The 69,513-nt window shown below is 39.3% G+C and overlaps 2 protein-coding genes across 2 annotated transcripts; both read left to right on the top strand.

The window, feature by feature from the left end:
- Nucleotides 1–22,588: 22,588 nt before the first annotated feature.
- Nucleotides 22,589–50,991, top strand: LOC118794646. Its single transcript, XM_036552898.1, has 7 exons — nt 22,589–22,618; nt 23,121–23,202; nt 25,231–25,335; nt 25,430–25,753; nt 48,169–48,384; nt 49,558–49,881; nt 50,960–50,991. Exons 1-7 carry the CDS (start codon nt 22,589–22,591, stop codon nt 50,989–50,991), a joined length of 1,113 nt encoding a protein of 370 aa, XP_036408791.1.
- A 16,427-nt stretch (nt 50,992–67,418) lies between these two features.
- LOC118795134 (leucine-rich repeat-containing protein 3B-like) lies at nt 67,419–68,213 on the top strand. Its single transcript, XM_036553504.1, has one exon. The coding sequence runs from the start codon at nt 67,419–67,421 to the stop codon at nt 68,211–68,213; it is 795 nt and encodes a 264-aa protein (XP_036409397.1).
- The last annotated feature ends 1,300 nt before the right edge of the window (nt 68,214–69,513 follow it).

The following is a 69,513-nucleotide window of genomic DNA, read 5'->3' as shown; positions in this document are numbered from 1 at the left end:
ATAGTTTTGGCATAATATCTGACATGTTCACAGTTTACAGTTAAACCAGTAGTTCGCATGGACCAATGCATGCGCGATAACACTCATCAATGATTGACACAAGACCCGCTTACTTGCATCACCATTCCTCTTGGTGTCGCCAATCTGCATATTACAGATTTTATGTGTATGCCACCTTGAGACCATGCACAAGTATTATGCAAGTACCTTTTCATGAATGCCAATTTATGTGTAGAAAGGTGCTCAGCACGGTCTTAGTGCGTATGCATACCATTGATGTGGCCCATGGAGTGCCAGCCCTGTCAGTCTGCCACCTTCACCTTTCCTGAAGTTAACTTTGTTCACCATGGGGCTTACCACTGTCAGTATAAGACAAGGGTATCTGATCGCCCCTTCAGCTCCCCTCATAGTGATTCTGTCAGTTTCTCTGTGATAGGTAAGCAACTATGCACTCAGAAGTGTGTGTATGTGTGTGTGTATATATATATGTGTGTGTTCGGGGGGGGGGGGGGGGGGGGGGCAGATATTTAAATATGCATTGATTATTGTAACATAGACTGTTGATATCAATATTCTTCCAGTGGTCCTCCTGCAGCCCAACATCTCCTTCGGTGCTCCTGTAGAAGGAATAATCTGGGGTCATCAGGGATCAGAGGTAATGTGGGGCCATAATTTCACCATCACCTGCTCCACCCCACCGCAGTACCCAGGAGGCGTCTTCCACCTGACAATAATAGGGTCCAATAGGACTGAGACTCAGGTTGCTCTCAATCACTCTGCCTCCTTCCTGTTTCCTGCTGCGGAATTTTCCCACCAGGGGAATTACAGCTGCGTTTATGAGACCACAGTTTCCACCCGCAACTTCAGCTCCCCACAGAGTGAACTGCTGCCCCTAATGGTCAGAGGTAAGGAGCCAACATGGAGGCCAGTACTTTCCACCATTACAAACTTTTATGGATGCTTTGTTGAGAAAGACAATGCTCTTTAAAATCGGATGAATTTCATTTTTGGCTGCAATTTTAATCCTTTTTTGTTGAAACTTTGGGACTGTGGTGGAAAGGTCTCATTCATCTTAAATCGACATGCAACACAACAGATTCGTTTTTTTTTTCATCTTAACTGTATTACTGATAAATTGTTTGGTAATAAATAGACAATTTACAGAAATACCAATGTGCTGTTTTATTTTAAAGGAAAAAGTCACAAAGTGAAGCAGTGATTTAAGAGAAAAAAGTTAAATGGTGCTTTTTTAAACATAAACATCAAATGATGAATTTACAAATGTAAACACAGGGCTCCAGACTAACTTTTCCACTGGAAGCACTTTCTCAGTTGGTCCCACCAGCACATGATTTGGTCGCACCCTTTTTTAGAACAGTGCTCCACTGCCACAAATCCACCAAAGCAGCAGAGATGCTGGAAGGAAAAATGCTACCAGATTACATAGCCAGCTGATGATGCACAAATCACCTTGTTGTGGCCTCCAAACATAGTGCAACTCATTCATCATTGCCAAAGCTGAAATACTAATAGGAGCACTAGTAACAATTGCCGATGAGCTCGCATTTATTCAGTATCTCATTTAGCTCTAGGCTGATAAATCTGGCCACATTTCACAAGAATTGGGGGTAAAGGAAAGAGTCCAGGTTCTTAAACTTTCCATTTCCATTTTTCTGGCAATGTTTAAGTCCAGTATCCAGTATCTAACTCCATCCATCTATCTTAACTCCAGTATCTTATTATATGACTTTTAGATTCCCTCCGACTGGTCAATGTGAGTTGTCGCTGCTCTGGGAGAGTGGAGGTCTATTACAGCGGCCAGTGGGGAACTGTGTGTGATGACAGCTGGGATCTGAATGATGCTGCAGTGGTCTGTAGACAGCTGGGCTGTGGGAGTGCTGTGTCTGCTCCACAAAGTGCCCACTTTGGCCAGGGGAGTGGAAACATCTCAATAGATAATGTTCACTGTTCAGGCAGTGAGTCCTACCTCTCACAATGCTCACACCGTGGGTTTGGGCAGGAAAACTGCAGTCATAGTAAAGATGCTGGTGTTGTCTGCTCAGGTAAGGGAATCACCTTCTCTTGGTATAATATTCTCTCAATAGGTATTGTGATACAGTTGATATTGATTTTTTAGTATTGCTTTTATTGGCCACATGTTTTAGTCCTGATTCCACCTGCCGCATGTGCTCATTTTGTTCCTTACCTACAGTAGTACCAGGCAAATATAAATAATATCCCATAAGAGCATTTTAGTAAATTTCTTTTTTAACATTCTTTACATTCCTACACATGTATGAAGTGATTGCATGACCATCTTTTTTATTCAACAGGTCAGATGTCAAACCCCACCCTCTCCCGAGTCTCCTCCTATTCTGCCTTCTCACCTGGAGATGAAGTTCAGTTTAGATGCACCGCCCCCATTGATGTTTGCCCTCCCCTTGAGTTCCACCTGTATAAAGGCAGTGCTGGAACTCCACTGGCCCAGATGAATCAATCTACACAGAACAGCGTGGTGCTGACGGTGTCTAATGTGGACACCTCACACCAGGGCAGCTATAGCTGCCTGTACAGAATACCAGGGAGCCAGCCCGTCAGCTCTCCTCGTAGCAACTCCATTGACATCACCATAGGTGGGTGCAATCTTGAACATGTAATGACAGTATGTTAAATATGTGAATAAGATCATTCACATTCATGGTTTTTGTAACACATATGTTTATCAAAAGTATTTACTAACTTTGACTGACACAGTAGTATGCTGTATGAATTACAGGTACACAACGTCACTGTCAAAAAAGTACTTTCAAAAGGGCAGAGCCACATTGGAAATGCAAATTCAAGTGGTGTGGTAGATGAATGTTATTATGAAAGAGAGACTTTTTTTTTCATTTAAACATTTATTGATGGATTTTTTCATTAATTTCCCCTGTTATTTCATTAATTGATAGTTATTTATATGCTTCATTATTTAAATATTTCACGATTGACTAGCATATTTATTTACTGACTCTTTACACATTATCCATAAAATTATGTCTAAAATATAATACTTACATTCTGTAGAAAAAATCTCTAGATATCTATTTTGAATACTCAAATAAAGAGCTTCCAATTTTACATAATAGCATTTTCACCTTTTCTTCCATGGGATACTTTTGCTATGGATTATACATGTGTTTGGCTACTGCTTACTATTACTGAAATACTCATTTTAATTCTTACCCCTGTTTACAAATGTACCTATTGATTTTTTCATTTAACGGGTTCCTGTATTGAGGTTAATTTACAGAGTATTTCTTGTCTTTCTGTATTTTTTCAAATCATATGTTTCATATGTTAGGCAAAATTAGTATCTATGATCAAGAAGACTGATCTGTAGTTCATTTTCAAATAGATATTCACTTTTCCATAAAATCTACTATTCATTTCAAATTAAAAATAAGGTCATATAAATAAATAATATGGAGGTACAGTGTTGATAGTGTTTTAAGAGGACAGCCCTATGTGTCCTTTCAGGCCGTCAGTATTAAAGGCAGGAGGGCAGGCATACAGGAGTACACTTTACCCTGGGTTTTTTCACAGTTTATGTGGTTTAAAATAAGTTCTGCTTGCAGAGTGTGTGCGTGTAAACAGATAATAACTGAACATGTTGAAGACATGATGCAGACACAATTTTTGAATCTAGTTCTTTGCGTACTCCATTAGGTCAGTGTTTTTATAGGTGTGTTATGAATTTTTTCATTTTTCGATTAAAATGATTGATCTTAAAAATTATTTGAAATATCAATAATTTTAAAATACCCAGTTTTGTCAGTTTTCTTCACAGATTGCATATACTGCAAAATAATCTCATCCTTAACCCAGAGGAGACTGTGTTTTTGGATTTGGTTTATTTAGATTTTTTCATTCTAAAGCCTGATGCAGTCATTGAAAACATGAAACACATCTGATATATAAAGATAAAACATTTATAGCTAATCATAGATAAAACTTCAGTAAACAGTCCATACCTACATGCCTAAAATTGATTTTCCAGTGAACCAAGCATCTTTCTCAGTGCCAGAGAGGTTACCTGGGGTGGCACTGTTGACATCACCTGCTCCATCACTACAGTGCACTCTGGTGGTACATTTGTCCTGCAGAAGGTCTCAGGGTCCTACAGAGTCACAAAAAGTTCCAGTTCCAATTCTGCCACCTTCACCATTACTGCAGTGAACTTAATTTATGAGGGGGCTTACCGCTGCCAGTATCAGTTAAGAGCAATGGAACGCCTCTTCACCTCTCCTGACAGTGACTCTGCCAGTTTCTCTGTTACAGGTCAGGAAAAAAATGCACACATGACAGTTGGCAGCTGAAGGCTAATCATGACAGAAATACGAGACTAATAAAAACAATATTTGCAGTCACAGTTTTCCTGAATTTAAACTTGCAATTGCACCTATATGTGGCAATATGAGCCATGCCAATTCAAACTCAATCAATATTTAAGTCATTAGAACAACCTCTGTGTTTTACTGTGTGAGGAACATTCTGGAGTAGTTCTCTCAAGAGAGATGGTCTACTGAATAGAACTTGAATAATTATTTATCAATTGTAACTTGTGGAAGTTACCCTGTTGATGATAATGCCTGGTATGTATGCCGAAGATTTTTGCCATCCAACACTGCATGATTCCTCATGAAATGTAATAAGCATTCAGTACCCTGTTTTCAGTCTAAAGCACTAACAATTTTGACTTATAAACTTGGATTTTTTTCAGATAAACCCCAAATTCTCAATAAATGTTTACAGTATAAGACATTATAACAGCGATATCTCTTACCTGACTAAACTGTGAATACTTTTTCTCTAGTAAGCCTACTGAAGCCACGCATCTCTGTCAGTGCCAGAGAGGTTACCTGGGGTCACAGTGTTGACATCACCTGCTCCACCACTACAGAGCACACTGGTGGTACATTTGTCCTGCAGAAACCCTCAGGGTCACTCACAGAGACAAGGAGTGCCAGCCCCAACTCTGCCACCTTCACCTTTCCCGCAGTTGACTTTGCTAACCATGGGGCATACAACTGTCAGTATAAGACAAGGGTATCTGATCGCCCCTTCAGCTCTCCTCATAGTGATTCCGTCAGTTTCTCTGTGATAGGTAAGGAACTACACACACAGATGTGTATATGTGTGTGTGTGTGTATGTGTGTGTGTGTGTGTATATGTGTGTGTCTGTGTAAACAGATATTTACATGTTGATACAGCTCTCTTCATGCCATCATTCTCTTTCAGGGTCAGGGAATACTTTTACTGTGTACAATATAAGTAGGTGCAATGACAGTTGAAACTTGTTCAGATTCACTCAGAATTATTTGACCCATGTGATGTCATCTCTTCTTTTTGTAGCCTAATGTGTTGTGTCTTTTTCTGCTTTGTGTCCAATATTTGTTTTCTCGAATTACACCTGTTTTTTTCTGTCTCTTTAGACTCCAGTAATAACAGCTGAAAAGTTTTCCTCCAAGAATTTTGATTTTCCTCATCACTTCTTTTCTTCTGTAACAATTCTGTCTTTGTGAATTGCGTTTAACATGTTAAAGTGAACGAGTAATATTTCTTACATAACTAAATTTCAGACTCTCTCTGTCTAGTGAATCTACCAAAGCCACGCATCTCCCTCAGTGTCAGAGAGGTTACCTGGGGTCACAGTGTTGACATCACCTGCTCCATCAGTACAGTGCACTCTGGTGGCACATTTGTGCTGCAGAAGGTCTCAGGGTCCTACAGAGACACAAAAGGTTCCAGTTCCACTTCTGCCACCTTCACCATTACTGCAGTGAACTTTATTCATGAGGGGGCTTACCGCTGTCAGTATCAGTTAAGAGCACTGGAACGCCTCTTCACCTCTGCCAACAGTGACTCTGTTAGTTTCTCTGTTACAGGTAAGGAAGAAAATGCACACATGCTGTATGGCAGCTGCCATCTGTATTTATGTTATTAGAACTATGCCTGTTTTGCTCTTTGTAAAGTATTCTGCAATAGGTCTAAGACAGGGGTGGCCAACCCTCTCCTGAAGAGCCACTTGTCCTGCATGTTTTAGATCTCTCCCTGCTCCAACACAGCTGATTCAATTGATCAGTTTGTTATTCAGCAGCTTCAGGAGTTCATAACGAGTTGATCATTTGAATCAGCTGTGTTGTAGCAGGGAGAGATCTAAAACATGCAAGACAAGTGCCTCTCCAGGAGAGGGTTGGCCACCCCTGGTCTAAGACAAGCAATACTTTACTGAATAATACTTGAATGATATATTTTTTCTTTTTTTTGCATTGTTGAAGTTGCAATGGTGATTGCTATGCTTGGTAACCATGCCCATGAATTTGGCTATCCAGCACTTTATTCCTGAGGAAGTGCAATAATCATTCAGCATCTTGTTTTCAGTGGAAGGAAGTACTAATAATTCTGACAAATTGAGGGTTTTTTTTTCATTTAAAGCCAAAATTCTCAGTAAATGTTTATAGTATATGGCATTATAACAGGAATATCTCTTCCAAGACTGAGTTGTGATCTCTCTCTCTCTAGTGAGCCTACCAAAGCCAAGCATCTCTGTCAGTGCCAGAGAGGTTACCTGGGGTGGCAGTGTTGCCATCACCTGCTCCATCAGTACTGTGCACTCTGGTGGTACATTTGTCCTGCAGAAACTCTCAGGCTCACTCACAGAGACAAGGAACGCCAGCCCCAACTCGGCCACCTTCACCTTTCCTGCGGTTGACTTTGTTCACCATGGGGCGTACAACTGTCAGTATAAGACAAGGGTATCTGATCGCCCCTTCAGCTCTCCTCACAGTGATTCTGTCAGTTTCTCTGTCATAGGTAAGTAGCAAAATCCACATGGGACATGCAGTAAGTGAAAACTATTCAGGACTTAAATATAACATGGATTAAATTACTATTTACAGTCCCATATTTTCTCTGAATGTTAATTTCCAGTAACATGTATTCATGCCATTTTGTGTCATACTATTTATCTTCTATTCACTTTTATTTTTGGTTTAACATCGGCCTTACCACCTTCACTATGAAAGATGGGATTTTTAGCACCCCTTCAGATCTCCTTGTAGTGACTTGATTAAATCCTCTGTGCCAGGTGAAAAACCAAGAATTATGTATGTGTGTATATGAACAGACATTTACATGTTGATATATTTCTCTTAATATTTATATAAATTCTCCTGTAGTGGTCCTACAGCAGCCCAACATCTCCCTCAATGCTCCTGCAAGAGAAATAATCTGGGCTCACCAGGGGCCAGAGGTGGTCAGAGGCAGCAGTTTCACCATCACCTGCTCCACCCCACCACAGTACCCAGGAGGCTTCTTCCACCTGACATTCACAGGGTCCAGTAAGACTGACACTCAGGCTGCTCTCAATCACTCTGCCTCCTTCCTGTTTCCTGCTGCGGAATTTTTCCACCAGGGGAATTACAGCTGCGTTTATGAGACCACAGTTTCCACCCGCAACTTCAGCTCCCCACAGAGTGAACTGCTGCCCCTAATGGTCAGAGGTAAGGCAGCAGCATAAAAGGCAAAAGATTTCACCATTACAGAGTTATGCGCAAATGTTTTAGAGAAAACTTGTAAGCGCAGTCTTTCACTTGAGTGTGTGTCAGATGTTTCTCCTTATTGTCTGGACTTATGTAGCTGAGCCATAGCATAGATAATTGAATGTACAGATAACCACCAGACTTTCATATTACTGAATTATTTAATTTTACAAGAGACAAATGACATTTAGCATCAAGTCAGCATTTAACATCAACTAAAGACAAGTGAGAGCTGATGTAACTTGGAAGCTGGCTTGGATAAACATTTATGAAAAAATGTTTTTTTGTTTGGTCGTACTGTATCTTACCAGCTTAATATTAGCATAATTTGCTATCTTCCCTGTTGTTAGTGTGTCTGTTTGAATGCCTGGTATTAGAGGGATCCCTTACATCACCATACATTTTTAAATGCACAAAGAGTCCACACACTAAATAATCCACAGCAAAATCAGCGCTGACTACAATTTGAACTATGTCCAGTTCAGGGGGTAATCCAATTACTGTCTTTATAAAAAGTTCTCAAAGTTTGTTATTAAATCAATAAGCTTAAAATTTTAATTTTGTTCATTCCAAGACCTCTGTGTTTGGGTTTATTTTTCTATATTTTATCATTTGAACTTTTGCAATAATCGTGTCCATTTAGTTTGAGCTGAGCAATGATTTTTCCCCCTAATTTCATACAAATGAAAGTTGAATGTTCACAGTTTTACTGTACAACATGTCTTCATTTTTTATTTTTACTTGTATTTGTTTCTATTACCCTTTTATTTGGGATATATACATTTTTACAGTGTTTATTTCAAGTCAGTGCAATTTGTTGAGTCATTTGTGTCTGTGCCAGTGAGACAGCTTGTGTTGCGTCTCCTCTTCACCCTCAGCTTCCCTGGTCCTCCCAGTCACCTCTGGAGTGTTAACAGTGCTGCTACTCCTACTGGTGCCAGCTGCCTTCTTTCTTGTGTGCAGGAAGAGAAGACATAACCAACAGCAAGTTCAGAAGCAAACCAGAAATGCATGTTAGTACTTACCTCATTGCAAAGGAGCAAATTTATCTGACATAAGTAACATTGTACTTTCCCAGCATGATTAATATACCAAGAATATATTACTGGACATTGCTTTTGCTATTGAACATTGTCTTCTATTAAAGTATTAATATATGAGAGGGTGTAGGTTATTGCTGTTATTGGCACAACATTGGAAAAAACATAGTGCCAATAATTGCAATAATACACATCCTCGGGTGTGTTTTTGCTGTTATAAAAAACAGAACCACATGGTATTTTTAAATTGTCAGGAAATGCTTAAATCTGATGTCTTAATGTCAGCCTGCGAACTGGGCTATTGCAGTTACCTATCCTCGCTTGCCAAGTTAGCTCATGTAACATAGATGAATGGTAGGCTAACGTGCTAGCCAGATCAGATTGATCTTGATATAAATGGTAAATAAATGGACTGCATTTATATAGCGCTTTTCTACTCATTTGAGTACTCAAAGCACTTTACAGTTATATGCCTCACATCTACCTACCAGTGGCAGAGGCTGCTATACAGGCTTACCAACTAAGGATATTCCTCATGAAAGAGCTAATATTTGTCCTTAAAAATAACAAGCAAAGGGACATTTTTGGAATATTTTAAGAGTAATCAATATCAAATGATACATCAGTTTTATGTAGTTGTATTTGAAGTGGGCAATGTCATTATAATACATTGTAATGGCACAATGGTTTTATGCCACTATGTTTGAATTAAATAAAGGACTTCATAATGCCATCTTCAAGTATTATAATATTTGTCAACCCTTAACTTATGAATGGCCGTAGGACGTTGGTGTCACATGTATGTTTTTTGGACCCTGGGTTGTAAGTGGAGGTGGACACCCCAGCTTCAGAAAGTAAAAGTCCTGCCATGTATTTGTTCTAGCCATTCACTAAACAAGGTGATTTCACTAATTAGCTCCTCTATACCTAGCTGAAGAGTTGTGCTAATTAAATTCAGCTGGTGTAGTGCATAGGTGGAACAAATACATGGCAGGACTTTTACTTTCTATAGCCAGGGTGTCCATCTCTGAATAAGTGTCATAACACTTGTGTCATAAGACACTGCAAAATATGTCACAACTTGAGTAAATTTGTGTGTCATAAACTTATCATGTCAACTGTAAACAAATTCTTACACCTATGTCTGACTTGTTGTGACATGTTGTTAAATATAATTGTTGTGGGTGTTTAAGTGGTCTGATTTTCACACACTTTTGTTTTGCAGGTGTCATGACGACTTACTCCAACAGAGGAGAAGCCAATGATGACACGGATGAAGAAGAAGACTATGTGAATGCAGAAGTTTTCAATGCCCAGGATGATGTCTATGTAGAGATAAAAGAAGACGACAACGGGAGTGAAGCTGACTGTGAGAATTTTAATCAACCTCAAGAAAATGAGGATGAAAATATATATCAAAATTAAGGGCACCTGGAGAGAAAGACTGGCTTGTCTCTTAAATGTACACTTTAGAGCAGACGGTCAGAAATAAGTAATTAATAACTTGGTACTGAGATCTCTGTAAAATAGACTGCTTTGCAGCAACACTGACTTTAAGAGTTACAGTGGAATACATGATTGACAAGGCACATAGTGGAAGTTAGTGAAAACACAGTCCAAAGCAGTGCTAGGTAGCAATGCTACCTTTGTTCTTAGCACACAAGATGCACCCTGCAGCTGTTGGTGCAGATTCTTTATTGGATACTTTGACAGGTCACAAAGGAGGGTGCCGTATGTGAAAGGGAAGAGCCACACATCCTTGTCATCTTCTCATGTTATAATAGCATATATTCAGCATAGATTCAGCATAAAATAGGCATGTACTCAGTATACATTATGATGAGACATAGCACTATAATCGCTGGTTAATCGCCTTAACTCCAGCTTTCAATGTCATTAGCGTACTGTATTGAAGTCCTCACCTTTTCTGCTTGATTTAAAATGACTTTCCATGCCACTAACATTTTAATTGGTCTAGATGACTTTTTGAAAACTTTCTACCTTCTGTGCAAGGAGAAAGGCAGTACATTGCACATAAGTATGGTGTAACTTCATTGTGTCTTTAAAAGAATAAATATTGTATGCTTCACCAGATGTCATTGGATTCATTTTGTAGCAATATTACCTGTAATGTGTCATTGAACCAGCTGTCACTAAGTTCACATTTCAGTGAACATGCCTGAACAACAGCATGAGATCTTTAGGAAGAGTTTATCTGCAACTTTCCAGTCTCATTAATGGATCTGCCTTTTCAACACTGTGGTAATGTCACTGGAATGGTGAAGACAGAAAATATTTTAGGTCTGTATAGGCAGTTTGGTCTGTATATTGCAGAAGTCTAACTTAAGATATAAGCAGTGTTCCTAGAACAAAGCTGTATCAAAGCTTTTACTGTTCCCATACTTAGAACCAGGGTGTGAACTGGTCCATTTTCCTTATGACGTGAAGTGAGAAACAAACTCTCCAGCAGTCAAAATTGTTTCAAATGGTCCTTGGACTTCTGCATAGGGGACAATGACAAGGTTCTATGGGTAATATTATAGTACCTTTAGGGATGCGCAATTTCACGCACAGTATGGAAATCATGTCTGAGGTGCCTCCATTGCTTTTTGCTATTGCTTTGGGCATGTTTCATGATGTTACATTCAGTAACAGTAGTGCACCTCAGCTGTCCAGTAGGTGGTACTGCATAGCTTAGAAAGTATTGGTGAATCCCGACATAGTGACACATACTATGTCTCCCTGATTTCAACATTTATGAGCCCTTTCAGTTATGGCTCCACTGATTCCACAAAGGACCATTCATGATGAGTGCCAGGTTCATTTGCAGTACAATTGTTTGTGATATTCAAAACTCATAATATATGCACTAAGTTTAAGGGGACTCTTGAGGGCTGGGCTCAGAGGCCTTGGTACAGAAGAAACAGACTATTACTCATGGCAGAACACAGACTACTGAAGGTCACCAACCAAAATCACATGTCTCAGCTCTTTCAGTTCTTCCTTTATCACATTTATTCATGATATCATTCCCTTAGGTTATTATGATTCCTCATTATGGCTATGTTGGGCATGAATAGTCTGAATCTGTAAATAACCCAATGCAAGAAATAACTGGTCAGGTTTGCCCCTTAAGTAGGAGGCAAGGATTACTACATTTGACCTATGCAATGGACAGAGCTAAGGGCTTTTTTCAGGCACATTGTGAACTGAGTAGAGGCATGACTTTGAAAGGGCACCTATATGGTTAGTGGATTAAGTCCCAGATCTACAGGGAGGTGGGGCCTCAACTGACTACTTGGACTGTCCGTCTCTAACTGAGCCTATTGGAAATATCATCCCATTTTCTGGTGTTTCTTCAGAATGTGGAAGTGCTTCTCATCTACATCGTATTTCCCAGTAAACACAGAGAAATTCTCTGCCCCCCCCACAAATTTAGTGTTTGAAGAAAAAATTATGTTATTCCATAAATGCATTTTTTTGGTCGCATAAGGTGAGCTCATTTTGATGCACAAATTAAGACCCAGTTAGGTGTGCACTTTGGAAAAACCTATTTGAAATACCTATATATCTGAACTGTGGCAAATTTTTCTGACTATTGTTTTTCTGACTCTGTTCAAAGTTTACTTTAAAAATGGTTTCAGTTTCTACTTGTGTGACTTCTACTTGTTGGCATTGCTCCCAGCCATTACCCATGCATTTGTTTCTAAAAAATAGAACAATGCCCTCTTCTCATTAAGTACTTGGTAGCCAACTGCCCATAGAACTACCCATGGAAATGAGACTTCATTCATTTTGAATGCACAAGGGGATTCATTCAGAAACAGAAAACTTGTAATTCTGCATGTATGTAGTGGACTGCATAAATTGACAATGATTGCAGGCCACAAGTAACATCTTAAACACCACTGACTTTGATCTGGAAAATCTCTCAATGATTGCCAGGTCATTCTATGCTAAGTACAAGAGTTTGGTAACCTGTCCCTTCTCTCGAAACAGTAGCAGCCTGACCATCTCCTGTTGTCTAGACTTGCTTCTCGTTGCAGCAAGCCAATACCATATCCATAATTCTTATTCTTTTGGTTACCAGTAAACCTGCTGTCTCAAATTACAGTTATGTTCAGCATTACCAGTTTCATGTGGACAATACACTGACTAGCTGTTATAGCTAGCCAGGAAGCTAACTCAACTGAGGTTACTAGGTAACGTTAGCAAGATAGCAGTCTGACTTTCTTTCATATATAACTGACTAGTTAGCAGGCTCATGCACAATGATATTAAAATATATCTCAGGAAAGCCTGGGAAACTACCCAATCTAGCAAAACTGTGCTTGTTAGCCTGCACTGTTTCAGAATGAAAAAGGATGGGTGAGTCTGTAAAACTAACAACATTATGTATACCATACACCAGAAGTTGTTCACATTTTGTAGCTAGTGTTAGTTAACATAAAAGTCAAATTAGTAAATCAAAAGATGAGAATGAGTATCTTCTTTTTTACTGCTAACTTTGGGTGCATATAACAGGGTTAGCACATAGAATTTGACAGTTGATTCTCACTTATTTTTGACATCTGCCCCTCAACAAATTTAGGACATTAATGTGAGTTGATTACAGCCAAATGACTTGTTCAGTTGTACTGAGTCCTGTCAGAATTGATTACTTATTTGTCAATCTCATTCTCCATTAATTTCATCTGTAATACTAATTTACCATGTGTTCTGTCTTTATGCACTTGGGTCTGTTAATTCTGCTCATAGGTTTTCCTACCTCCACGGAAATCAAGGAATCATTATTTGAAACAATAACTGTTGCACCTTTCCTGATCACCACCATCAAAGAGTGAGTGCATACTCCATTATTACAAATGCAATTCCCTATTGACATTTTATAAGTTGATTGTCTGTGTCTCTTTTTTCTTGAGGTCTTGTTAGTCTTCTTCTTAGTCGTGTTCTCTCTTCTGTTCTGAAAACAAGAAATAGGGAAGTACCCTTAAAAGTATGGGAGTGCAGTTCAGAAATAGACTGTGTTCATTCAGTTCTTTCTGCACAAACATGTTTATATTCTGAATAAGAACATTTGGCAGTCCTCCCAGAACATCCTTCTGTTCTTTGGGGCAGTGTGTGTGGGCTGCACAGCCTGCTTACCACTAAACACTAACCGCTGCTGCTTCTTCATCACCCATGACAAAAAGCATACTCCATTGTTACAAAGCAACAAATTTCACGCTCTGTTGCCATTTCAAGTTCCACTTGATTTATTGTCTATGGGTGAGAGGGTCTGTTATAGTGTTGGCTGTTACATTTGCTCTCATTTTCTTTCTCCCTCTACCTCTCCCTCTCACTATTTCTGTCATTATGGTTGTGACAATCAAATGTAATGTTCTGCTTTGGTGTCAATGATCTTGTTTTTAGCCAATGAAGATTGTTTGCAGAAGGCAGAATTAATTAGTCTAATAGCCTATGCAAAAGAGTTTCTTTCCATATTTTTTTGTTTTTTCATGTCTGATCAGTTGCAGTATGTATCTTTAAACTGATTTTTTCGAACAGCCAATGCTCTAATTAAACGTATTGACATTGTTCACAAAATATTGGTGTGCATCAGCATATGTCTTTCCCACATCATTAATAGTTTATTATTTATTTTAATCAGTTGCCCCCTGTCAAATTTTCAAGGACAGACTGTATTTAGATTTATGCCATTTGTCTGCCAGTTCCCAGGCAGCCTTAACACAAAAGTAGAAACCAAACAACCACAAAAAATTGTAATCTCAGCACTATTGGCATTTTTGCACAACATAAATAGAAGACATATTTGACATTGCTCTAACATTATGCACATTCTCTGGATAAGGCCTGTTTTTTAAGAAAAAACAGCAACTAGTAAAACAGCAACTAAATTCATTTCAGATAGATGGAACAGTCATAGATGGTAGCAACAGATAAATAAAGAGGAGAGATTTAGGGATGCATGGTTTGAATTAATTTGGTTAATGAGCCAGAATGAAGCTTTAGATATACAGACCAGTTCACTGATATAGACTGGACCCAGGGAAAAAGAACTAGAACACCAATCAGGTCCAGCAGCTAAAAAATCACTATGACACTGACTGCAGTGGAGAGTGACTCTGAGCTGATGAATTTAGTCAGTTATGTTTTTAGGGAAAAGGCCAGGAATTTATTGAATTCAATATTGAAAATCAAATAATTAGAGTATAAGTAGAGGACTTACGAGGGTTACTCTGACAAGGATGAAAACAGTCAGAATAATAGGAGGATCTGGTGGCAGAGAGAGCATTCTCCTGTTATGAAAACAACTGCTGCTTATTTTTACTGTATTATATTTCACAGACTGAGGCTGAGCTTCAATCAAAGGCCCAGCCCCTACCGACAGTTTTAAAGAGAATCTCTAATATTAACTAACTAGCAAACACCTTTGCTTGTTTTTGTATTTTTGTCCATTTAAAGCCTGAAACAATTTACTTTTACAATTACTTTTATAATTTACTATTGTGCACTGTACATTTTCTTTCCTTTTTTCTGTAGGATAACCACAGTTTCTTACTCTCAGGCTGCTTCTACCTCTCTCAGTCTAAGCTAGCTGTTCTTAGCTTTCTAAGTGGTTTGCCCTGTACCATGATGAAATTTCCATCTTCCTTTAAAGACATCTGTTTCACATGAGTGTAAGATAGCTCTTCAGTGTGGCCCACGGTATAAAAGCAGATGGAACATTAGACTCCCCTCCCTGGACTGATTGAACCCTAGCCATTTAACATTCAGAAAGAGGTTGCTCCTTTTTCTTTATGCTTTTGTGTCTTGAATCAAAATATTCATTTAATGTGCAACTGTTACACACCTGCTTTTAAACAAAATAGGCAAATTCTCCATGTAGTGCAAGTACCTTAATACAATATATTTATACAATTCTCTACAATTAATGCAATTCTACTTGAAACCTGGTGACTTTAAAACTCACAGAAGCTAATCATTTTCAATTCTTCTTATAATTCATAGTATTATTTTATTCAAATGTAAAATATTCTGTAAAACATATTTCAACAACCCAAAAAAGTATATTTTACATGATTTATATTGCATTTTATGACAGTGTACAGTATATCACATTCCTACACTGCAAACACAAACTTACCATGGACCAGCAGTGTACACATTGGTCTAAATTTGCACCAAACAGGAAACTAAACTGAGCCATGAGAAATAAGGAAGTGCCACTAAAAGCTGTTTATTGGGGTGTGGTTGAGCAAGGTGCCACATGCAATTATCTCAGTCCTTTCTGCACGAGCAATTTTACACTCTGCATAAGAACTGTGACACTTGCTGCTTCTCCCAGTACTTTCATCTGTTCTCAAGGGCAGAGTCTTAGGTCCATACAGCCTGTGTGCCACTGTGGGCCTCCCTTGGAAGATTCCATCAGGACCAGGATGTTGGGAATTCTTCTGGTTGTAGCATTTGGTGAGTATAACTTCCTGTCCTATGTTGTGCAGAACCTTATCTCTGAGATGCTTACATGATATGAAACCAAAACCGCCTGAACCACATTTTCTGACAGAAAGGCAGAACGAAGGCAAAAAAAGTCACACGGAGCCAACTTTTTGATAGCTCCTGTGTGTTTATGAAGATCAGTTTTAAACTAGTGCTACTCAGATTCATTAATATTTGTTCTATGAACTGGAGACGGGCTAACCTCATTGCATTTACATTTACATTTATTCATTTGGCAGACACTTTTATCCAAAGTGACTTATAAGTGAGGCAGAGTACAACACAAGCAAAAAGCCATATAAGGAGCTAACAATATTAGAAGCATCATTGATTGCCTTATCCAAATGATTAAAAGAATCAGTTGATCTGCACACCTGTAGCAAGCTACGATTTGAAAATAAACAAGGGGCACTGGAAACAGCAATATATGTTCTGAATATTTTTCTGCAACATTGATAAGTTCTATAATCTTTCACGGTTAATCTATCAAGAAGATCAATTTATCCATAGACAGGCATACAGACAGATCATATCTTCAAATGAATAAGTAAATTCACTGTTCTCTAAATTGCAAGATGAGTTTGGTGCAGTATGTATGTAAAAAATATGAACAAGTCCTCACAATACCTCCACACACATCTAATCCATTGACCTTTGAAAGTAAGTACTTCAGGGAAACAATCTTTTCATTTCCAGACATTAACCCTGATGGTGAACTCTGGTTAACTGAATCTGCTGGAAATTACATTTTGAACTCAGTACATCAGCTAAAATTTCTTCATTTACAGTAACTGTTTCTATAATTGTCGGGGTCCAACACGTATGACAAATGGTCAGACCTATAACACACTGTAGAAGTGGAAGGTCTCTTTATTGTAGGCAAAACAGCAGACATTAAGTGAGAATGCTATATTTATACTGATAGTGTAAGCACATTTTCAGTGTAGAATAGGAGTGAAATGCATTTATGTTTTATGAGGTATGGTTTTGAATATCCATATGTCTCCAAAAAAATTACTTGAATGTATAAAAACATCAAGTTACACACATATTGCAAAGACACAAATATAATACAAATACTTGATCAAAATGAAGCCAAGTTACGCTATCCAACTTGATTGACATGACCTCTCACAAAGTAGATGAGAACAATTCCGAAGTGAACCTACCAAACATTTCCTACATTTTTTGCAAGTTTTATTGAGTTTCTTCATCTGGAATGACTGCATCCTAAATTTATTCCTAAACAACTCCCTTCCCCTCCGTCCTGTAGTATGTACTTGTGTGACATTACAGGAAGAGTTGCAGGTCATATGGGCACAGCAATAGCTCTGAATAGCAGCATAATGTGGACAACAGAGGAATCCTACCAGTCTGCATTCCACAGAGCTGAATGCTCCATCTGGGGTTCTAGTGCTGTAAACCAAAAGATCAGCAGAAGCATTATTCAGGGCCCAGTTTATTGTTGATGTCAAGCCCCAGGAAAGGATAAGCAGAAGCAAAAAAGATAAGGAAAAAAGTGAAAAAGTTTGGGCCTTTTTTTGTGGGTCGTATGAGATTGTACTCAGTTTCTGTAGGATATGAGGTTAGATGGCACAGAAATGATTGGAATGAGTGAGGGGTTGTTCTAGTTATTTCTATAGGGAACTTCTAAAAGGAGTAGGTTTTGATGCTGAGCTGACATTTTTCACAGTTCATCCCATATGCTAAAAAAAATAAGTGCAATCATTGAAAGCAGTTGTGTGAAAGCACTGCAGTTTGTGAACATGATTGAACTTCTCTTAAATGTGAAATGTGTCAGCATGAATGTTTTCCATTCTTAGTCAACTTGAAAGCACAAATATAACAAACAAATATAATTCTTTGAAATTGTTTTTGTTAATAATCACATTAATAATAACGTTTGTGAAAACTATATGGTTTTAATTTTTCATATGGTTAATATTCCCTTGATTTTCCCCGAGGATAACAGTCTGGACATCCCATATAGACTATGCCATTGTAAGTCTGCAGCTTGCAGATATTGTGCAGAATTTCACTAGCTTTTATTATGCAGCTGGCTTTTTTGGGAATGGATTTATTCATGAGAATGTGAATTCATCTTATTCAACTGCCCATGCAACTCTCCAAACACTACGTGTGAACTTATGAGCTCTATAGATGACATGTTTGGCATACAAAATTGTGTTTAAGTCATCCATAGGTTTTTCACTGCTGTATATTGCTATAAATACCGAAATGTAAATGTTTGATGTGTAGCTAGCTGCAGTACTTGAGCTGTGTGCCTGTAAGCAGTTTTCAGCAATTGTTTCAAGAGGTGGCCTTCCCCCTATCACCAGTTGACATTATTTTATCAAATAAAAACTTTCAACCTTTGAAATAAAAGCTACATAACTCCTCAATGTTATCAAATGTATGCAAAACGTAGGCCTATTTGCTCTCCTGAAAAATGTGTGCATGCTGCCTAGATATAGCCACCTGTCAGAAACTCCTATGGGTTATGACAGCTCATGAGAACTCCTAAATACTTGCCAAGGTAGGTAGGTCTAAAGAATTGTGTACATGGACCCTGCTCTGTAGGCTCTGAAAAAGACTGTTGAAGGACTCTTTACACATAGTTCCTGCAAGCTCCAGTTCCAGTAATGAAAGGAGGAGAGGACATTGAGCCAAGACAATTGTAATAATAGGTCATGTTAACTATCCAATACTACATAGCACATTTTTAAGATTATTACTTTTTTCAGTAAAGAAAAAGAATTGGTTAGGTGCATTTACTCTATATTTCCTTTAAGAGCTTCAGTGATTTATAGGGCATGATGTTAACTTGTCAAAGTTCAACGTTATCATTTTCAACCTGCTTTTATCTGCTTTTAACTAACTGATCAAGTCCCCAGCTCTTTGTTACAGTTTTCTAAAATGAGAGTTCCATAGTCATAAGCAATGTCATCCAGTCTCCTGTTTTGACATTCAAACCCAGATCTGAATACTTCAGCTTGGAGAGTAGAACTGTCAGTATAAATAGTATTAACAAGGAAGTCCTTCTCTGAGATGTCCAATCTCATGTAAAGAAAAGAGGAACATGTTGTGAAGCACTAGCTGATGCTGTCTTTATCTGGAAAAACTTTTTTTTCCAGATAAATTTACAGTAAATGACATGCCAGTAAATGAAAATTCTGTGATTCTTGGGTAACAGATTGACTGTTGATGTGTCTGATGTTCTTGTAAATTAATCTGGTTGATACGTCTGATGTTCTTTTAAGTCAATCTGGTTTACAGACAACAGAGGCTGGTGTCTCAGGAAGGCTGATTTACGTGTCTGCAGGAGGTTCTGAAATGAGAGGAAATGAAACAGAAGTAAAGGAAACCATTTGATCCATGCATTAGCACACCACTACTGTTCTGATTGTAGGAGGGTGATCAGATTTATCAGTCTTTTTAGTCTTGAAATGTGAATGGACCATCAAGGTGGATCCTGTGAAGTATTTAGACACACACTCTGTAACATGTGCTGGTATTTGCCCCGCTTTGTAGTACCTGCCGTACTTGTACATTGTGATCACCATTTTACCATTTTATTCACTGCAATAAACCCCACAAGTATGAATTCTGATACAGTGTCACATCATCAGTCACATCAAATACCAGTTTTGCTGAAATTAAATGCTTATAAGAAAATTACACCTTAAACTTGTTTGAATGAGAACATCTGAGTAAAATTATTAAGGAGTGATTTTGTTTCTTGTATCCCTCCAACAGTTTACCATCAGAGTGGCAGTTTATTGGTTGGTAAGTAGATTCTGTTATTGGACATTAAGTATAATTGAATTATATAGTCCCTCATTACTGAATACACTCCGTCTCAGCCCGTGAAAGACCACGGTCCTTATCAGTTTGTTTTCCTCTGTGACTTTCAGATGGTGCTCAGGTCAGATTGGTTAATGGGAACAATCGCTGCTCTGGGAGAGTGGAGGTCTATTACAGCGGGCAGTGGGGCACTGTGTGTGATGACAGGTGGGATCTGAATGATGCTGCAGTGGTCTGTAGACAGCTGGGCTGTGGGAGTCCTATGTCTGCTCCACTGAGTGCCCTCTTTGGCCAGGGGAGTGGAAACATCTGGCTGGATGACGTTGGTTGTACAGGCATTGAGTCCTCCCTCACAGGCTGCTCACACCGTGGGTTTGGGAAACATAACTGTAATCATGGTGAAGATGCTGGCGTTGTCTGTTCAGGTAAGGGAGTGTCTTTCTCAGCTTGCTCAGCTAACACTCTTTCGAGACGGTAACATCACCAAATTAGCCTTTGTTAGTAGTTCTTAAAGTTAGCGTAATTGTAGGTAAAGAATAATTTTGCTTTAATAGTTAGGAAGGTGCCTACCACATAAAATGTTTTGAAAAACTAGTTGTGTAGTTTGACTGAGTGTCTAAATGCTGGTTAACATGGCAGGAGAAAAGAAAGACACTTTTTACTTTAGAAAAACGCCTTTGTGTTTTATGCCATAAAACCTGTGAAAGAAATGCATCTCAGGTATTAGGCATTACACAGTTCTAAGGTTCTATGAAGAATTAATGAGACATCATATCCTGAAAACAAATGTGACCTGGCAAGCAGCACCAGCGAGTTCAACATTACATGTGGGCTACTAGATGGCAGCAGAACCTTTTCATTGGGCTGACTGTCCCAATTCTTCTCACTGGAAAGTTTGTAAAGTGATCTTTGTGAATGTCACAGATGCTGTTTTGCTCACAATAACATTGCGTTCTCAGCAATGAAAGAACTGACTATAAATTTACTGACTGGAAAGCAATTATTTAAGGTTTTATTCAAGGACATTTGAAATTCATCTTGTTTTTTGTCAGTTCTGTTCCAAGGAAAATTTTAGTGTATTTCTAGTTTTAACTTCCATCCTCTAAGCCATTTCTATTCCCTGTTTTGCAGTCCACTGCATCAGAAATAGTAGGTCACAACAACTCCCATTTCAGCTGTTCAGTAGTAAAGATTTCCAGTCATTTGCAGGGCATATAAGCATACATGGGCTTAGTGATCACCATTCATTTGTTTATCATATATTACTCACCAACAGCTTATCAGATGTTAATTCACATCAATTTGTTGCTAGCTAGCTGTAATTATTCAAACTAGTGAGTTACCTAGCAACATTTTGCATGATATGTAAATTTCATTTACAATATGAAAAACAAAAAGGAAAATCCAAACTAAAAACGTAACGTCTTGTGTGGTTTGTCTAACTAACGTACATTCTTGACTATGTGGTACCTATATGTGGATCTGATGAAGCACGAAAGTGGCAAGTAAAGAATATGAGATCCTTTATTTGCCTCATTGGCTATTGCATTATGGATAACATGCTAGAGTGTCATGTTTATTTGCAAGAATTTTAACATTTTATGGGTGCACATACAGTAGAGAGTATCTTCAGAACATATAAGGAAGCCATTGTATACACCATGACTGAAAAGGTAACAGACATCATAATCCACAATGCCACTGATATGGTGAAGGTTTTAACCATACTCTCAAGGAATATCAGGGGATGGTTAGAAGTTGCATCTATGAGTGATAAACTGGATCAGTTTCCACATAAGTTGTAGTTCTTGCTTCACTCGCACATTCCAACTGGTTGACAGTGATGCCCTGGAGCAGGACGGCCCATTCAAATAAAGGTGTTTAGAACAGTGCTCCACTGCCACAAATCCACCAAAGCAGCAGAGATGCTGGAGGCACAAATGTAACCAGATGAAGCAGTCAGCTGAAGATGCTCAAGTCACCTTTTTGTGGCCTCCAAACATGTGCAACTCATTCATCACTGTCAAAATTGTCAATATTAAAATGAAATATTAATAGGAGCACCAGTCACAATTGCCAATGCACTTCCATTTGTTTAGTTTAACACCTACCACTGGGTCGATTAGGGGTGGTATGTAGAAGGGGTCAGTATGTGCCCCAAGGTCTTATCCGGAAAAATACATGCAAGTAATTCATGTAAGCGTAAATCTGGTCGCATTGCACAAGAATTGGGGTAAAGGAGAGTGTCCAGTTTCTTCAACTAACACTTCCTCTTAAATGTTTAAACTCGTATTCCATGTTGTTGGCAAAGTTTAAGACTCTGATATCTTACAACTGTGGAGAATAACTGATACCTCCAGTGTTTTATTCTGTGACTTTTAGATCCCGTCCGACTGGTCAATGGGAATTGTAGCTGCTCTGGGAGAGTGGAGATCTATTACAATGGCCAGTGGGGAACTGTGTGTGATGACTACTGGGATCTGAAAGATGCTACAGTGGTCTGTAGAAACCTGGGCTGTGGGAGTGCTGTGTCTGCTCCACATCGTGCCCACTTTGACCAGGGGAGTGGGCCCACCTGGCTGGATGATGTTGCTTGTACGGGTACCGAGTCATACCTTACAGAGTGCAAACATAGTGGGTATGGGAAAGAAAACTGTAATCATGGTGAAGATGCTGGTGTTGTCTGTTCAGGTAAGGGAGACAATTTCTCTTGATGTAATATTCTCTCAATATATAGTGATACGGTTGATATACTGTAGTGATGTTGTAGTATCGCTTTTGTTAGTTACATATTTTAGTCCTGATTAGTTTCCACCTGCCACATGTCATGTGCACATTTTGTTCCTTAACTACAGTAGTGTCAGGCAAATATAAATAATAGCCCATAAGAGCATTTTCTATAATTTCTTTCAAAACATTCTTTACATTAATACACACGTCTATAAAGTGAGTAAATGAGCATCTTCATTATCCAACAGGTCATATATCAAAACCCACACTCTCCCGAGTCTCCTCCTATTCCACCTTCTCTCCTGGAGAAGTTGTTCAATTTAAATGCACTGCCCCCACTGGTGTTTGTCCTCTTGAGTTCCACTTGTATAAAGGCAGTGCTGGAACTCCACTGGTCCGGACGAGTCAGTCCACACAGTCCAGTGTGGTCCTGACTGTGTCTAACGTGAACACCTCACACCAGGGCAGCTATAGCTGTCGGTACAGAATACCAGGGAGCCAGCCCGTCAGCTCTCCTCGTAGCAACTCCATTGACATTATCATAGGTGGGTGCAATCTTGACCATGTATTGACAGTATGTTAAATATGGTGCTGGAGATTTTGTTTATTGATTCTGTTATAATGATCATGATCATTGATCAATAGTCAATCCTGTTATAAGGTCATTCACATATATAGATTTTTGAACACGTTTATCACATGTATTTACTAGCTTTGACTGACAAAGAACTATGCTGTATGAATTACAGGTACACAACATAACACTCAAAAAAGCACTTTAAATAGCACAGTGCCACATCGAAAATGAAAATTCAAATGGTCTGATGGATGAATGTTATTTTGAAAGGGAGATATAGTTATGTATGTTATAAATTTTACATATTTTGGCATATTTTTTTTTTACAGACTCTTTATACATTCTCCATAAGGTCTCTAAATATAATACTTATATTGTTCTTTGCAAACAATTTCTCATGTGTTATTTACTAGTATAGCTGAAGTCTTTCACCAAGCCAAGTTACAACTTGTTTTTACAATTATGTTTGCTAATTATTCAGAGAAAATATCTCTAGATATGTGAGTAAAGTTCAACTAATTTTAGTTAATAATATTCCCACCTTTTCTTGCATGGGATAGTTTTACTATGGATTAAACATTAGTAGAAAGAACAGCACATTTTACTTTGTGATCCTATATACAGTGCTAGGTAAAACTCCCTGATAAATACTTTTGAGTATTCCTCATCTGCCTTTATTATTTTAATTGCTACTGCGATATATATATAGTGATGTTACGTTCTCGACCGATCCGAGTCTTTTGAACGGCTCTTTGGTACGAACAAAGGGATCCAAGTCGTACTTGAGAGCCAAGAGAGAGAGAGATTTTCGCCTTCTGATTGTTTAATGGCGGTTACACAATGACATTAGGTCTGGCAATACAAGTATCATTATACGATCTGATTATTTCGCAGATAAACATAATAATCCCCGCCCCCTAAAAGAACGATGAGCCATTCTTTTGAACAGCTTTCGGAAAGGAACAGAGGCATAAGATCCAGCCCCCTTCAAAGAGCCATTATTCCCAACAAGACAGAGACAAGCAGGGTATATAAAGGGCTGGGCTGCCGAGGAGATGGGATGCAGGTGGGCAGACAGGCAGGTGGAGGTGATCAGGAAATCAGGTGGGCGGGGACAGGGCGGAGAGCAGGGCAGGGCCGGAACACAAGGGAACTGTAAACAAAAGCACATGGGCACAGACAAAAACACAAAAACAACAGCTAGGGGGCAGAGTCAAGCTCTTCATGGACTCCATTGGCTCAGTGTTTTTGTAGGTGTGTTGTGAATTTTTTTTTTTCAATTAAAATGATTAATCTTTAAAAAATCTTGGCATCTAAAGATTGCAGATATACTGCCAAATAATTCTGTCCTTAACCCAGAGCAAACTGTGTTTTTGGAAAGGCTGTTGATTCCATTGAGCTAATGATTCATCATCCAGACCCTGTTTTAGGAGGGTTTATATGTTAGTGAAAAGTGAAATTGTTTTGAATTTGAATTTAAAAATAAAATGAAATTAAGGAGATAACTCTGAAAAATGAAATTTGAATGAATTTGAAGTTTGGGAGGAATATTTGATAATTATCTATTATGTGTTACTTGTGGAAGTTACCCTGTTGATGATAATGCCTGGTATGCATACTCACGATTTTTGCCATCCAGTACCACATGATTCCTCATGAAATGTAATAAGCATTCAAGCACCTTGTTTTCAGTCTAAAGCACTGACAATTCTGGCAAATAAATTTGGGATTCTCAGTAAATGTTTACAGTATCTGACATTATAATAGGAATATCGCTTACCTGACTAAACTGTGAATTCTTTTTCTCTAGTAAGCCTACTGAAGCCACATATCTCTGTTAGTGCCAGAGAGGTTACCTGGGGTCACAGTGTTGACATCACTTGCTCCATCACTACAGAGCACACTGGTGGTACATTTGTCCTGCAGAAACTCTCAGGGTCACTCACAGAGACAAGGAATGCCAGCCCCAACTCTGCCACCTTCACCTTTCCTGCAGTTGACTTTGTTCACCATGGGGCTTACCGCTGTCAGTATAAGACAAGGGTATCTGATCGCCCCTTCAGCTCTCCTCATAGTGACTCTGTCAGTTTCTCTGTGATAGGTAAGGAACTACACACACAGATATGTATATGTGTGTGTGTGAACAGATATTTACATGTTGATATATCTCTCTTCATGTCAACATTCTCTTGTAGTGGTCCTACTGCAGCCCAACATCTCCCTCAGTGATCCTGCAGGAGGAATGATCTGGGCTCACCAGGAGCCAGAGGTGGTCAGAGGCAGCAGTTTCACCATCACTTGCTCCACTCCACCACAGTACCCAGGAGGTTTCCTCCACCTGACATTCACAGGGTCCAGTAAGACTGACACTCAGGCTGCTCTCAATCACTCTGCCTCCTTCCTGTTTCCTGCTGCGGAATTTTCCCACCAGGGGAATTACAGCTGCGTTTATGAGACCACAGTTTCCACCCGCAACTTCAGCTCCCCACAGAGTGAACTGCTGCCCGTAATGGTCAGAGGTAAGGAGCCGATATGGAAGCCAAGAAATTTCACTATTTGAAAATTATGGGAATATGTTTTATAGAGATCATGTAGGTGAAGTCTACTGCTTAAGCATCTATCACATGTTTTTGACATATAGTCAACTCCAGATTGTGCTTGAACCTGAGCTGTGGCATGGCTAATAAAAATATAATAATTTTCAAAAATTATTGTCCTTTAATCATTTTTACCTTCACACCAGTAACATTCAAAATAAAAACAAAGATAGCTAGAGACCTAACAATTTGTTTAAATGTAGCATACAGAACAGCATTTCCTGTAGTAAGATGCATTATACAAGGTAAGATTACTAGAAGCAACTAATTAATGTTGCCATGTTTTGTTACATATAGTGGTGTGCAAAAGAATTCAGAGCCACTCTACAGTGTCCCATTCTGTGAAATTAGTTATGTCTTGAATACTCAAGATGGTAACATGAGTTACAATATATGTCAAAAAAAATATAGAGATAAAATGGAAATGTCTTGTTTGTATTCAAACATTTAAAGTCAGTATTCAGTAGAAGCATGTTTGGCATGTAACTCCTTCAAGTCTTTTTGAGTAACTCTGTACCAATTTTATACTGCTTGGGTGTAATTTTTGCCAGTTACTCTTGGCAGATTTGCTCAAATCAAGCCCTCTCAAGTTGGTTGGAGATTCCTTTTGGACAACTCATGCCACAGATTTTGAATTACTTTCTAATTCCATAGTCCCTCCAGTGTATTTTTAGCCCTGTGGTTTGCATCATTGTTCTGCTGAAAGGTGAATTTTCTCCCTAGTTTCAAGCTTTTTTGCAGACCAAAACAGGTTTTCCTACAGTATCTTCCTATATGTTGCTCCGCCCTTCATCCCTTCAATTCTGACAAGTTTCCCAGTCCCTGCCCATGAAAAACCCCATAGAATGATATTGCCACCATCAGACTGTAGCGACGGTGTTGAACTGGAGATGCGCGATATTAACTCTGCGGCAAATACAGTGTATTTAGATGAAAAAGCTCTATTTTAACCTCATTTAATGACAAAACCTTTTCCCACAGGTTTGCTGGATCCTTCGGGTACCTTCATATAAACTCCATAACAGGCTTTCAGATGGCCAGTCTTTAATAATGGCTTCCTTCTTGCCCTTCTGCCATACAGCCTTCTTTGATGAAGTGTTCTGGATATTGTGAACCCTTATACAGACACTCTGGTTTCAGCCCATGAATGCTGTAACGTAGTTGGAGGCCTCATAGTGGCATATTTCACCAGTTTCCTGCTTAGGGAGGGACAACCTGATGAAGACAGGATCTGGGTGGTAAAATGTAACTTCCACTTCTTGATACTTGAGAAAATAGTGTTCACAGGGACATTCAGACTCTTTGATGATTTTTGTACCCTTCAGTATTTTATCCCTGACTTCTTGTGAAAGCTCATTTGTCTTCATGATTGAGCTTCAAATTCACTACCTGACCAAGGAAACCCACAGAGACAAGTATTTTTATTCTGAAATAACAAGAATGCACCCAAATAAAAGCCACGAAACTAATTGTATGTTTCATTAAGTCAGTTTTGTATACGGAAATTAATATATGGCCACTGAAATTAATTCAGGGGCTGAATATTTAGGCAGTCAAATGTTTTTCATTTTTATTTCGTTTTAAGCATATATTTACTAACACAAACAAACTCATCTATTGAGATATAGATATGTCTTCTGACAAACATCTGTGAAATTATGACAAAAAACTGGGGTACACTAGGTTCATGAATAGGTTCCAAGATGTTTGGGTTCATATTTTATATTTTATAATTTCAACTTTTTCCACAATTTTTATATTCATCTTGTTTGACACAATCTGAGATTTATTCCACCTTGTATTTTTTCAACATTTCAAATGTCAGACTCATTGGCATGTGTACTTGGTTGTAATTTAAAGCCAGAGCACTTCTTTTGGGCTATTTGTGTCTGTGCCAGTCAGTGAGACAGCTTGTGTTGCATCTCCTCTTCACCCTCAGCTTCCCAGGTTGCCCCAGTCACCTCCGGAGTGTTAACAGTGCTGCTGCTCCTTGTGCTGGTGCCAGTTGCCATCCTTCTTGTGTGCAGGAAGAGAAAACATAACCAAGAGCAAGTTCAAAAGCAAACCAGAAATGCATGTTAGTACCTGCCTCATTGCAAAGGAGCCAAATATATTTGACATTGGTGCAGCCTGATTAATATATTGTAAAAAATATATTACAGATACTCATTAGGCAGTTTAAGTATTTGTTGATATTTATTGGGGTGGCAATTTCAATTCCTGTATGGGCTGATTTGCAAACTGATTTTAATTTTGAATTAAGAAGCCCAATCATTTACTCTGTTTGGTGTTTGGGGTTTTTTACATGTTACAATAGAGCTGAGGACTGCCCATGGAACCTGTATTAAACTATTTCTGTTTAATACAGAAATAGTTTAATATTTGTTGTGTAATTTGGGAAATGTATCAATGTGTAAAGGTATACAGTTACCTAATTGGGCAAAATAAGCCAGGCTAACAGGGTGGAACAAAAAACACATCGTACAAAATTACCTTCTAGGAAGTCAGTTTGCCACCCCTGTTGTCTGTGATCATTTGTAATAGCCATCTGTAAATCTGTTGCTGAGATTAGGGTTTGAGTGCCATACCTCATATCACATTATTAAAGGGATAGTTAATTTCTTCAGATTCTTCAAAATGCTTTCATATCTTGAAAATACTGGATAGTCAGAGAGATTCAATGGTTTTTCTTTGCAGGTACATCCACATGCAAGGTTGTCAAAATAACCTAAGATCAGAAAATGAATGGATGTCAATTTGCACCCTGGAGCATTTCCAAAATGTCATTCCAGAATCTATAAATAATGACTTGAATTCAAATCTTTAATGACAGTAACACTGCACAAGGCTATCAAGTGGCTGCGTATGGGTTTGGCCTATTTCGATGATACATTTTTTTTTTTTAGAAATTTCTGAAGTCATGAATTATTCATGATTTCAGAAATTCATTCATATATTTCATTAAGTATCATGAAGTTCATATATTATTCATATAATATTCATATATTCATGAAGTATCATGAATGAACTGTCTCTACAACATTTGCTCCAGTTATAAGCACTCATTAATATATTCTCACCCTGTCAGTTGTGTGTAGCAAAGTTCATCTAAATGAGGTGTTTGTGAGTGTTTGGATGCTTGTGTGTATTTCTTAATGTAACCGCCCCATTATAAATACTGGTTGTGAATGTTTAAGCGGTCTGTAATTTACACACCTTTGTGCTGCAGGTACCATGAACACTTACTCCAACAGAGGAGAAGCCGATGAGGACGAGGATGAAGAAGACTATGAAAATGTAGAGGTCTTCAATGCCCAGGATGACTATGAACCGGTGAACGAGGACGACAGTGGGAGTGAATTTGACTATGAAGATGACTATGAGAATGTCAGCCAACCTCAAGAATTTGAGGATGAAATATGAAAATATATATATGAAAATATATATGGAAATTATGGCTGAGGGCACCTGGAGAGAAGGCTTGGCTTGTCTGTTGACTCTAAAGTTTAGAGCAGATGGCCAGAAAAAAATGTCATTCATTACTGGGTATTAAGATAAAAAATAGGCTGCAGCCCAGTTTTTTTTTTTTTTCTAAAAAAATCCTCCTATGAAGGAAATAACAATTTCATTAGTAGTTAAGGCAGTGAAGGATCCAGATACCAGAAAGTATATTTTGTGTTTCCTCTCTGAATGGAAAGTTATTTTTCATCCATACAAAAATGTTAAAGCCACCAAACTGCACAATGGTTCTGATAGGAAATAGAACAAAATTATTGCATTTACATGGATGTACAAAGTATTTGTAAATCAGCCCTATGACACCCATTGATCTAGCTCACCCCTAAATTTCAATATTCTTAACACTGCACAGTTTTCCATCATTTTTTGATGGGAACACCGCATATAAGCTGTTTTTAAGGCCGTGTGAAACACAAATCACCTGCATCAGGCAGAAAGGGCTGGAAATCGCCCTAAAATCAAGGTGTGGTGAGACGGCCCATCAGGCTTTGCAGCAACACTGACTTTAAGAGTTACAGTGGAATAAATGATTCCACTCCATTTGCCTTTTCATTGCTCCCATTTATATTCAAAACATAATCTACGTTTTAGTCTTTGGAGAAATCGTCTTTTCATCTTGTGTCCAGGAATACAAATCACTGTCACATTGTTTTGTTGCCAGAGTTACTTTAACAGTTGGCTTTTGATAATGTAAGAAAAATATATTTATTTGCTTTAAATTGTAAGTGCATTTGTGCTGTATTTAATCACATGAATTGCTTTGATTTCTGAATATTTTTTATAATATATATTTTTTTAATTAAAAAATGTAATTTAAAAAAAAAAGTTGTCATAAGCAAGTTTTTATTTACCTGTTTATCCATTAGTGGTGGCTGACGTGAGTCTACACTATAAAGAGCTTTCAGACAGGCTAAAAGGCACTATATGAGTGTAATCTATTATTAGTGTTGTTATTCTTGTTATGAACTACCATTTTCTACCTTTGTTTCTACCTTTTGCTTTTCAGAAATATTCAGTAAGAAACATTTATTTTCTTAATTTCTTATTTATTAAGTAACCTCCCTCACAAGAAGCTTTGAAAGTGTCATAATTAATTGGTGCCTCAATTTTCTTTTCTACTAAATCTTTGCTTTCACAGTAAACATGGTTTAACTAAACAGGTCATTTTAATCTTAATTTTGGTTGTAATTTTAGTAATTTTAATCTTGGAGTGTTCCTGCATGCTAACAGTGGATTCACCTCAATGAATTTAACAATGGGTTCAGTGGCATTACACCCTCTATTTGTGCCCTTCTCATTCAGTTTGGAAAACAGTGTATGGGGAATGTTTTAATTGACTTATATGCATCAAATTGTGGGTATAACAGGTGACATATCTGCTTTCATACTAAAGCAGTCATACTTGTAACATGTGATTGGACCAGCTGTCATTTAATTCATAGTCTTGCATTGCCACCTGTAATGTGTTATTGAGCTAACTGTCATTCTGTTCATTTAGCAGCAATCTTACCCTCAATGTGTTGTTGACCCAGTTGTCATTCTATTCATATTTCATACCTGAACAACAGGGTGAGATCTTTAGGAAGAGCTTGTTAGCAACACACTCTAGTATTGCTAAGGGATCTGACCTTTCAGCATTGTAATAATATCACTGGAATGGTGGAGACTATAAATATTTTGTAGGTGATCATAAGGTAGGTGTCCATATAGTAGGACACACACATTGATAGGAGTTGTAACCAAAGCTCAGTGCAAGACATGGGAGCACTATCAAGAAACACTTTAATTGTTTGACAAATATCTGTGGAATGCATTTGTCTGTGGTGATCCTCTTCAGAGGTGAGAGTCAGTTGTGCAGGACAGAAAGGGAGGAGATCACAGACTTCTAATTATCCCATATCTAAGATAATTAACACATAATAACGGTTGGTCGAAGGCTTTGCTTGTGGTAGATGAAAATTGTCTATGAGGGGATCCGATGGGGGACAGTAAGGCTAAACTTATTTCAGATTTCACAGCCATACAACAGGAACAGTTTGTGCAACAGCAGAACTAAACCTCTACAGCTGCTTTCTCCTCAGTCTCTAAATCTAACCCTCCATTGTTAATGAGGGGGGTGCTCATTTGTTGCCTTCGATTGAAAGAAAATAAGGGTGACTGAGGCCATAATCCAGTAAGTCTGAAAACTGTCACGCGGAGAGCCAAGGCAAGCTTTGATCTTTTCCAGCGATGGGTATGATCTGGAATCAGTGGAGGAGAGGAAGGGAAGTTCATGAGAACAGTTTAGGGTTATATGAATATGGATATGTCCCCTGGATATACCCACTTCTCCCTGCTTCTCCACAAGTGTTGCATGAGCTTTGACAACTTGGCATCAGACTGAGCGTGGAGATCTGGGCCTCTTTTCAATAAGGCTTCCATCATGGCCCACAAACGGAAATGGTCTCCGTCTTTAATCTCAGTTCTTGTCTCTATGCCATAGCTACCTATCATACCACTCTAAAACAGAAGTGAAAAACAGCTGTGTATGTGGTACATGGATGAGGAATGTGGAACAAGTAATTCCCTTTGCCAGGGAACACCTGGTCTTTTTTAGACAGTGTAGCCCTGCTTCCAGCAGAGGTCTTCCCCTGGTCTCTGAGGGAGCATGGCTGGCTGTCTAAGGCCTGGCAGGCGGTGGGCCTCATCTCTACCTGATGCCCTGCCCCCACCCCCCATTCTTCTCTCTCTCTCTCTCTCTCTCAAGTTCAAGCAAGCTTTATATGTGTGACCACACAGATGTCCAGGATTGCCAATGCAATTTTCACATAAATATGCTAACAAAATGAAAATTAAGTGAGAAATATGTGCACGCACACGCACACACACACACACAAACAGAAAAATGCATACAAACAATTATTTACATTTATAGCAGTGACTGTGCAGATGCTTCCCGCCCCTTGTCTCTAAGGCTGTGGCACTCTGAAATGTACCATGCTGCTAAAGGTGCAGTGTTTCCCCCTCCCAGAATTTGTAATTTGTAATTGAAAATTACATTTGTAATTTCTTTCCATTTTCCATCTTTCCATTGCTTAAATGTAGGGAGGTATAATTCAAAATATTTAAAGTATTTGTCTCTAATTATTTGCAAGTTATTACGGTGTAGGAGAAAGTGCATCTCTGTTTCTACCTCACCTGTCTCACAGTGATCACATAAATTGTATTTGTTTAGTAACCATGACGGTCTACCTTTTTCAATTTCTAGGGTGTGGTCACTCAGCCTCTACTTGGTCAGGATCTGTCTCTGTTTTGTATCTCTGACAGTGAGGAGGTACTCAGTGTTAGCACAGCAGCACATGCCTTGGCTTTGGAAAATGGCTGCTTTCTGTGTGGAGTGAGTAAAAGAATTGATCATCATAAGGTAACCTCAAAGGGGGTGGCTAGACTGCACATATGTACAGGTCATTATCACATTGAATTGTGCCCTTATTGAGTTTAAGACAAATGTGTGTTGGTCCTTTTTTAAGTTGTGGTTAGTTGAGAAGCGATGTCCATTCCACCAGAGTCTCTGTTGTGCTTTACATTCTTATTGCATGATAGAATTTCTCTGTAGCCTAAAGGACAACAAATATCCACATCTGCATGACACCAGGTTTCTAACACCACAATATGTCTTGACTATTAATATTTCTTTGAAAATCTGAGTTCTTGCTTTTCAGTCCTAAAATATAGTATAAACTCCGGATTTCCAGGCGCTTATCTCCTGGACCCCACCAACAATTATTTGTTAAGTAGAGTGTCGGGAGTTGACAGGATGCCCAACCTCTCCCCAACCGGTTCATTCCCTCCTAGGGATCCGCTGGACAAGGACACCCGGACAAGGTGAGTAGGAACACGAACAAAGTACACAAATTCATAAAAATTCGAGACACGGTTCCCACCTGCGGCCAATCTCCTACCCCTGGCCTGCTACCCACTCCCGCGGACCCAGATGAGCAGGTACGCAACCCCACACACCACACAATATCCTTCTGCACCCGTGCCCCACCCTGATTTAATCAAGAGCTCACACTAATTTCAATCAGGTGTGTGTGGAGCAAGAATGGATAGAAGATATGCAGGACAGGGGGGCTCCAGGAGTAGGATTGAGAAACACTGCTTTAGCGTAATTACTTAAGAATCACTGTTCGCTAATGTTAATTCTAGTGTTCCAGCTAGCTACAAACCCAAGGTAGGATATTGGTCAAATTGTTAAAAGTCCTGCGTTTATGATGGCTAACTCAAAACTGAAGTGTTTGGTTTTTCATTCGTTTGCCAACATAGCTAGAATTCATAAAGCTTGGTCAAGGTTTGATGCGACAACAAAGTTATCTTAGCTAAAGTTACCTGAAATGAACTCTGTTCCTGCCAGCCTTGAGCTAATATAGGTAACGTTAAATTATCCATCCCTTCCCGCTAGAGCCAGCTAGCTTGAAGATGAGTGAAATAGTGGAAATGATGGAAGGACACAAATAGTGTTTCTTTTTTTTTCAACATTTGTACAAATGTAAATTTAATCCTAGCAAATTTTCCACCTCCTTGTAGCTCATTCCTTTTATTTTCAATTTTAAAATAATTCCATATCTTTCTATACCTTGTTACTCAAATAAGGAGAACAGCAAAGCAGTGAGGTAGAGGACCAGGCTGGAGTGTAAGGCAGGGAGGTAGCAGAGAGCACAGCTGCAGATGTCTTAGGGATGAAGGCAGGTGGCCCTTGTCAACCAATGTGTAGCGAAGGGCAAGAGCAGTCACCCCACCCAGCCTTAAACCCAGGTCTACGGGGTACCAAACATGCAACTTTGACCGCGACGCCAAAGAGCCAGGCTCGTTGGTATGGCAGTCAGAGCGCATACTTAACCGTAGTGATGGCACTCTGTCACACAATGCAAACTGCATTTTTAAAAAGCCCAAAGAGCATGCAAAATGTGTTACTATGGTGACCCTTCTTGAGTACAAAGCTGATGCAGAGGCTTTTCTCTTTTTACATTTTCGGATGACAATCATACAGAAGTCTAACTTAAGATATAAGCAGTGTACCTACAACAAAGCTGGATAGGTTTTAATGTCTCCATGCTTACAACCAGGGTGTGAACTGGCCCCTTTTCAGAGAGAGAAAAAGCAAGAAACAAATTTTCCAGCAGTCAAAAATGTTTCATTTGGGCCTTGGACTACTGAATAGGGACAATGACAAGGTTCTATGGGTAATATTACAGTATCTTTAGGGATGCGCAATTCCACACACAGTATAGAAATCATTTCTGAGGTGCCTCTATAACTTTTTGCTATTACTGTGGGCATTTTTCTTGATGTTACATTCAGTAACAGTAGTGCACCTCAACTGTCCAGTAGGTGGTACTGCATAGCTTAGAAAGTATTGGTGAATCCCGATGTAGTGACACATACTATGTCTCCCTGATTTCAACATTTATGAGCTTTTTCAGTTATGGCTCCACTGATTCCACAAAGGACCATTCATACTGAGTGCCAGGTTCATTTGCAGTACAATTGTTTGTGATTTTCAAAACTCATAATATATGCATTAAGTTTAAGGGGACTCTTGAGGGCTGGGCTCAGAGGCCTTGGTACAGAAGAAACAGACTATTACTCATGGCAGAACACAGCCTACTGAAGGTCACCAACCAAAATCACATGTCTCAGCTCTTTCAGTTCTTCCTTTATCACATTTATTCATGATATCATTCCCTTAGGTTATTATGATTCCTCATTATGGCTATGTTGGGCATGAATAGTCTGAATCTGTAAATAACCCAATGCAAGAAATAACTGGTCAGGTTTGCCCCTTAAGTAGGAGGCAAGGATTACCACATTTGACCTATGCAATGGGCAGAGCTAAGGGCTTTTTTCAGGCACATTGTGAACTGAACTATGTTTAGTGGATTAAGTCCCAGATCTACAGGGAGGTGGGGCCTCAACTGACTACTTGGACTGTCCCTCTCTAACTGAGCCTATTGGAAATATCATCCCATTTTCTGATGTTTCTTCAGAATGTGGAAGTGTTTCTCATCTACATCGTATTTCCCAGTAAACACAGAGAAATTCTCTGCCCCCCCCCCCCCCCACAAATTTAGTGTTTGAAGAAAAAAATATGTTATTCCATAAATGTAATTTTTTGGTCGCAAAAGGTGAGCTCATTTTAATGCACAAGTTAAGACCCAGTTAGGTGTGCACTTTGGAAAAACCTATTTGAAATACCTATATATCTGAACTGTGGCAAATTTTTCTGACTATTGTTTTTCTGACTCTGTTCAAAGTTTACTTTAAAAATGGTTTCAGTTTCTACTTGTGTGACTTCTACTTGTTGGCATTGCTCCCAGCCATTACCCAGACATTTGTTTCTAAAAAATAGAACAATGCCCTCTTCTCATTAAGTACTTGGTAGCCAACTGCCTGTAGAACTACCCATGGAAATGAGACTTCATTCAATATGAATGCACAAGGGGGTTCATTTAGACAGAGAAAACTTGCAATTCTGCATGTATGTAATGGACTGCACAAAACTGCTGATTTTAAGGGTGTTTTAAGGATTTGATCTGGAAAATCTCTCGATGACTGCCAGGTCATTCTATGCTGAGTGCAAGAGTTTGGTAAGCTGTCCCTTCCTTCCAAAAAGTCGCAGCCTGACCATTTCCTGTTGTTTAGACTTGTTTCTCATTGCAGCAAGCCAATACCATATCCATGTTTCTTATTCTTTTGGTTACCAGTAAACCTGCTGTCTCAAATTACAGTTATGTTCAGCATTACCAGCTTCATGTGGACAATACACTGACTAGCTATTTTAGCTAGCCAGGAAGCTAACTAAACCGAGGTTACTGGATAATGTTAGCAAGATAGCAGGCTGACTTTCTTTCATATTTAACTGACTAGTTAGCAGGCTCATGCTGCCTAACAAACTACAGTAGTACCCAAAGCCATTTTCTCTCACACAATGATATTAAAATATATCTCAGGAAAGCCTGGGAAACTACCCAATTTGGCAAAACTAAGCTTCTTAGCCTGCACTGTTTCAGAATGAAAAAGGATGGGCGAGTCTGTAAAACTAACATTATGTGTACCATGCAATAGAAATTATTCACATTTGTAGCTAGTGTTAGTTAACATAATCAAATTAACAAAAGATGAGAATGAATATCTTCTTTCTTATTGCTAACTTTGGATGCATATTATAACAGGGTTAGCGCATACAAGTTGATGGCTGATTCTCACTTATTATTGACATCTCAGCAAATTTAGGACATTAATGTGAGTTGATTACAGCCAAATGACTTGTTCAGTTGTACTGAGTCCTGTCAGAATTGATTACTTATTTGTCAATCTCATTCTCCATTAATTTCATCTGTAATACTAATTTACCATGTGTTCTCTCTTTATGCATTTGGGTCTGTTAATTCTGCTCATAGGTTTTCCTACCTCCACGGAAATCAAGGAATCATTATTTGAAACAATAACTGTTGCACCCTTTCTGATCACCACCATCAAAGAGTGAGTGCATACCCTGTTATTACAAATGCAATTCCCTATTGACATTTTATAAGTTGATTGTCTGTGTCTCTTTTTTCTTGCGGTCTTGTTAGTCTTCTTCTTAGTCGTGTTCTCTCTTCTGTTCTGAAAACAAGAAATAGGGAAGTACCCTTAAAAGTATGGGAGTGCAGTTCAGAAATGGACTGTGTTCATTCAGTTCTTTCTGCACAAACATGTTTATATTCTGAATAAGAACATTTGGCAGTCCTCCCAGAACATCCTTCTGTTCTTTGGGGCAGTGTGTGTGGTCTGCACAGCCTGCTTACTACTAAACACTAACCGCTGCTGCTTATTCATCACCAATGACAAAAAGCATACTCCATTGTTACAAAAGCAACAAATTTCACGCTGTTGCCCTTTAAAGTTCCACTTTCATTTTCTATGGGTGAGAGGGTCTGTTTTAGTGTTGGCTGTTACATTTGCTCTCATTTTCTTTCTCCCTCTCCACATAAATTAACAGAAGGAGTAAAACTTACGAAACCAATAATTTATTTAAAAACCAAACAAAGAAACCAACGAACCCAGCCCATGTACAAACTGCAGCAGGGACAAAGTGATCCTCTCTCTGCTCCCCACCCACACCTGTATTTAGTCAGGCCTCAATCAGTCAGGTGTGGCTCGTTATCCAATCAGCTGGTTCCCTTACAAATTGTCAACCAATTATTGACACACTATTGACAAAGAATGGCTTAATTAACAATTTACAATGAGAATTTAGTCCTTAGGGAGAGGTGGTGAATGCTCTCCTTCACAGGTGTCAATGATCTCATTTTAGTCAATCAAGACTGCTTGTAGAAGGCAGAATTAATTAGCCTAATAGCCAACCCAAAAGAGTTTATTTCCATATATTTTTTTAGTTTTGTAATATCTGATCAGTTATTGCAGTTTGTATGGATCTTTATACTGATTTTTTTCCAGCGGCCAATGCTCTAATTAAAATTATTGACATTTTTGACAAAATTTTGTTTTGTGCATCAGCATATGTCTTTCCCGCGTCATTTAGCATTTGCGATTTATTTTAATCGGTTGCCCCCTGTCAAATTTTCAAGGACAGACCGTATCTAGAGTTATGCTGTTTATTTGCCAGTGGCCAGGCAGCCTTAACACATAAGCAAAAATGGCTGATTGTGACCAAACAACCACAAAAAAATTGTAATCTCAGCACTATTGGCATTTTTGCACAACATAAATAGAAGACATTTGAAATTGTTCTAACATTATGCACATTCTCTGGATAAGGCCTGTTTTTAAGAACTAGTAGAACTGCAACTAAATTCATTTCAGTTAGATGGAACAGCCATAGACGGTAGCAACAGATAAATAAAGAGGAGAGATGTAGGGATGCATGGTTTGAATTAATTTGGTTAATGAGCCAGAATGAAGCTTTAGATATACAGACCAGTTCACTGATATAGACTGGACCCAGAGAAAAAGAACTAGAACACCAATCAGGTCCAGCAGCTAAAAAATCACTATGACACTGATTGCAGTGGAGAGTGACTCTGAGCTGATGAATTTAGTCAGTTAATGTTTTTGAGAAAAAGGCCGGGAATTTAATGAAAAGTTGGAAATCAAGTAATGATCAGAAAAATAATATGGTTAAGAAGAGATTTCTAGGGTTGCTCTTAGGATGAAAACAGTCAGAATAATAGGAGGATCTGGTGGCAGAGAGATCATTCTCCTGTTACGAAAACAACTGCTGCTTATTTTTACTGTATTATATTTCACAGACTGAGACTGAGCTTCAATCAAAGGCCCAGCCCCTACAGGCAGTTTTAAAGAGCCTCTCTGCTATTAACTACCTAGCAAACACCTTTGCTTGTTTTTGTGTTTATGTCCATTTAAAGCCTGACACAATTTACTTTTACAATGTACTATTGCGCATTGTACACTCTGTTACCTTTTTCTGTGGTATAACCACAGTTTTGTATTCCACAACCTCTCTCAGTCTAAGCTAGCTGTTCTTAGCTTTCTAAGTGGTATGCTGTGTACCATGATGAAATTTCCATCTTCCTTTAAAGCTGTCTGTTTCACATGAGTGTAAGCTAGCTCTTCCTGGTGGCTCACTGTATAAAACCAGATCGAACATTAGTCTCTCTCTCTCTCTCTTTCTCTCTCTCTGTGGACTCATTGAACCGTAGCCATTTAACATTCAGAAAGAGGTTGCTCCTTTTTCTTTATGGTTTTGTGTCTTGAAAATGTGTACCAGTTTCATGTGCAACTGTTAAGCACTTGTTTTAAAACAAAATAGGTAAATTCTCCATGCAATACAAGTACATTAATACAACACATTAATACAATTCTCTACATTTAATGCAGTTCCACTTGAAACTGGTGGCTTTAAAACACACAGAATCCAAAAATCACTTCTTCTTATAATTCATAGTATTATTTTATTCAAATGTAAAATATATTGTAAAACATATTTGATCAACCCAATGCACTATATTTTACATGGTTTTTATTGCATTTTATGACAGTGTACAGTATATCACATATCACAAACACTTACCATGGACCAGTAGTGCACGCATTGGTCTAAGTTTGCACCAAACAGGAAACTAAACTAAGCCATGAGAAATAAGGAAGTGCCACTAAAAGCTGTATATTGGGGTGCGGTTGAGCGAGGCGCCAAATGCGATTCTCTCGGGCCTTTCTGCACGAGCAATTTTACACTCTGGATAAGAACTCGGACACTTGTTGCTTCTCTCAGTACTTTCATCTGTTCTCAGGGGCAGAGTCTCAGGTCCATACAGCCTGCATGCCACTGTGGGCCTCCCTTGGAAGATTCCATCAGGACAAGATGTTGGGAATTCTTCTGGTTGTAGCATTTGGTGAGTATAACTTCCTGTCCTATGTTGTGCAGAACCTTATCTCTGAGATGCTTACATGATATGAAACCAAAACGGCCTGAACCACATTTTCCGACAGAAAGGCAGAAGGCAAAAAAGTCACACGGAGCCAACTTTTTGATAGCTCCTGTGTGTTAATGAGGATGAGTTTTACACTACTGCTACTCAGATTCATTAATATTTGTTCTATGAACTTTAGATGAGCTTACTTCATTGCATTTACATTTATTCATTTGCCAGCCACTTTTATCCAAAGCGAGAGTACAACACAAGCAAAAAACCATATAAGGAGCTAACAAATTAGAATATTATTAGGGGCACTGGAAACAGCAATATAACACTGTCAAATGTTTTTCTGCAACATTGATAAGTTCCATAATCTTTTACGGTTAGTCTATCAGGATCAACACATTTGTCAGCGCATTTTTGGTGTAGAATAGGGGTGAAATGCATTCATATTTTACGAGGCATGGTTTTGAATATCCATATGTCTCCAAAAATTATTTGAATGTATAAAAATTTGCGCACAGTTTTCAAAGACACAACTACAATTCAAATACCTCATCAAAGTGAAGCTACACTATCCAACATGACCTCTCACAGTAGTAGATGAGAACAATTCCAGAGCGAATCTATCGAACATTTCCTACATTTTTTACAAGTTTTATTGAGTTTCTTCATCTGGAATGACTGCATCCTAAATTTATTCCTAAACAACTCCCTTCCTCTCCGTCCTGTAGTATGTACTTGTGTGACATTACAGGAAGAGTTGCAGGTCATATGGGCACAGCAATAGCTCTGAATAGCAGCATAATGTGGACAACAGAGGAATCCTAGCAGTCTGCACACTCACATTCAGCAGTCAGCTCACATTCCACAGAGCTGCATGCTCCATCTGGGGTTCTAGTGCTGTAAACCAAAAGATTAGCAGAAGCATTATTCAGGGCCCAGTTTATTGTTGATGTCAAGCCCCAAAGGGAGGAGAAAAAGAAGACTAAGCAGAAGCAAAAAAGGTAAGGAAAAAAGTGAAAAAGGTTGTGGTTTGGCCCTGTTTGGCCCTGTATGAGATTGTACTCAATTTCTGTAAAATGTGAGGTTAGATGGCCCAGACATTGATGATTGTGATGAGTGAGGGGCTATTGTTGTTATTTCTGTAGGAGACTTCTAAAAGGAGTAAGTTTTGATGCTCTACAGGTGTGGGGTATACCTCAACAACCTGTCACTTGGAGGATGACATAACCTGTCATCCCTATTTTGAACTTGACACAATAAATATGCCAGAAAATTTAATGTAACAAAAGTGATCTAGATAGTTGATGTAGCTGCTGTGCATTCTAATTGTTCAATAATTATATAATTGGCATCCCTATCCTTCCTATCTGCTGTCCTCTCTTGGCTCAGGGAGATAGGCTTTCGGCTAGAGATATGCTTTAGGTCTCACTGTTGGGCCCATATTCATCAAGCATCTGAGAGTTTCCCCTAAAAGTACTGCAAGAAGCACTTTTAGGAGTAAAAAAGCCCTACCAGCGAGCATGCAATGGGCGGTATTTATGAAGCCTCTTGCACCTACTCAGGATGGAGTAAGACCATTTGCCAAGAATAGATCTCAGTTGTTTTTTACTATGTATGTGCTGCAAACGAATGGTAGCTGACGTTTTTCACAGTTCATCCCACATGCTAAAAAAATAATTGCAATCATTGAAAGCAGTTGTGTTGTCATAGCACTGCAATTTGTGAACATGATTGAACTTCTTTTAAATGTGAATAAATGTCAGCATGAATGTTTTCCATTCTTAGTCAAGAATGAAAGCAACAAATATAGGCTAATTATTTGAAATAGTTTTTTGTTAATAATCACATTTATAATAAGTTTGTGAAGACATATGGTTAATATTGCCTCAGTTTTTCCCAATGATAACAGTCTAGAAATCCCATATAGACTATGCCATTGTAAGTCTGCAGCTTGCAGATATTGTGCAGAATTTCACAAGCTTTTTTTGCGCGGCTGCCTTTTTTGGGAATCGATTCATTCATCAGAATGTGAAATCGTCTTTTTCAATTTCCCAGCTCTCCTAAGACTACGAGTAAACTTATGGGCTTTATAGATGACATAGTTAACATGCAAAATAGTTTTTAAATCATCCACGGGTTTCTTTCATTGCTGTATATTGCTAAAAATACTGAAATGTAAATGTGTGATGTGTTGTTAGTTGTTGTACTTGAGCTGTGTGCCTGCAATCAGTTATGAGACTGAAGTTGTCAGCAATGGTTTTAAGAGATGGGCTACCCCCTATCACCAGTTAGGTGACATCCTAGTGGCACAATATTGTTTTCAAATAAAAACTTTCAAACTTTCAAATGAAAGCTACATAACTGCTCCATGTTATCAAATGTATGCAAAACGTAGGCCTATTTGCTCTCCTGACAAATGTGTGCATGCTGCCCTTATATAGCCACCTGTCAGAAACTCCTATGGGTTAAGACAGTGAACTCCTAAATACTTCTCAGTCTATAGAATTTTCATCAATTGCTTTTACTCTTAGGAGTGAGAGGAGGACAAAATTGACATCACTCTTAAAATTTCAAAGCACTTAGGGCCTGTTTCCTACTCTAAGATGCTTTGTGAAATGGGCCCTGCTTGGTAGGCTCTGAAAAAGACGGTTGAAGGACTCATTACACACATTTTTGCAAGCTCCAGTTCCAGTAATGAAAGGAGGAGAGGACATTGAGCAAAGACAATTGTAATAATGGGTCATGTTGAATATCCAATACCAAATAGCACATTTTTAAGATAATTACCTTTTTCAGTAAAGAAAAAGAATTGGTCAGGTGTGTTTACTGTATATTACCTCTAAGAACTTCAGTGGTTGAGAGGGCATTATGTTAATCTTACAAACTTCAAGATTATTTTTACCCAATATGATTTTAAAGAACTGATCAAAGCCTGATCTCTTTATTACAGTTTTCTAAAATTAGAGTTCCATGTCATCCATTGCCATATCGCCTCCTCCCAGATCCATCCACCCAGATCTGAGTACTTCAGCTTGGAGAGTAGAACTGTCAGTATAAATAATATTAAAGAGGAAGTCTTTCTCTGAGATGTCCAATCTCATGTAAAGAAAGAAAAGAGGAACATGTTGTGAAGCACTAGCTGATGCTGTCTTATGTGAACCTTTTTTTCCAGATAAATTTACAGTAAATGACATGACAGTAAATGAAAATTCTCTGATTCTTGGGTAACAAATAGACCCAACATAAATCTGATAGTAATGCTGTTGTGCAGATATGTAAACAACATATAAATAAATCAACAAGTTTTATAGATAGCATTTATTATATAGCATGGATTAAGAATGAGCTGTAACTAAGCTAATATTGTGTGGATTGTTGAATAAATTAAAAGATACTATTAGTGGTTCTTTGAGACCTGAGGAGCTTAAGTTGCTGCAGATGCAGTATCCTACAACATACAAACACCTGACTGTGACCTTTGATTTGAGATTTAATAAGCAGTTTGAAAATCATCCTTTGAATCATTGAATTTGAATTTGCTGAATTTGACTCATGGGCTGACTGTCTTAATGTCTGATGTTCTTGTAAGTTAACCTGGTTTACATACAAGAGAGGCTGGTGTCTCAGGAAGGCTGATTTACGTGTCTGCAGGAGGTTCTGAAATGAGAGGAAATGAAGTGGAAGGAAAGGAAACCATTTGATCCATGCATTAGCACACCACTGCTGTTCTTTTGTTAAAAATGTAATCAGGTTCTTAAACTGTGGGTAGACCATCAAGGTGGATCCTGGAAAGTGGAAAGTGGCACACTGTAACATGTCTTGTTATTTGTCCTGCTTTGTGGTACCTGCGGTACTTTGTGATCACCATTTTACCATTTTACTCACTGCAGTAGACCTCACAAGTATGAATTCTGATATACTTGTGTGTGTGTGAGTGAGTGAGTCACATAGTACATCATATATTGTTGAAATTAAAAAGGTCAGAAAGAAAATTACTCCTTAACATTGTTAGAAGATCTGAGCAGAATTACTAAGATTTTTTTATTGTATCCCTTCAACAGTTAACCATCAGAGTGGCAGTTTATTGGTTGGTAAGTAAATTGTGTTACTGGAAAGTAATTGGGTTATACAGTCCCCCATTTCTGAATAGGTAGATTCCATGGTCCTTACCAGTCTGTATTCCTCTGTGACTTTTAGATGGTGCTCAGATCAGACTGATTAATCAGGATGGTCGCTGCGCTGGGAGAGTGGAGATCTACCACAATGACCAGTGGGGAACTGTCTGTGATGATGACTGGGATGTGAATGATGCTGCAGTGGTCTGTAGACAGCTGGGCTGTGGGAGTGCGGTGTCTGCTCCACAGAGTGCCCACTTTGGCCAGGGGAGTGGAAACATCTGGCTGGATGACGTTGGTTGTTCAGGCAGTGAGTCCTCCCTCACAGACTGCTCACACCGTGGGTTTGGATCACATGACTGTAGTCATGGTGAAGATGCTGGAGTTGTTTGTGCAAGTAAGGGAGTCTCTTTCTCAGCTTGCTCTACTAACACTCTTTCCAGATGGTTACACTACTAAATTAGCCTTTGTTAATAGTTGTTAAAGTTAGTGTAATTTTAGGTAAAGAATAATTTTGCTTTAATTACTAAGGTGCCTAGTACATAAAATATTATGAAAAACTATTTGTGCAGTTTCGCTGAGGGGCTGGATGCTGGTTGGCATGGCAAGAAAAAAGAACGGTACACTCTACTAAAAAAAAAAACACCCTTTTTTGTTTTATGTCATTAAACTTTTGAAGGAAATGCAGTAAGGCATTCCAACAGACTACAAGTTCTATGAAGGATTATGAGGTGTCACTTCTTGAAAACAAATGTGAACTGACAAGCAGCACCAGCAAGTTCAGCATTATCTCACATGGGCTATCGGATGGCAATAGAATCTATTCACTGGTTTGACTGTCCCAGTCTTTCTGACTTAGAAAGTTTGTAAAGTGATCTTTGGGAATTTCACAGATGCTATTTTGCTCACAACAACATTATGTTGTCAAAAGTTACTGACTGGAAAGCAATTATTTAAGTTTTTATTCAAAGACATTCGAAATTCATTTTGTTTTGTTTCGTCAATTCTGTTCCAAGGAAAATTTAGTGCATTTCCAGTTTTAACTTCCATCCCCTAAGCCAGTTCTATCCCCTGTTTTGCAGTGCCAAGTCCACTGCATCAGAAATGGTAGGTCAAAACAGCCCCCAGTTAAGCTGTTCAGTAGTAAAGATGCAGCTGTCCAGTTATCAGATGCAGGGCAGCATACATGGGCTTAATGAGCACCAACATTCATTGACCCAACAGAATGAGATGCTATCAGAAAACATGAGGTGGTCCTGAGGAGCACAAGTGACAATTGCCAGTGACCTTACATTTGTTTAAATTAGCATCTATCACTGAATGGTACGTAGAAGGGGTCAGTATGTGCCTGAGGTCTTCTCCTGAAAAATACATGCAAGTAATTCATATAAGTGTAAATCTGGTCACATTGCACAAGATTTGCGGGTATTTGAACTCATATTCCATTTTGTTAGCAATGTTTAAGATTTTGATACCTTATAACTGTGGAGAACTGATTTCTCTAGAATACTTTGACTTTTAGGTCCGCTCTAGTATTGGCAAACTGTTAAATCTTCCCCAGGTCAAACTTGTGAAAGACCTTGGTCCTTATCAATCTCTTTCTCTCTGTGACTTATAGATGTTCCTCAGATCCGACTAGTCAGTGGGAACTGTCACTGCTCTGGGAGATTGGAGGTCTATTACAGCAGCCAGTGGGGAACTGTGTGTGATGATAGCTGGGATCTGAATGATGCTGCAGTGGTCTGTAGACAGCTGGGCTGTGGGACTGCTGTATCAGCTGTAGGTAGTGCCCACTTTGGCCAGGGGAGTGGAAACATCTGGCTGGACGAAGTTGGTTGTACAGGCAGAGAGTCCGCCCTCATACAGTGTTCACACAATAGGTTTGGATCACATAACTGTAATCATGGTGAAGATGCTGGTGTTATCTGTTCAGGTAAGGGAGTCTCCTTCTCTTTGTCTAATATTCACTCAATATGTATTGTGATAAATTTGACATATTGATCTTGTAGTATTGATTTTATTAGTCATATATTTTATTTGTAATTTGTTAGGACTAAAATATATGACCGCATGTCATGTGTACATTTTGTTCCTTACCCACAGTAATGTCAGCCAAATATAAATAATATCCCATAAGAGCATTTTCTTAAATTTCTTTTAAAACATTCTTTGCATTAATACACGTCTATGAAGTGAGTCAATGAGCATCTTCTTTATTCAACAGGTCAGATGTCAAACCCCACCCTCTCCCGAGTCTCCTCCTATTCCACCCTCTCTCCTGGAGATGAAGTTCAGTTTAGATGCACCGCCCCCACTGGTGTTTGTCCTCTTGAGTTCCACTTGTATAAAGGCAGTGCTGGAACTCCACTGGTCCAGATGAATCAATCCACACAGAACAGTGTGGTGCTGACTGTGTCTAACGTGGACGCCTCACACCAGGGCAGCTATAGCTGCCTGTACAGAATACCAGGGAGCCAGCCCATCAGCTCTTCTCGTAGCAACTCCATTGACATCACCATAGGTGGGTGCAATCTTGAACATGTAATGACAGTATGTTAAATATGGTGCTGGACATTTTCTTGTTATAATGATTACTGATCAATGATTATTAATCAATCCTGTTTTAAGATCATTCACATTCATGGTTGTTGTAACACATATGTTTATCAAAAGTATTTACTATATATGACAGACAGATTAGCATACTGTATGAATTACAGGTACATAACGTCACTTTCAAAAAAGCACTTTAAATAGGGTAGAGCCACATTGGAAATGCAAATTCAAATGGTCTGGTAGATGAATGTTATTATGAAAGAGAGATATAGTTATATACTGTATTTTTTCATTTAAACATTTATTGATGGATTTTTTTAAATTCATTTGCCCTTTTATTTATTTCATTATATGATAGATATTTATGTGCTTCATTATTTAAATACTTCAACATTGAGCAGCATATTTATTTACTGACTCTTTACACATTCCCCATGAAATTATCTCTAAAATATAATACTTACACTGATCTTTGCACTAGCTTCTCATTCATTATTTACTTGCATACGTTTTTATAATTCTGTCAAAGTTCACTAATTATTCAGAGAAAATATCTCTAGATATCTATTTTGAATACTCAAATAAAGATCAACCAATTTTAATTAATAGCATTTTTTCTTCCATGGGATAGTTTTGCTATGGATTAAACAAGTGTTTGGCTACTGCTTACTATTACTGAAATACAAATTTTAATTCTTGCATCTGTTTATAAAAGTACCTATAGATTCTTTCATTTAATGGGCTCCCTTACTGAGGTCTATTGACATCACATTAGCAAATATGCACATTTTACTATGTGAACCTATAGCTGAGTCCTACGTAAAAGTCCCTGATGAATTTTTTGGAGTAGTTCTTGTCTCTCTGTATTTATTTATTGAAATTATATGTTCCATCTGGTAGAGACCTGATCTGTGGTTCATTTTAGAATAGATATTCACTTTTCCATTTCATTTCAAATGAAAAATACAGTTAAATAAATAAATAATATTGGGGTACAGTGTTGATATTTTCGGCCCCCAGGACAGCCCTATGTGTCCTTTCAGGCTATCAGTATTAAAAACAGGAGAGCAGGCATACAGTAGTACACTTTACCCTTGGTTTTTACAGTGTTTATGTGTTTTAAAATGTGCACGTGTGAAAAGGTTAATAACTGTACTTGTGACCCAATTCAGCCTATCTCCTTCATTCATGTCACTCAAATACAGAGACATGCAAGTTAAGCACTCAGAGAAATTAAATTTAACTGATCTTTCCTTGTGATATCGGCTTGAATTTTGCACGGCCCTGTTAGATTTATTGGAAAGCTGAATTTAGTTAGGTGACACTACAAGGAAAAAAATCACATTTGTATGATAATATATTTTGGGATCTTTTGCCATTTTCACCAAAATGAATTGTTGAAGACATGATGCAGACACAATTTTGGAATCTAGTTCTTTATGGTCTCCATTAGGTCAGCGTTTTTATAGGTGTGTTATGAATTTATTTATTTTTCAATTAAAATGAAAAAAAAAAACCCAGTTTTGTCAGTTTTCTTGACAGATTGCATATACAGCAAAATAATATCGTCCTTAACCTAGAGGAAACTGTGTTTTTGGATTTGGATCATTTAGATCATTCTAAAGCCTGACACAGTCATTATGAAACACATCTGCTATATAAAGATAAAACATTTATAACTGTACAAGGAGCAAACAGTACATGCCTAAGTTTGATTTTCCAGTGAGCCTACCAAAGCCAAGCATCTCTGTCAGTGCCAGAGAGGTTACCTGGGGTCGCAGTGTTGACATCACCTGCTCCATCACTCCAGTGCACTCTGGTGGTACATTTGTGCTGCAGAAGGTCTCAGGGTCATACAGAGATACAAAAAGTTCCAGTTCCAATTCTGCCACCTTCACCATTACTGCAGTGAACTTTATTCATGAGGGGGCTTACCGCTGTCAGTATCAGTTAAGAGTATCGGAACGCCTCTTCACCTCTCAGCAGTGACTCAGTTTCTCTGTTACAGGTAAGGAAGAAAATGCACACATTACAGTTGGCAGCTGAGTGCTAATCATGACTGAAATACGAGACTAATAGAAGCAGTATTTGCAGTCACAGTTTTCCTGAGTTTAAACTTGCAATTGCACCTCTATGTGGCAATATGAGCCATACCAATTAAAACTCAATAAATATTTAAGTCATTAGAACACCCTCTGTGTTTTGCTCTGTGAGGAACATTCTGGAGTAGTTCTTTGAAGAGAGATGGTCTACTGCAGTATTTCTCAACCCTATTCTGGAGTACTCCTTGCCCTGCATGTTTTAGATCTCTCCCTGCTCCAACACAGCTGATTCAAATGATCAGTTTGCTATTAAGCAGCTTCAGGAGTTCATAACGAGTTGATCATTTGAATCAGCTGTGTTGGTGCAGGGAGAGATCTAAAACATGCAGGGCAGGGGGTAGTCCAGGACAGGGTTGAGAAACACTGGCCTACTGAATAGAACTTGAATAATTATTTATCAATTGTAACTTGTGGAAGTTACCGTTGATGATAATGCCTGGTATGCATGCCCAAGATTTTTGCCATCCAGCACCACATGATTCCTTCTAAAGCACTAACAATTTTGACATATAAACTTGGAATTTTTTCAGTTGAACCCCAAATTCTCAATAAATGTTTACAGTATCTGACATTATAACAGGAATATCTCTTACCTGACTAAACTGTGAATACTTTTTTTAGTGAGCCTACTGAAGCCACGCATCTCTGTCAGTGCCAGAGAGGTTACCTGGGGTCACAGTGTTGACATCACTTGCTCCATCACTACAGAGCACACTGGTGGTACATTTGTCCTGCAGAAACTCTCAGGGTCACTCACAGAGACAAGGAATGCCAGCCCCAAGTCTGCCACCTTCACCTTTCCTGCAGTTGACTTTGTTCACCATGGGGCTTACCACTGTCAGTATAAGACAAGGGTATCTGATCGCCCCTTCAGCTCTCCTCATAGTGACTCTGTCAGTTTCTCTGTGATAGGTAAGGAACTACACACAAAGATATGTATGTGTGTGTGTGTGTGTGAACAGATATTTACATGTTGATATATCTCTCTTCATGTCATCATTCTCTTCCAGTGGTCCTACAGCAGCCCAACATCTCCTTCAGTGATACTGCAGGAGGAATGATCTGGGGTCACCAGGGGCCAGAGGTGGTCAGAGGCAGCAGTTTCACCATCACCTGTTCCACCCCACCACAGTACCCAGGAGGCTTCTTCCACCTAATGTTCACAGGGTCCAACAGGACTGAGATTCAGGCTGCTGTCAATCACTCTGCCTCCTTCCTGTTTCCTGCTGCGGAATTTTCCCACCAGGGGAATTACAGCTGCGTTTATGAGACCACAGTTTCCACCCGCAACTTCAGCTCCCCACAGAGTGAACTGCTGCCCCTAATGGTCAGAGGTAAGGAGCCAACATGGGGGCCAAGAAATTTCACCATTTGAAAATTATGGTAATACGTTTCAGAGAGATCCTGTTGGTGAAGTCTACTGCTTAAGCATCTATCACGTCTTTGACATATAGTCAACTCAAGATTGTCCTAGTTTGTGAAGTTGACGTGGTGCAAGGATAATCAAAAATATGTATAATTTTCAAAATGTCCTTTAATCATTTTCAGACCAATAACATTGGTAATAAAAATAAAGATAGCTAGAGACCTAACAATTTGTTTAAATGTTACATACAGAACAGCATTTCCTGTAATCAGATGCATTATACAAGGTAAGATTACTAGAAGCAACTAAGTAATGTTGCCATGTTTTGTTACTTATAGTGGTGTGCAAAAGTATTCAGATCCATTCTGCTGTGTCCCATTCTGTGAAATTACAAAAACATGCCAATATTTTAGTTATGTCTTGAATACTCAAGATGGTAACATGAGTTAAATATATGTTAAAAAAGAATATAGACAAAAAATAGAAATATCTTGTTTGTGGTCAGACGTTTAAATTCAGTATTCAGTAGAAGCGTGTTTGGCAGCAATAACCCCTTCAAGTCTTTTTGGGTAACTCCGTACCAATTTTATACTGCTTGGGTGTAATTTTTGCCAGTTACTCTTAGCAGATTTGCTCAAATCAAGCCCTCTCAAGTAGGTTGGAGATTCCTTTTGGACAACTCATGCCACAGATTTTGAATTACTTTTTAATTCCATAGTCCCTCCAATGCATTTTTAGCCCTGTGCTTTGAATCACCTGCTCTGCTGAAAGGTGAATTTTCTCCCTAGTTTCAAGCTTTTTTGCAGACCAAAACAGGTTTTCCTACAGTATCTTCCTATATGTTGCTCCGTCCTTCGTCCCTTCAATTCTGACAAGTTCCCCAGTCCCTGCCCATAAAAAGCCCCATAGAATGATATTGCCACCATCAGACAGTAGCGACGGTGTTGAACTGGAGATGCACGATATTAACTCTGCGGCAAATACAGTGTATTTAGATGAAAAAGCTCTATTTTAATCTCATTTAATGGAAAAATCTTTTCCCACAGGTTTGCTGGATCCTTCTGGTACCTTCATATAAACTCCATAACAGGCTTTCAGATGGCCAGTCTTTAATAATGGCTTCCTTCTTGCCACTCTGCCATACAGCCTTCTTTGATGAAGTGTTCTGGATATTGTGAACCTTTATACAGACACTCTCGTTTCAGCCCATGAATGCTGTAACGTAGTTGGAGGCCTCATAGTGGCATATTTCACCAGTTTCCTGCTTAGTTTAGAGGGACAACCTGATGAAGACAGGATCTGGGTGGTAAAATGCAGCTTCCACTTCTTGATACTTGAGAAAATAGTGTTCACAGGGACATTCAAATTCTGTGATGTTTTTTGTACCCTTCAGTATTTTATCCCTGACTTCTTGTGAAAGCTCATTGGTCTTCATGATTGAGCTTCAAATTCACTACCTGACCAAGGAAACTCACAGAGACAAGTGTTTTTATTCTGAAATAACAAGAACGCACCAAGATAAAAGCCACAAAACTAATTGTATGGCTCATTAAGTCAGTTTTGTATACGGAAATTAATATATGGCTACTGAAATTAATTCAGGGGCTGAATATTTACGCAGTCAAATGTGTTTTTCATTTTTATTTCGTTTTAAGCATATATTTACTAACACAAACTCATTGATTGAGGTATGTCTCCTGTCAAAACCCAAACGAAAAATGGAAAAGTCTGTGAAATTATGACAAAAAACTGGGGTACAAAAGATTAATTTCTTAAATGAATAAGATTAAGTTGTAGTGTTGTCTGTCATTACCTTCCAAGATGTTTGGGTTTATATTTTATACTATACTTTTATACTTTATTTGAACTTTTTCCAAAATTTTTGAATTCATCCTGTTTGACCCAATCTGAGATTTATTCTACCTTGTATTTTTCAAAATTTAAAATGTCAGACTCATTGGCATGTGTACTTGGTTGTAATTTAAAGCCAGAGCACTTCTTTTGGGTTATTCGTGTCTGTGCCAGTCAGTGAGACAGCTTGTGTTGCATCTCCTCTTCACCCTCAGCTTCCCTGGTCCTCCCAGTCACCTCCGGAGTGTTAACAGTGCTGCTGCTCCTTCTGCTGGTGCCAGCTGCCTTCTTTCTTGTGTGCAGGAAGAGAAAACATAACCAAGAGCAAGTTCAGAAGCAAACCAGAAATGCATGTTAGTACTTACCTCATTGCAAAGGAGCCAAATATATTTGACATTGGTGCAGCATGATTAATATATTGTAAAAAAACATATTACAGATACTCATGAGGCAGTGTGTTGATATGTATTGGGGTGGCAATCTCAATTCCTGTATGGGGTGATTTTAATTTTGAATTAAGAAGCCCAATCATTTACTCTGTGTGGTGTTTTTTTACATGGCACTCATTAATATATTCACACCCTGTCAGTTGTGTCTGGCAAAGTTCATCTAAATGAGGTGTTTGTGAGTGTTTGGATGCTTGTGTGTATTTCTTAATGTAACTGCCCCATTATAAATACTGGTTGTGAATGTTTAAGTGGTCTGTAATTCGCACACCTTTGTGCTGCAGGTGCCATGAACACTTACTCCAACAGAGGAGAAGCCGATGAGGACGAGGATGAAGAAGACTATGTAAATGCAGAAGTCTTCAATGCCCAGGATGACTATAAACAGGTGAAAGAGGACGACAGTGGGAGTGAATTTGACTATGAAGATGACTATGAGAACATCAGCCAACCTCAAGAATTTGAGGATGAAAATATATATGAAAATTATGGCTGATGGCACCTGGTGAGAAGGCTTGGCTTGTCTGTTGTTTGCTAGAAAAAAGGTGATTCATTACTGGGTATTAAGATAAAAAATAGGCTGCAGACCAGTTATTTTTAAAAAATCCTCCTATGAAAGAAATAATAATTTCATTATTACTAGTTAAGACAGTGAAGGATTCAGATACTTTGTGTTTCCTCTCTAAATGGAATGGAATATTTTTCATCAATACAAAAATGTTAAAGCCACCAAACTGCACAATGGTTCTGATAGGAAATAGAACAACATTATTGCATTTAGATAGATGTACAAAGTATTTGTATATCAACCCTGTGACAGCCATTGATCTAGCTCCGTGTTTCCCAACCCTGCTCCTGGAGGCACACTGTCCTGCATATCTTCTATGTATCCTTCCTGCTTGACTAAATCAGGTAATCAAACTAATCAAAAGTGCCACTGATGAGTACAGTCAGGTAGGTAGAGCAGGGATAGATAGAAGATATGCAGGACGGTGTGCCTTCAGGAGCAGGGTTGGGAAACGCTGATCTAGCTCACCCCTAAATTTCAATAGTCTTAAGACTGTGCATCATTTTTTGATGGGAACACCGCTTATAAGCTGTTTTTAAGGCCATGTGAAACACAAATCACCTGCATCAGGCAGAAAGGGCTGGAAATCGCCCTAAAATCAAGGTGTGGTGAGACGATCGACTGGCCCATCAGGATTTGCAGCAACATTGACTTTAAGAGATACAGTGGAATAATTGATTTACAAGGCACATTGTGAAAGTTAGTGAAAACACAGTCCAAACCAGTGCAAGCAGGTTTCCTTTGTTCTTAGCACACAAGATGCACCCTGCGGCTGTTGGTGCAGGTTCTTTATTGGACACATTCATAGGTCACAAAGGAGAGTGTCTTGTGTCAAAGAGAAAACCCACACATCCTTGTCATATAGCTCAACTGTGGTGTATTTTAATTCAACAACAGTGGTAAATTAAACAGTTCTTGCCTCCCAAGTAATAATTAGAATATCAGTATAATACAGGTACACCTCTGTTAAGCAATACCTAACCCTAAATTTCATTACCACTGGTATAAATGATAACATATATTACGCATTCAATAAGCATTGTATACTCAGCATTTATTAAGATGTGTTAACAGTCACACAGACAGCACTATAATTGCCACTGCCTTGACTCCAGCTGTTAATGTAATTAGCGTAAGTTATTGAAGTCCTCACCTTTTCTGCTTGATTTAAAATTATTTTCCACTCCGCTCCATTTCTATTACTCCCATTTCTACTCTAAACACAATCTACGTTTAAGTGTTTGGAGAAATCGTTTTTTCATCTTTTGTCCAGGAATACAAGTCACTGTCATGTTAAATGACTGTTTGGATGCCACAGTTACTTTAATTGCCACCACTCATGAGCAGTTAACAGTTTGCTTTTGATAATGTAAGAAAAATATATTTATTTGCTTTAAATTGTAAGTGCATTTGTGCTGTGTTGAATCATGTGAATTGCTCTGATTTCTGAAGATTTTTTAACAAATATATTTTTTTAATTATGAGAAAAGTTGTTATAAAGCTTTTAGAATGTATTTACCTTTTTATATATAGTATTAGTGGTGACTGAGGTGAGTCTCCACTATAAAGAGCTTTAAGACAGGCTAAAAGGTACTATATGCGTGTAATCTATTAATAGTGTTGTTATTCATATTATGAACTACCATTTTCTACATTTTTTTCTACGTTTTTCTTTTCAGAATTATTTAATAAGAAACATTTATTTTATTAATTTCTTATTTATTAAGTAACCTCCCTCACAAGAAGCTTTGAAAGTGTCAAAATTAATAGGTGCCTCAATTTTCTTTTCTACTAAATCTTTGCTTTCACGATAAACATGGTTTAACTAAACAGGTCATTTTAATTTTAATTTTAATTTTGGTTGTAATTTTAGTAATTTTAATCTTGGAGTGTTCCTGCATGCTAACAGTGGATTCACCTCAATGAATTTAACAATGGGTTCAGTGGCATTACACCCTCTATTTGTGCCCTTCTCATTCAGTTTGGAAAACAGTGTATGGGGAATGTTTTAATTGACTTATATGCATCAAATTGTGGGTATAACAGGTGACATATCTGCTTTCAGACTAAAGCAGTCATGCTTGTAACATGTGATTGGACCAGCTGTCATTTAATTCATAGTCTTGCATTGCCACCTGTAATGTGTTATTGAGCTAACTGTCATTCTGTTCATTATCATATGATCATAAGGTAGGTGTCCATATAGTTGGACACACACATTGAGAGGAGTTGTAACCAAAGCTCAGGGCAAGACATGGGAGCGCTATCAAGAAACACTTTAATTGTTTGACAAATATCTGTGGAATGCATTTGTCTGTGGTGATCCTCTTCAGAGGTGAGAGTCAGTTGTGCAGGACAGAAAGGGAGGAGATCACAGACTTCTAATTATCCCATATCTAAGATAATTAACACATAATAACTGTTGGTCGAAGGCTTTGCTCGTGGTAGATGAAAATTGTCTATGAGGGGATCCGATGGGGGACAGTAAGGCTAAACTTATTTCAGATTTCACAGCCCTACAACAGGAACAGTTTGTGCAACAGTAGAACTAAACCTCTACAGCTGCTTTCTCCTCAGTCTCTAAATCTAACCCTCCATTGTTAATGAGGGGGTGCTCATTTGTTGCCTTCGATTGAAAGAAAATAAGAGTGACTGAGGCCATAATCCAGTAAGTCTGAAAATTGTCACGCGGAGAGCCAAGGCAAGCTTTGATCTTTTCCAGCGATGGGTATGATCTGGAATCAGTGGAGGAGAGGAAGGGAAGTTCATGAGAACAGTTTAGGGTTATATGAATATGGATATGTCCCCTGGATATACCCACTTCTCCCTGCTGCTCCATGTGTTGCATGAGCTTTGACAACTTGGTATCAGACTGAGCGTGGAGATCTGGGCCTCTTTTCAATAAGGCTTCCATCATGGCCCACAAACGGAAATGGTCTCCCTTAATCCAAACATTTCTGCAATTCAATTACAGTGCATGCATTATGAGCGATAATTTGTAATACATTGAATACTCCTTTACTAGAGAGCGCAGAGACAGTCTGTAATATATAATACTTTTAATAAATTTTGTTGTTCACAACAAAAGGCACTATCTGTGACATTATATCATTGACTTACTGTGTATATACTGTATGTAAATTTTTGATACTAAAAACATTTGCTTATGAAACTACCTGTGGTTTTGTTGAGCTGGTCATCTCTAATCTCAGTTCTTGTCTCTGTGCCATAGCTACCTATCTTACCACTCTAAAACAGAGGTGAAAAACAGCTGTGTATGTGGTACATGGATGAGGAATGTGGAACAAGTAATTCCCTTTGCCAGGGAACACCTGGTCTTTTTAGACAGTGTAGCCCTGCTTCCAGCAGAGGTCTTCCCCTGGTCTCTGAGGGAGCATGGCTGGCTGTCTCACGCTGGCAGGCGGTGGGCCTCGTCTCCACCTGATGCCCGTACAGAGGCTAATGAGGGCCGGCAGGGGCCACCGAGTGAGGCGTCTGGGGCAGAGAGGCCCCATGGATTTAATTAGCTGCTTTTCAGCAAGTCTGCATTGTGCCACTAGGGTGTCCAAATGAAAGCAGAGAGTTCCCTTCAGGCAGAAAAAAAAAAACTCCACGGCAATGACAGAGTGATACCACAGACAACAGTTTCCCTGCTACAATTGCTACCTTCTGTACTTTGACTTAATCATTTGGCCATCTCGTTCCAAGCACCTAGTCTACTACAATAGTTCTGCAAGACCCATCTACTTTAAGTCATCCTATCATATATGGTGTTTTAGCTCTATCGGAACGTAACAGTTTGTGTTGTTCATTTGCTTTCTGTCACTGTTCGCTCCCTGTTGTTTGCTCATATTGTTGCATTCTGTATGCATCTCAATTATTGAATGACAACTGTGCTGACAGCACTGATCTCACTTCTCTGTTTTGCACTTTGCAAAGTGCTCTGCAACAATTCCACTGTGAAGGGTGGTCTGCTCAATAAAATTTCATCAACCGATTGACAAAAGAATGTGATCCTTATCTTGGAAGCCTTTTGAGTAGTTTTATTTTAGTACCTTCAGGATCACCCCCTCAAAGAGCTCTGAAAGGGAACACACACCGCCACGATGCTCCCGTCCATTCGCTTTGAAGATCCTTGGCTATCGGTACTTAAAATGCATTCAAGGCCATACTCAGGAGGAGGATAGTAGACAATAAATTGAAGACAAAGCAGAAAAAGTGTTTTTTGAAAGCATTTATGCTGCCTCCATCAATGCAGATCCTCTCTGACAACACCACCTGGTGTCTCAAGGTTATATCCTCTCCTATATCCTCCTCATCTTGACAAGAGCTATTCAGTATTTCTTCCTTTCTTTCTTTCTTTCTTTTTCTTTCTCTTCTCTCTAATATAGAAGTTCCTCTATTAGCAAGAATATGCACTTAGTTTGCCAGTTTAGAATGCTGTCTCAACATTTGATCTTCCTTTTCGATAACTGACCTCATTTTAGTTTGATTTCCTCATTCATAAAACTGAAACTGACTTCGAAGTCAATGGATATGAACCAAATTTGATATCAAAATTCTGATGTCAGTATCCCTCAGGTTGAATTTAGCATCAGCATGACATCAAGATATTTAAGGTGAATCACATTTTGGTGCAATCACTTCATTGAATAGGCCAGCATACAAAAAGGGAGAGATTATAATAGATGGGATCAGAAAAGGCAGAATGTGGAGTTGAGAGATGGTACAACTACAATCACGGAAATCTTTATGAATAGTACCTTATCCTGGAGCGCCCTCGTGTGGTCATATTAGAGCATTTCAGAACATTTTCACGCACAATGAAATACGTAGGTCAGGTGAACCCAACTGAATGCCATATTTCCTACATTTTTATGCTAACTTGCCCATTATAGTCTTAAATACAAAACATCACAAATCCCCCACTGAGGTTTGTGTTGATCTCTGCAATGGATAGATTACTAAAGTTTGCATGAGCTAATACTGCTACATACCTCATCAACAAATTATTTTATTTGTGATAACATGTTCCCACAAATGTCTTAGTGTTTTCCAGAATAAAGTCTGAGTTACATTGCCTCAGTATATTTCTGCTAAAGTGGTCCTTAACTGACATGACAAACATGGAAAACATATGCAGTGTAGCATAGTGGTAAGGAGCAGAAAACATTCCTCGTTCAATTCCCCCCTGGGGGACTGCTGTTATGCCCTTGGGCCAGGTAAGTAACCCAGAACTACCTCAGTAAATATCCAGCTGTATGAATAGGCAACATGTAAAACTGTAACCTATGTAAATTGCTCTGGATAAGAGTGTCTACTAAATGCCAGTAATGCATAAATATATTGTAAAAACCAATTCAACAATGATGGGAAAACAGAGGGAGGGTTCTGTTATACTGCAATCATTTCTGAATTAATTCTCATTCCTCCCCAAGAGATAAAAATGTTATATTTTACCTTTTCTAGGATGAGGGACTGGTCATTTCATCTTAACCTTTTTTTTCTCTGTAGATGGTGTTCTGAAGAGTAGATGACAGATCAAAACTTAACAGCAATTTGAGGCACTGACCACTGGAAATCATTCCAGTTGCATGGCACAACCAAAATGGCATTTCATTAAAATTAGAAAGCCCAAAGGACATGCTGAATTAATTACATTTAAAATGCGGTATTATGGTGATCCCTCTTGAGTACTCCTTTATTCTTGGCAAGGGTAGATGTCATTATGCATCCTTACATTTAGCCATTTTAAAAAAGGTACATGCAGAGGCTGTTACCTTTCCATGCTCTGGGTGATAATCTCACAAAAGTCAAATTTCAGATATAAGTAGCGTTCCCACAGTGAAGATTTTATTGTTCCCATTCCTATAACCAGGGTGTGAAGTAGCCCATTCCCTATATGAAGTAAAAGGAGAAACTAATTCTACAAACTGGCAAAAATGCCCCATCTGGGTCTTGGGTCTGTTCAGGGGGTAATGATGAGACTCTCTGGGTATGTAGCTGGTACAATAGTACCAACATAGTACCTTTAGGGACACACTTGCACATTTGCTGCCTCTGTATCACTGTCTTCATCCTAATGTTACGTTCAGTACTTTATAACCTCGTTATAAGGTTGCACAAGTGTCCAGTGGGTGGCACTGTATGGCTTGGAAAATGTTATTGAGTCTTGAGTTGGTGACACACACACCACAACTCCTTGATTTAAAAATTCATGAGCTCTTTCAGTTATGGCTCCACTGATTCCACGGTTGGCCACTCATATCGAGTGTCAAGTTCATTCGCAGTACGCTCACTTGTGGTTTTCAGAACTTGTAATCTGTACACTAGGTTTAAGGGGACTCCTCAGGGCTGAGCTCGTATGCTATGGAAGAGTGGAGAGAGACTTTGACTCAGGGCAGAACATGGACTACTAAAGGTCACCCACCAAACTCCCTACAGAAAAACAAACACAATCACATTTCTCAGCTCTTTCAGTTCTCCCTTCATCACAGTTATTCATGGATTCATTCCCTTAGGTTATTATGATTCCTAATTATGGCTAAGCTGAGCATGAATAGTCTGAATCTGTAAATAACCCGATTTAAGAAATGACTGGTGAGCTTTGCCCCCTAGATATGAGGCAAGGATTATCACATTTGACCGATTCAAAGGAGAGAGCCAAGGACTTTTTGGGCACACTGTGAACTAAGCAGGGGCACGATTTTGAAAGGTGACCCATGTTTGTTTGATGAAGTCCCAGGCCTACAAGGAGGCAGGTCCTCCATTGTCTGCCCTATCCCTCTCTGTCTGACTGAGCCTAATGGAAATATAATCCCATTTTCTGCTATTTCTTCTAAATTTGGAAGTGCTTGTCATCAACACTGGACTTCACAAGAAAGATAAAGATACGGCTAAACGCTCTGGCCCCTCAAGCATGTCATTATTGAACAAGGAAAAATTATGTTCTGCCATGAAACAACTTCTTTTTTGTCTCAAAAGACCAAGGCATCTGGGCACCAAGATCCTATGTGGATCGAAACTGTGGCAACATGTCACTGGTGTAAATCTGAGTTACAAAAATAATGTCTGTCCAGATCTATAAATTGATCATTAAAATGTATCAAGATTATCATTGTAAATAACCCTGAGTAAGAATGTCCACAGAGCAAATAATAACACAAAGGGCCCTAATAACTTAAATGATCAGATCATTCCTCACAAATATATAGGTTCACTCACCGTGTGATCTAAATTTTTCACCAGATGACCTTCAGATGTTACCCTTCCAGTTAATCCATGTTTAGACAAATACAGATTCATCAAGACGTATATCATTTCGATTTAGATGGAGTCAGAAATAAGCGATACATTAAGCGCTCCGCGAATGGATTTAATCGAAATGCCATCGACAGCACTTTAAAACTAATCCCTTCCTCTCCACCCCTACACCCTTCAGTTACGCGCTACATTACAGCTCTCCGGGGTTAGTGAGAAATGTTAGTGCGACGGCTGCACGGTTTGCCGACTGAATAGCTAAAATGGTTATCATGGAAGAGACAGCTCATTAGGTCGGCAGTGTGACAGCACATGCAACCGGCATGGTGTATAACAGTTGTTTCGAGAAGCTACGTATCTTTCTCGTTTCTCTTTTAAGATATAATTTCATTGATAGAGCATCTTGTCTTTTAAGATACTATACTATACTTTCTGCCGAGGCAGACAGAAAGCAAATGATTAGGCTTTAGTGTCCCGCACTGCCAGAGCTATCATTTATCATAGTTGAAAAATAATTGCACAGTGTTGAGACAGAGCCTTCATCCATTCTCGATTATTACATGAGCCTATTTGCTAGTTGCGTGGAAACGTGAGACGGTGGACACTTTATCGGACTGTACTCATCTTGTGGGTGTATGATCCTGGGGCTTGAAAGTTACGGAAGCCGCACGCACGGCGCTTGCATCAACGGTGTCCGGTGGAAGACTGCGGGTAACATTGTTCAGTCCCATTTCCCATTTTTCACTGAACAAGCAAAAGAAGCTGGAGTGGAACAAATGCTTTCATCATCTTCTTCATCGTGCTTGAGAAAATTAAGTAAATATACGGAAAGGAATTTGTCAAAAAGCTCAAGACGCGCGCGACAGAAGAGTCGGGGAGCAGATGTTTTATTTTAATTTTGCATGTATCGATCACAGCAGAAAAGTGACCTACTACCCACATATTGTATTCTTTAGTTTGTTGTTGGACGTATATATAAACGGTATGAGTTAAAGCGAGAGACCACTCGATATGGGTCGTGGAGAAGACATTTTTCTAACAGCATTCCTACGATAAAACTGCCCCCGAAACCAGTTGGAAACGTGTTCTGTTTGTGCCGTACGCACGGTTTTTCTAAGAGAGAGATGTGGCACCTTCTGAGACACAAATTTAGCGTCTGTTTCGGATAAAGTGCTAATTTTATCAGAAATACGACTATATATTGTTTCAATGGAGCTTTACTGGAAGAAGGAAATACCATCGAGAAAGCATTGGGTAGAAATTCTGGAAAGGTAGCTGCCATTTCGGGTAAGGAAAAAAAAACTTATTTTTCATGCTATTTGTAATGCTAGTGAACAAATCAAATAAAGTAATTGCTAAGATGTTAAAATATTCACCATTACTACTGAATCAACACAGTACTGCTTAACGTTGGGAGAATGCCAACGTTTAACTGGAAAAAGTCCAGTTAATTGAAATTGATTGCGATTTTTTAAATGAAAACGGATCGAAGTAAATTATCGTTTTTAATCTTCAGCCGCATGCCTTTCCAAATCGACTGACTGGAGTGACAGGAGTTAATCATGAAACTCAATTGAACTAGTTGTACCCTTCTCCAACATGGAGCAGGACACTGCCACATAGGTATTGTCGGCGGTTATATTCCTAAAACGTCTTGAGTCAGTATTTGATTCCGGGGCTCACCAGAATGGTTGACTGTTGTCTACCCCTTTGCAGCTCCGCGCTTGCTGTTATAGTTTAATAGGAGCTGCGCTAGTTTAAAATCCTCCCTAACGTAATAGAAACTGAAATAATCGATTTGATCCCCACCAGTAACAGTCCCTAAAATCAGTAGTACAGATCGAAAGGGAGAAGTGATCCGTGTAATAGCAACAACAACAAAAAAATATTATATGAAGGACAAACTAATGCCTTGGGGAGCTACTCGGCAAAATAAGGGAAAATCAATCTACAATCACATTTTATCCATGATTCAATTTTAGACCATTCACAGCAGCTCCCCACAACTTGGTCTCCGTAGATGTATAAAATGTATAAAACAAAAACATTCTGAGAGTATTACAAATAGTTGCATGCAAAATTAACGCTGCAAATAATAATAATAATAATAATTTTACCTTCATAGTTTCAGTAGTTAACCTGGATGTGAAGTTACATTATGCACTGTCACCACATTTGCCATTTCCGTCTAGCATGTCATTAAGAAAATAGTGCACTTGAGTTAGAGGCAGGGCTGCTAAAACCGTCACATCTTTCAACTTTCAAGGGGTCTTTTGTAAACCAGTTGATGGGATCTGAAATTTTGAATTTGCTGGTGGCGTTTAATGATGCTGGTGTCAAGCCATTTTCCAAGAGGGGAATATCATACAAAGCATTGTATATGATTGTCAGTAGCTCAGTCCTCGCTTTAGTCAGACACTCATTTTAGGTACTGTTGTTAAGTCTGTCAGAAGCACTTTTGATCCATTATTCAGCGTAACCCCTCGCACTGAATTGAGCCCCTAGGTGCTGGACTTGTAAGTGGAAGCGATCATCTCATCTACAGATGCGTACATGGTCGAATTGGCTGATGATATAGTCCACTTTTGCAGGACAAGGTGATAACTGTCACCAAGAAGCGCATTTCTGTGGTGGATGTACTATTCTGATCAGAACTAAGTAGGTTGTCTTCTTTGATTACCATGACATCCTAGAAGCGCATTCTGTCTTTATGGCCGGCTGTGAATTTCAAATGTTTGACTCTATATGAAATTTATGAAAGCCTCCAAAAATACGGGTAAAATGTTGACACCCTAGTTAAGTATACTACAAAAAGGGGTTACACTGAAGTTTGCAAAACATTTTCTCTGAAAAAATAAATAAACTAGCATAATTTGTAACCATAGTACTAAAATTGCTGTGCCTTTAACCTGGAGGTATAACTCATTGTTAGTCAAAACAAGCTCCACTAGGTCTCTTGAGTGGGGCAGTCAGTAGTCCTGAGTGCAGGTTGAGGCCCATGGCCAGGGTTCAAAAACCAACCATGTCTTTTGGTGACACCAACCAGGCCAACCACAGCAGCAGAACAAATTGGCTTTATTCCACCTGGGAAAATGGTAGGAGAGTAGGTAAGGGTCTCCTCATTATGCCATGGTTGGCACTCTGTGACTTGTTGGACACCTAGGAGTTGATCAGATGATGTCAGTGGAGCAATGCCTATCCAATTAGTGCCCACTTCACCCTTTGTGCAGTGTGGGACTTACAGTGTGAGAAATATCCATTGGCTGTGTATTAGTCTATTGGAGGATTGCATTTGTCTCACTTCAGTGCTCCTGCAAAAGTGTGGGGTTTCTATGGTGAGACAAGCTTAATGTCCAATTAGTGGGTTCATAGGGGGATAAAAAGCATAAAAATGTATTCAGCCAGGTCTTTAATACATTCAGGGCTGGGTACAGTGTGAGATGGTCTTTGGTCAAAATAATGTGCCACAGCCTACATGTCCTGTTTGTTGTGGAAGCTGTTCACATTTCAGGTGTCCTAAATGCATCAGCATTTATTTTGTCCAGTAATTTAAGAATTCAGGAGCTGTAAAATTACTTGAGAGTTGAGTAGGTTCCTTCTAGGTTTTTTGGTGATTGCTTGATGGTGAAACAGCAATGGCTGCCTACAGAAAACTGGTGACGCACTGTAGAGAGCAAACAAAAACATGGAGTGTTTTGGAGCACTTCCATGCATTTACACTGCATGTCAGTGTGGGTATTTCCATAGTATTAGACTGGGAAAGGAGTGCTGCTTGGCAGCTTTGTCTCATGACAAGTAAAGGTTGGCTGTTTACGGAAGGGAAGCAGAGAGAGTAAGAGAACATCTGAGGCAGACATTCCCATTACTGATGATCTATACCGCAAGCCGGTTGGGTTTTTCATGAAAGTGAATTCAAGGTTTGTTTTCTTTTTTGCAGTCGTATCTTTTAGTTGCAGGAGAAATGTAGAACTTTTTTTTTTTTTCTGAAATCACATTACAACTCGTGAAGAAGGGTAGGCTATTAATGGTCTACGTTATGAAGTATGCCATTTTAACAACAGTAAAGAATATATTTCAATGCCAGTGTCATGTAGATGGTGTACTACAAACTATATCAGCTGCAGCCACTTTCATACTTTAAAGTGTTTTCTACAGAATATATTTTTTATCTACAGTTGATTTGTAACCAATGTAGGTTCTCTATGCTCTGGATGTTCTTTTTCAGGATGAGTAACCTTTTCTTAAGGGCAGGTACACGGTTAAATTAGAGTGCCTCAGGTTCTCATTAATAAGCACATTTTCCTCTCCTAATCCCTCGTTTTGGAATACCAAATAGCTCCCTCCCATGTGGTTTCTGACTTTACTGAGACTGCTTGAAATGGCGAGTATTGGGCGTGAAAACTGCTGATCCCAGGACACCTGTTCACTGAAAATGAATACTCTGCAAACACAACATCAGTCCTGCCCGCAAAATTGTGTCTTATCCTCTGCCATAAATCTTGAATTAGTTTTCATGTTTCATCAAGAAGAGCGTGACAGAGGAGTTGTTGAAAACGTCCTCATACTAAGCAGCTCCAAATCTTTGGGAGAAGAAGTAATCAAAGCTGAAGTGTATGTATAGTCTTGGGTGTTCAATCATTAGATTACATTACATTATTTTAAATTACATTAATTTACCAAACGCTCTCCTCCAAAGCCACTTTCAGCACAAAAGAACAAACAGTATAGAATTAGAACCAGACCGTATAATGATATGCTTTATGATTATTGGTTGCTGTTATTTTTAAATAGAGCCCCTGTAAGGTTATTGGAGGTGTAAATAGTGGGCTCTGAGGCTGTAAGGACTGCTGTGTTTGTTGTGGTGGTGCACATGAAGCCCTCCTTTGTACTCGAGTTATAAATGATACAAGCACACCTGCTCCATGTCGGCACCAACAACACCGGCTGACCCCGGTGCCTTTTGCCGACAGAAATGTCTATTCACAGCATGAATTGAAATCCGGGGCTCATTGAGGTCGCTGGGTCGACAGGAACGGAGATGGACAGGGAGCGTCATTAGGCAGTAGCACTCCAGAGAGGCTCTTTAGAGTGGGTGGGTAATGGCCGTGCAGGCACCGGACAGAAAAACCCCATAAACATCTCCATTTCCCTCCTGCTGTCATGCCTGTGTCATCTCTCATTTATTTCATCTCTCTTTTTTGGCCCAAGCCTCTGCCTTGCATCACTCTTTCATTTGTCGTGGGGGTCAGCAACAAAACGGCTCCTTAAGGATCTAATGGAATCTACAGACCAACGCAAAATGCAACCACTCCTGTCACTGACAGATCTGAGTTTTGTGTCCCTCACCTATTTGTTTCAACAATTAACATTTGTTCAGTGAAAATGAACTTGTAACAACTGGATAGCATTAGCTAGCTAGCTGAATTGATACTGAGCTTTTGGCTGGTGTTTTTCTCAGGCATCAGTTACCCTGTGATCCCTGGAGAGCAGTAGCCTTTTATAGAAAGGGAGAGAGGAGAGGAGCTGGAGACAGAGAGGGTGCTGCTATTTCAGGTTGACAGTCATTAGTAAAGTAATTCTAAATATCTGAGTGTGAGGAAAATAAATGCATTGTTGACTGCTGTTTTGTATCTCATGAACAATCATGGTTCACATTCACAAGGCAAAATTATATTCAAATTCTATCCCCAAAGCTTACACCACTGACCCGTGTTCACTAGCCTGCTGCCTGTCATGTGCATGTTTGTTCTCAGAATTAAGCTTGTCAATGTGTTTCCTTCAGAGACTTCCTCTGTCACACCCCCCCCCCCCTCCCAGTGAAATGTCATAGTAAACCCACAGCTCTCACCTCATGTAAGCGAATGGCTTGCATACAGATATCTGGCAGCCCACCTCACACACACTGAACCATACCCATAATGTTCAAAATCCATTTTTCCTTTCATCTAAATGAAAATTTTGGATAAACATCTGGTGGTCTCCTGGTGGTGCTTCAGATGTGCCAGTATGAATATTGTAATGCTGTTTTAGTCTGGCTGGATTGAACCGCACTGCTCCCAGTGCTATCTTAAAGAAAAGGTTGCTCCCTGGTGATTCTGTAGCTCCTGAATCATAATTTGTCTTATTAGCCACTCTGTTTGGACGACTCCTCCGTCATTAGGTACTAAGAGCTTCTTTGATATTGATTTCATTTGTAATCCTGGTAAGTGAAACCCCTGTGGGCAGCAGTAATTTTTCTCCAGTACATCAGGGAAGGTCATTTGGAGTGGTTGCCAGCACTGACGAGCCATGTGGAATTTGTGAGCAGTTCCGGTAACCAGTCCGTTGCAACTTAAGCTTTTTGTTTGCACCCTGTCCCTGTGTTGAATGAGGTTGCCGACATCAGCCTTCAGAAGTGATCTTAAGAGGATGGGTAACGAGATAGCAGGTGGTTATGGGCTTTGGCCTGTACTGCTCAGGAATTAATGAACTATGTCCAGGTGGAAAGAGAGTAACCATTTGTTTTTAGAGGCTTACATGCAAAATAAAAAGTAGTACATACAAACAAGTTGTCTCGGTTTTAGTCACGCACTGCAAACGTCTTTTGTGTTGGATCGTGGATTATCGATTGCTGACTGTTGAGACTTGATTGACAGACGGCTTACAAAAATAGATTCTATTGACTCCCTATATGGCATTTTGCTTGTGTTACACTCTGCCTCACTTTTCAGTCGCTTCGGATAAAAGCGTCTGTCAAATGAATAAATGTAAATGTAGATTCTGTGCTATTGAGAACATAAGCTGAAATGTCAATGTGAGACAAGCAATGCAAAATATCTGTGGTCTTAGTGTGGTTGTGCAATTGTTTTCCCTGGTGAAGTGTATGTCACCAAAATGTTCAGTACAGATCCCCCGTCATGCTGAATCAAAGCTGGGTTTATGCTAATTTGAGATAGCGCTGCCTCGAAATAGGACAGAGCTGCGAATGTGACAATTATAATGTGTTCACAGAGAGAATTTGCCTCATCTGTTATTACCTGCCTGGATGCAAGTGCTTGTCGCTGCCCCGCAGCTGTGTAAAGCCAACATTGTTTTCGGGCTGCACTGTGAGATGACCGATAGATCCTGTATCCTCTTTGTGGCAATTAGACCTTGCAAATTTCCATCTGTGCAACACTGTAATGCAGTCTGGCACTTAGGTGCTTTTGCTTTCAGTCACAGAGGCAGTTTCATAAAGCAAAGTGGGAAATAACTATATGTAACTGGCACTGTCCAAGCACTTATTCTCCTTCTCTCCTCTTCAGTTGTCCTCCAGGCTGGCTGGTGTGAGACAGCTTGACCCATGCCTTGCCCCTCACTCTGATGGTCAGGGGCTCGGTCCTCCCAGGGGTATGCCTCAAGATGCCGCTGCCAGCCGACTGGCTGCTCTGCCACTCAGTGGTCACGTTTCTGCTGTTGCACAGCCTTGTCCTGATGACCTTCTGCTTCCACCATGCGGCCACCAGCTGCTCCAAGTACTGCTACTGCTCAGAGAGCGCGGACGGGGGCCAGACGGTACGCTGCAGTAACCTGCGCCTGGCCGAGGTTCCCCCGGACCTCCCGAATGACACCCGCCACCTCTACCTGGACTTCAACCACCTCACCTCTGTCCCCACCGATGCCTTTCTGGGTCTGCCCCTGCTCAGCGAGCTGGACCTGTCCCACAACGAGCTGGCCCAGCTGGAGCCGGGGGCCTTCCGGGGCCTGGCCGCCTCCTTGGAGTTCCTGGACCTCTCCTCCAACCAGCTCATGACCCTCAGCCCCCAGGCCTTTGAGGGCCTGCACGCGCGGGCCAACCTCACCCACAACCCCTGGCACTGCGACTGCAACCTGCAGACCGCCATGCCCCTGTTGGACCTGGAGCCCACCTCGCTGACCGGCGTCGTGTGCCAGACCTCAGAGCCCCAGGATGCGGGCGTACAGGGACTGCCGTTCCTCCTGGCCGGAGACGTGGACCTCTGCGTGGTGCTGAAGAAGACCACCGATGTGGCCATGCTGGTCACCATGTTCGGCTGGTTCACCATGGTCATCTCCTACCTGGTCTACTACGTGCGGCACAACCAGGAAGACGCCCGGCGCCACCTGGAATACCTTAAGTCCTTGCCGAGCAAGCAGGGGAGGTCGGAACAGTCCTCCACCCTCAGTACTGTGGTGTAAGGGCTGGTGTTCTGGTTTAATAATTCATTCAGGGGAGCTCTATTAAAAGCCTAAGATGCGTGAATGGTCTGCCCATGGAACGCACCGGAGAGCCAAAGTAGGGCCCTTAAAAATTCCAGTCATCTAATAGCACATTCTCTTTGACGATGCATCTCACAAGGGGAGGACCAGCATTTTCTCAACCAAACAGAACAGCAATAAGGTCACAGGACTTGGGGGGGGGGGGGGGGGGGCGGGGGGGCTACACCTGATGTCATCCCATTAACTCTACCATCCCATCCCTGCATGTAAGCTTCCCTAACATGCCTAGTCTTCATCTGTATGAATGTGATGAGACTGCTGTTCAGCCCATACATGCATTTAATTTGCATACTGTATTTAACTCAAATTTGTTTTAATGTTGCAAGTCCAGTATTCCTTGCACATTTTGCCTGAGTCAATAAACCAAACAAAATCAGAACTTCGTGTTTTGGATTTTCAAGTGATTGAATTAGCCAAATGCTGGGGAACTGAAAATGCTTTTTTGCTTATTTTTAGTGTGTGTGTATACAGTGCAGTAGATTTGTACCTGAACAGCTGGATGTAGAATCAGGATTTTAGGTTTACTATTAGAAATGCACACAAGCTGTTTGTGGATACATAAACACAAGTCTGGGTCAGGATGATTTTAATGTAAATGCATGCACTAACTCCACACAATTTTGCACCGGAAAAAATAAGCCATGACATTTCTCTGTCCTCTTCCCATGAAAAAAATGAATTATCAAATATCCATTCATTTTAGCATTTTAGCTCCTTGATGTTCAGCATTCTCTGTTGAAATAAATGCCATTGATCTCCACAAAAGGATGAAGAGTAATAATGACTCAGCTTTGGGGCAGAGTATGGCCTTTGCCACAGCACACCTTCAGCAAACCTTGTAATATAATGATCTCACCAGGCTAACCATCCTCTGACTGTGTTAGTGTTACAAGGTCATAGGCCCTTTCCCTTTGCTCTTAGCACTGTTTGTGAACTTGTTTCATGCCACCCCTGAAGGAGTTACCAACGGCTTTGCGAGTCAATAAATATATAATGCACTCGCTCCATTCCTGTGGATAAAATAAGACCCATTTTTATACGTCTTCTCTTAAACCAGTGTTTGTCTAAGTGCTTAAGCTGGAATGGCAGGCTTTTACAGGAAACTCCTCCCAGCACTGGCAGCCTGGATTTTTCTCACTGTAAAACTAGAGGCGATTCTGAAGGGCTCCGCAATTATTTTCATGTCATACAAGGCAAACTCTCTGCGTATATGCAAGAG

The sequence above is a fragment of the Megalops cyprinoides genome, chromosome 19, assembly GCF_013368585.1.
Source record: "Megalops cyprinoides isolate fMegCyp1 chromosome 19, fMegCyp1.pri, whole genome shotgun sequence".
Classification (NCBI taxonomy): Eukaryota; Metazoa; Chordata; class Actinopteri; order Elopiformes; family Megalopidae; genus Megalops; species Megalops cyprinoides.
Note: the sequence above shows the minus strand (reverse complement) of the source record. Positions and strands in the feature narration are given on the sequence as shown.

Excerpts from the sequence above, each read along its gene's own strand:
- LOC118795134 (XM_036553504.1), top strand. The coding sequence starts at position 67,419 with ATGCCGCTGCCAGCCGACTGGCTGCTCTGCCACTCAGTGGTCACGTTT.
- LOC118794646 (XM_036552898.1), top strand. The coding sequence starts at position 22,589 with ATGGTGAAGATGCTGGTGTTGTCTGTTCAG. Across the intron at positions 23,203-25,230 it reads CTCCATTGACATTATCATAG|TTGACTTTGTTCACCATGGG; the intron begins GTGGGTGCAATC and ends CCTTTCCTGCAG. Across the intron at positions 49,882-50,959 it reads GCTGCCCCTAATGGTCAGAG|GTTTGCTGGATCCTTCTGGT; the intron begins GTAAGGAGCCAA and ends CTTTTCCCACAG.